At 37.8% G+C, this 72,089-nt stretch overlaps 3 protein-coding genes and 2 non-coding genes across 6 annotated transcripts; 2 read left to right on the top strand and 3 right to left on the bottom strand.

The window, feature by feature from the left end:
* Positions 1-1,857: 1,857 nt before the first annotated feature.
* Positions 1,858-5,033, top strand: LOC104103994 (12-oxophytodienoate reductase 1-like). Of its 2 annotated transcripts, none has more exons than XM_009611975.4 (5): positions 1,858-2,092; positions 2,694-2,834; positions 2,919-3,049; positions 3,167-3,343; positions 4,135-5,033. In XM_009611975.4, exons 1-5 carry the CDS (start codon positions 1,998-2,000, stop codon positions 4,725-4,727), a joined length of 1,137 nt encoding a protein of 378 aa, XP_009610270.1. In that variant the 5' UTR covers positions 1,858-1,997; the 3' UTR covers positions 4,728-5,033. The 2 variants fall into 2 exon arrangements, with proteins under 2 accessions (XP_009610270.1, XP_009610272.1); XM_009611977.4 differs by having other exon boundaries at positions 2,091-2,207.
* Positions 5,034-5,763: 730 nt separating this feature from the next.
* Positions 5,764-6,297, top strand: LOC138907332 (uncharacterized). The gene has a single exon (XM_070197928.1). It carries the CDS (start codon positions 5,764-5,766, stop codon positions 6,295-6,297), a length of 534 nt encoding a protein of 177 aa, XP_070054029.1.
* A 26,375-nt stretch (positions 6,298-32,672) lies between these two features.
* LOC104103995 (suppressor of mec-8 and unc-52 protein homolog 1-like) lies at positions 32,673-44,288 on the bottom strand. Its single transcript, XM_009611978.4, has 16 exons — positions 44,094-44,288; positions 43,794-44,004; positions 41,737-41,889; positions 41,288-41,336; positions 40,508-40,591; positions 39,642-39,745; positions 37,224-37,310; positions 37,089-37,142; positions 36,716-36,811; positions 35,697-35,824; positions 35,311-35,437; positions 35,128-35,187; positions 34,899-35,006; positions 33,747-33,847; positions 33,317-33,368; positions 32,673-33,134 (listed from the first exon to the last, which is right to left on the bottom strand). Exons 1-16 carry the CDS (start codon positions 44,123-44,125, stop codon positions 33,036-33,038), a joined length of 1,545 nt encoding a protein of 514 aa, XP_009610273.1. The 5' UTR covers positions 44,126-44,288; the 3' UTR covers positions 32,673-33,035.
* Positions 44,289-65,312: 21,024 nt separating this feature from the next.
* Positions 65,313-65,419, bottom strand: LOC117278665 (small nucleolar RNA R71). The gene has a single exon (XR_004509016.1). It is a non-coding gene; the product is annotated as a small nucleolar RNA R71 (small nucleolar RNA).
* Positions 65,420-71,035: 5,616 nt separating this feature from the next.
* LOC117278666 (small nucleolar RNA R71) lies at positions 71,036-71,142 on the bottom strand. The gene has a single exon (XR_004509017.1). It is a non-coding gene; the product is annotated as a small nucleolar RNA R71 (small nucleolar RNA).
* Between the last annotated feature and the right edge of the window lie 947 nt (positions 71,143-72,089).

Raw genomic sequence — 72,089 nt, 5'->3', positions numbered from 1 at the left:
TGTATACTGCCCAGGGGTTCTGTATCTGCGGTATTTTAACCGCTTTAGCGCAACCACTTCTGCGGTTTTGGCATCCGCTTCTCCGAAGAAGTTGGCCGCTTCTGCGGCGAGTCCAAACTGCCCCTTCCGCTTCTGCGGACAATCAACCGCATCTGCGACCTCGCAGGTGCGGCAAAAAATCTCCGCACTTGCGCAACCTGCCATGCCCTTCACTCCTAGCCGCTTCTGCGATGGTCCTTGCGCACCCGCGGTGTCGCTGCGATCAAAGCTTCGCAGGTGTGGTTACACCAGTAGCAAAATTTTTAGATTTTCTTAAGTCCAAATTTTCGATCCGTTAACCATCCGAAAGTCAACTCCCCGGTCAAACTTCCAAACTTAAATTTTCTATTTTCGCTATTTCAAGCCTAATCTAACTACGGACTTCCAAATAATTTTCCGGACACACTCCGGAGTCCAAAATCACCATACAGAGCTATTGGAATCATCAAAACTCTATTTAGGGATCGTTTACACATAACTCAACATTCGGTCAACCTTTTCAACTTAAGTTTTCATCCTTGAGACTAAGTGTCTCAGTTCATTCTGAAACCTTACCGGACTCGAACCAATTACTCCGGTAAGTCACATAACAATTGTAAAGCACTAAATGATTATTAAATAGGGAACGAGACTATAATACTCAAAACGACACCGGATCGTTACAAAGATTAAGAGCACAATTTCCAAATTATGTAATTAAGACACTCCGTCTTGATAATGCTGGTGAATTTACGTCCCAAGCCTTTAATAATTATTGTAAATTAACTGGGATAATAATTGAACATCCGATTGCATATGTCCATACTCAAAATGGTCTAGTAGAATCATTAATCAAACGTCTCCAAAGAATTGCTAGACCAATATTTATGAAAATAAAATTCTCATCTCGTATGTGGTCATGCTCTTTTGCATGCAACAACTCTTGTGTGGATCAGGCTGCAAGTTATCATAAAGTTTTCCCATTACAATTGGCTTATGATCAGAAGCCAAATATTTCTCATCTTAGAATATTTGAATATGTGGTATATATTCTAATTGCCCTACCACAATGCACAAAGATGAGTCCTCAAAAAAGATCCAACATTAATTAGGAGGAGAAAATAAGCGGTTGGAAAAAGAGATTAATTGAAATGCATAGTCTCCGAGATATCAAGTAAAGTTTTCAACATGGGAGAAATATATGATGTACTCTTTTTTTCTTAACTAAGGTTTGATCCCAATTGGGTTTTCCTAGTAAGGTTTTTAATGAGGCAACACTCAATGCGTATTACGAGATGTGTGTATTCTTTTTACTTCACTATATTTTTTTTCACTAGGCTTTTCCTAGTAAGGTTATGACGAGACACATTACCTTTTAAATAGACATTCAAGGGGAGTGTTATAAATGAGATGAATGCATTTGTCTGTCCATTTAACGTACTTTGTATTAATGTACTCAATTAAGAAGTATATTAACTTATAACTTTTGAATGTATTTGTATTTTGTACCTTTATAAATAAAAAACTTTTGACCATATGAAAAACACATCAAGAACAAAAATAACAAAATCATTCCCCTTCTATATCTTGTCTTTATTGCTTGTTCAATATTATTATATTTATCTCTTATTTTATGGAGTAACACATCACTGCTTGCGTTGGTAGATAGCATTATTGGTTCGTACACCAGTCAAAGCGACATACTCACGAATCAAGAGTCACGTGAGAAAATGAGAAGTAGGCATTCAAACATGAATGTAGGCACAAAACCAAATAACATGCATATTCCTTGTGGGAAAACGATGCTTCCTTTTTGGGGCGGCTGAGATGGAGAAACCGAAACCCCAGCTGCTATGTGGACCATTTACACTCGTTACTTTTCTGCTTTGCTATACATATCAATAGCTGATTAGAGAGACATACAAGTTCTTTTTGATAAAGCAAGAAAGTACTGTGACAAAAAGCAAGAAAAGCCCAAAATGGAAAACAATGCTGCTGAATTTCCTGATGGCAAACAACAACACATTCCTCTACTGACCCCTTATAAAATGGGAATTTTTCAGTTATCCCATAGGTATTCTTCCTCAGATCCATTTCACATTTTCTTTTTCAAAACTGCTGTGATTATGCTTTTCTTGAGCAGGGTCTATATACTACCTTCCCAAACTTCACATGTGCGATTACACTGGGTATATGTTGTTTGACATTTGATGTTTGATTCTTCCTGTTTATTCAAATTTGATCTTGGTGGTTACCTTTCTTAAAATGTTCGGTTTGCCCTTTTGTTTTTTCTTTCTTATTTTCATTCCTATGATTTCTGATTTGTGCAAAGTATAAGTAAAAACAATTTCTCAAATATACATCTTTTTTCTTTACTTTTTTTTAGTGATGAGTTTTATATTTGCTTAGCTGATATTCCCAACTAATTCAAGTTCTTGATGACCTAATGGAAAATACATGCGGTTGCAGTTTTGTCTTCCAGCCATCATCTAAATCTTCAAGGGAATTGAAATTTACTGTGTCACTATTGATAATTGAGTTAACTATGTAATCCTTATTTGCAAGGGCAATTATTTTTGAGCATTGAGTTTTGACCATCCTATTATTGCATAGCCCTATGAATTTGATGAATAAAGATGCAAACTGGTTCTTATTGCACTCTTAATGTTTTTCAGGGTTGTATTGGCGCCATTGACGAGGCAGAGATCTTATGGCAATGTTCCTCAGCCACATGCTATCCTTTATTACTCTCAACGAACCACAAAAGGTGGTCTTCTAATAGCAGAGGCCACAGGAGTTTCTGACACTGCCCAAGGGTAACTTTAGTTCCCACAATTTTCCAAGTTAATAATTGCAGTTTACTCCTCCTTCTAAATACTGCTATATGCTTATTGATAAAGGTATCCACAAACACCTGGTATATGGACAAAGGAGCAAGTTGAGGCCTGGAAACCAATTGTTAATGCAGTCCATGCCAAAGGAGGAGTCTTCTTTTGCCAAATTTGGCATGTAGGGAGAGTTTCCCACAAAGGCAATTGACTTTGCTACCATAATTTTAATCATTTTTATCAAATTATTTGAAGCTTTGAGATAACTGTCTCACTAAATGTAAACTTCTGTGCTTCTTAACTTGACTCTTTTTGTTCAGATTTTCAGCCCAATGGACAGGCTCCTATCTCCTGCACAGACAAGCCATTAACACCTCAAATTCGTGCCAATGGTGTGGATGTTGCACAATTTACACCACCACGGCGTCTGACGACAGATGAAATTCCTCAGATTGTTAATGATTTTCGGCTTGCTGCTAGAAATGCCATTGAAGCTGGTAAGACTTTCTTGTCAAGTTTCCTGCTTTAATGGAAAGCTGCTTCAGTCTGAAATTCTAGACTAGAAAATCATTGTTACATATTTTGCTATATGTGTAAGATGAATAGTATTTTGAAAGAAAAGACGACAAAAGAAACAAAGTCAGTAAGTGGTAAAATGGATACCGAGTTCCCAAGAATTAGAAGTATATGCATAAGCTGAGCTGAATGTGTCACTATTTGAATAATTCAGGACTCATATGATGCTTCTTATAATGTTTATCTCAATCATTTGGCAAACTTGATAGTATAGGATAACCTTTTAGTATGTACTATGTAAGAAGAGGTTAACTTGTTTTTCAAATAAGCATATTTGTTTTATGTTGTGTATATATTGAGTGTGCTTCCCCATCTTTCAGCTGGAGCAACTGCCGGATCTGAACAGTGGGTTAAAACTTAGGCTGTAAGCAATATAACAGAGAAATAAGGAAAATTTTGAACTGACTGCAACATAATGCGTGTGAATAGTGTGACACGTGCCGTCTAAGTGGCATTAATGAGTCACTTTTCAGTTATCTCCACTATGGTTTACTAGGAATCAAGAAAAGAAATTTAGATATAGACCTTTCAAGGAAATTTCAAATCTTGCAGAACATTTTCGGATATAGGTGCTTTGTTAGATTGATTACATGGTGAGTTGATTAGTAGTGATGTATAATCCTTGCTTTGAATATCTGTCCATGTGCTGTCACGTCAGTATTGCCGTCAAATTAACACCCTCCCTCAAGCTAACTTCACTTAATGTTTGTAGGATTTGATGGGGTTGAGATCCATGGAGCTCATGGCTATCTAATCGACCAGTTTATGAAAGACCAAGTCAATGATCGAACGGACCATTATGGAGGGTCTTTAGAGAACCGTTGTAGATTTGCACTCGAAATAGTTGAAGCAGTTGTAAACGAGATAGGAGCTGACAGAGTTGGAATAAGGCTTTCCCCATTTGCAAGCTACATGGAATCAGGAGACTCAAACCCGGGCGCTTTGGGACTTTACATGGCTGAATCCTTAAATAAGTATGGCATTGCTTACAGCCACATGGTTGAGCCGAGGATGAAAACAGTTGGAGAGAAAACTGAATGTCCTGAAAGCCTTGTGCCCATGAGGAAGGCATTTAAAGGTACTTTTATGGTAGCTGGTGGTTATGATAGAGGAGATGGAAACGAAGCTGTGGTTGAAGACCGAGCTGATGTTGTTGCGTATGGACGTCTATTCTTAGCCAATCCAGATTTACCAACGCGATTTGAACTCGATGCATCTCTCAATAAGTATAACAGAGAAACATTCTATACATCTGATCCTGTTGTTGGTTATACTGACTATCCATTTCTTGAAATCACAGCATGATGCCAAGGAAGAATTATATTGGATACCCTTTTCTTGGATGTAGGGGGAGAGGGGATTGCCATATACTTCAAATGTCTCACGAAAGAAGTAATCTATTGATAAAGATCACTAGCATTTTCTGCACTTATATTAAGTATGTCTTTTTTTTTAATTGATTTATTGTTTTACTGATAATAGTCATGCTCCTCATACTAGAAGCCCCTTTGATGCATAAATCCATTGCCTACCTTATCTGTCACTTTGAGTAACTTCTTAGTTGTAATAAAGGCTTTTTGTGAAAAATTTAAAGTTGGATCTCTTCTCGTATCTTTAAATTTTAAGAGAAAATTATTTTAAGAAATTGTCTGTATTATGCACCCCAATGGTGTAGCCTAGTCGTCTATAAAGTGGCAGGAGAATAATGAGGCCTTAGGGTTCATATTCCAATGGAGGCAAAAGAAAAATCCGGTGATTTCACTCCATCTGCCTAAACCTTGGGGAGCAAAGTTAATCTGATAATATGTTATTGGAAAGTAGTAGGTACCAGGTGAAATAGTTTCGGTGTGCTGTGTACACAATCTGGCACGGACACTATCGTCAAAAACAACCAAACAAAAAAATGTCTCTATCCATAACTCAAGTAGCAGAATGTGACCGGCTTATAGAATAGTATACAATCTTCCCGGCAAGCCTGACCTATTAATAGGAATTTCATTAAAGTTTCTCCTAAACTTGGGATTAACTCTACCTCGTAATCCTATTACTCCAATAGCATCCAAAGTTTCTCCTAAAGAAGGCTTTGCTAGCATGGGACAGGATATGCTACCCTAGAATTGCAGGAGGATTTAATATTTTGGATATTACAACTTGGAACAAAGGTGCAATAAGCAAGCTATTATGGAACCTTTGTAAGAAGGCAGATAAATTATGGGTGAGGTGGATTCACCGTTATTATGGGAAGAACAGGAACATCTTTGAAGATGTGCCTAAGCAGGCTTCTTGGATTGTTCAGAAGATACTGAAGGCCACCAAATACTTTGATGGGGCAGGTTACACGATGGCAGAGGTGCAGAATATGGAGCGTTTCTCCACTACGCATTTCTACATAAAGCTAAGAGATGAGTTCCAAAAAGTGATATGGAGGAAACTAGTGTGTAACAACATAGGTCTACCTAGATGGATCTTTACTCTAAGAATGGCTGCACATGGGAGGCTCTATACTAGAGATAGGTTGTTCCAGTTGGGGGTGACTACAAACCAAGTATGTCCTCTGTGTGATCAAGATGATGAGTACATATCACATTTGTTTTTCATATGTGGGGTGTCTGCAACAATATGGAAGAAGCTGCTCATGTGGTTAGGAATCAGAAGACCTCCAATGAACTGGGAGGATGAGCTACAATGGGCTACACTAAATGCTAGGGGTAGGAGCCCTAAAGCTGAAGTTTTCAGAATAATGCTAGCTGCTGTAGTATACCATGTGTGGAGGAAAAGGAACTATAGAGTTTTTCGGGGCACAAAGCAAAATACTGAGATTCTAATTAGGCAGATTATCCAGGAGATCCATTACAGAGGTGCCATAAAAATATAAATTGCAAAGTGGTTTGAGGGGTTCAATTGTTATCCACAGTAGTTTGGTTTTGGAGTAGTTTTTGTTTGTTTGGCTTGTTGCTTATTTTGAGCTATGACTGACTGTTGGGACATGATGTCCAACAAGCAGTTTTTTTGTGTACTGTACATATATTTCAATTGGTAATAAAGTTAATTAGTTATCAAATAAATAGCATTCTAGCATATTTTAAACCAATCAATCCCCTATTCTATCTGCAGAGGTGTACCTTCCTGATCATGTTCGTATCATATCAATCTCGAAAACAACGTAAACATATTGGTCTCTACAACATCAAACATAAAGATATTGGTCCACGCACCAGGGTGGATCTATGGCTTTACGTGAATTCAGTAGCTTTTACTCATATCCCTGATGGGAAAGAATACCATGCACATGTAAAAGAAAGAAAGAAAAGTCAAAGAAAGAAGACAAAAGAAGTATAAAACAGAGAGTTAAAGCAAATTATATGTTTGTCTGCAAAGGAAAAAAAGTAGTATGAAGTAGAATGTTAGACGGAAGAATTCATCTTCGAATTCTTTTCTTATTTCTCTATTTATATCAATAAAGTTATTCTCTATGTGGCCGTGGAGTAGACAAAAATTGCCGAACAACATAAATCTTGTCTTGTCCTATCTTATACAATTTATTGCTTTTCTGCTTTAAATATTTTTCCCTTCTATTAGCCTAACACGTTTTCCAACAACTAATATTAGACCACAACCAGTGCAATTCTGGTAGAAAAGTACGGTATTGGTGCAGTTTACTATTCATAAGAATAGTGCGACACTATTGCTCATTAATACTAACACTATTCACAATAGTGCAACACTATTATTCATCAATAATGAGTATTGTCTACCTTATACGGCTGGAACATTTTTCCTATACATTAGTACTATTCGTGATTACTATTCACAGACACTATTCATATAAAAAAAATTGTGAAGAAACGGCATCGGAAGAAGGGAATGTTAAGATTGATAAGTTCAATGACAAAGATTTTGGATTCTGAAAAATGCAGAGAGAAGATTATTTGTACCATAAGAAATTACACTTACCTATGATCGGGGGTAAAACCAAAGAATATGGCCAAAACAGATTGGGATATATTAGATTGCCAAGCTCTTGGTGTGATTCGTTTGATGCTAACACAAAATGTGGCATTCAACATCATTAACGGGAAGACTACTGCATGACTGATGAAGGCATTATCAAATATATACGAGAAGCCATCTGCTTCAAATAAAGTCTATTTGATGTGCCGATTGTTCAACTTGAAGATGACAGAAGATGGATCTGTTACGGAACATATCAATGAGTTTAATCTTATATTAACTCAGTTGAGTTTTATTAATATAACATTTGATGACGAAGTCAGGGCATTGATTTTACTATCATCTCTACCGGAGAGTTGGTCTTCAACAGTAACTGCAGTTAGCAGTTTATCGGGAAGTACCAAACTCAAATTAGATGATATCAGAGACTTGGTTCTAAGTGAAAATATTTGCCGGAGAAAATCAAGTGATTCCCTAGGATCTACTTTTAATACCGAAGGTAGGGGGAGAAGTAGCCTAAGAGGACAAAGTCATGGTCATTGCAGATCAAAGTCAAGGAGAAGAGGGCAATCCAAAAATCACAAAGACATTACTTGTTGGAATTACGATAAAAAGGGTACTACAGTAGTCAGTTTAGAGAGCCAAAGAAGAAGAACAATAATCAATACAAGGATGATAATTCAACAAATGCAATCGCTGAACAAGTCAGTGATGTACTAATTTATTGTACAGATAGTCTAGTCGAATCTTAGATTATGGACTCAGGTGCATCATTTCACTCTACCTCATGCAAAGAATTATTGCATAATTATATTGCTGGAAAATTCGAGAAGGTTTATCTAGCAGACGGCGAACCTCTGGATATTGTCGGGAAAGGTGAAGTTCACATAAAGACTTTACAAGGAACGCTATAGAAATTGTAAAATCTCCGACATGTTCCTGGCTTCAAGAAAAATCTGATACTCATGGGTCAGATTGACAATAAAGGATACATAATAGTATTCGGTAACAGATCGTGGAAAATAACCAAAGGAAATTTGGTTGTGGCATGAGGCTCTAGAAAGCAACATTGTATGCAAATGCAATACAAAGAGATACTATAGCAACAGTTGACCATGGTCGTGATACACCATTGCGGTACCGGAGGCTCGGGCATATGAGTGAAAAGGGAATAAAGTTGTTGGTATCCAAAAATAAGTTGTCAAACCTCAAGCATGTTAAATTAGGTTTGTGCGAAGATTGCATTTACGGAAAACAAAAGAGAGTTAGTTTCTCAAAGACGGGAAGGACACTAAAGAAAGAGAAGCCGGAACTAATGCATACGGATGTGTGGGCACCAACTCCTGTAACATTTTTGGGAGACTCATGCTATTATGTCACATTCATTGATGATTCCATGAGAAAGGTATAGGTTTATTTTCTGAAAAATAAATCTGATGTGTTTGTCACCTTTAAAATATAGAAAACTGAAATTGAAAATCAAACAAGCCTAAAGTTAAAATGTCTGAAGTCTGACAATGGAGGAAAGTACGATAGTCAAGTCCTGTTTTGAGAATGGGATCCGAATGATCAAGACAGCTTCTGGAATACCAAAACAAAATGTTGTTGCTGAAAGGATGAACATAACCCTAAATAAACGAGCCAGAAGTATGAGAATACATTTTGGATTGTCGAAGTATATTTGGGTCGAGGTTGTTCATATGTCAACTTATCTCATAAATAAGGCACCATTTGTACCACTGAATTTTGAAATTCCTGAGGAGGTATGGACAGGAAAGGAGGTAACTCTCTCATATTTGAAAATCTTTGGTTGTGTTGCTTATGTGCATGTAAACTCCAATGATAGAGATAAGCTTGATCCTAAAGCCAAGAAATACTTCTTTATTGGCTATGGTGATGATAATTTTGGTTGTCGATTTTGGGATGCTCAGAATAGAAAGATCATACGACACAAGAACGTCACATTCAATGAAAATACGATGTACAACATAAACAGACAGAAATTCAAAATAGTTGTGTTGGAAGAAATATCAGAAAATGAAGTGACTAGAGAGATTATAACTGATTCGGAGATTGAATATGCAAAACCAAGAGTTGAATCTGGATCAGAATCAGAATCAGAATCTGTAACAAGCCGTCCGGTCGTTTTGAGTATTGTAGATCTGTTCCCCCATTTATTGTTTATTCTATGTTCGTTTGTTGTTATATGACTTGCCGGAGTGGTTGGTTTAGTTCCGAGGATGTTTCGGAATGAATTGGGACACTTAGTCCCAAGGTTGGAAGCCTAAGTTGAAAAAGTTGACCGGATATTGACTTATGAGTAAATGACTCCGGAATGGAGTTTTTATGATTGCGATAGCTTCGTATGGTTATTTTGGAATTAGGAGTGTGTTCGGATATTGATTTGGAGGTATGTAGGTCGTTTTAACTTGAATTGGCGAAAGTTGAGAAGTTTGACCGAGATGTGTTTCAGCATTGATTTTAGAAGTTGGAAGTTCAATAGTTCATTAGGCTTGAATTGGGGTGCGATTTATGTTTTCAATGTTGTTTGATGTGATTTCAGGCCTTGACTAAGTTCGTACGATATTTTAGGATATGTTAGTATGTTTGGATGGGGTCCCGGGGTCCTCGAGTGTGATTTAGATCATGTTCGACTCATTTTTAGACTTGTTGGACTGTCGTTTTGTCTGGTTCTAATTTTCTTATATATGATCGCAAGTGAAGGTCCGCGATCGCGAAGGGTTGTTTGGGTGACAGGTGAAGTTTGTCTACACGTTCGTGAGAATTGGTCTGTGATTGCGAAGCTTGGGGAGTTAGTTCTACGCGAACACATGAGAGTTGCCGCATTCGCGAAGAAGGAAGAGGAGGCCTAGGATGTCAGACGCGTTGTTCTACGCGGTCGCATGTGTGTGTGTCCGCAATCGCGTTGAGGGCAGCCTTTTTTTTTCTTCGCGATCGCGTAGAGGAGAAACTAGGCAGACTATTTAATTTCAAAAATGAGGGTTAGAGTATTATTTCACATTTGGACTTAGGGAGCTCGGCTAGGGGCGATTGTTGAAGAGATTTTCAAGGAGTTGATTGGGGTAAGTGATTCTAACTCGGATTTTAATATTATACATGAATCCATCATTGTTTATACCATTTAATTAGTGTTTTGGGTTGGAAAAATTTGGAGAAACTTCATAAGCTATATTTTGGGGATTTGAAAACCAATTTGAGGTCGGAATTGGATGATTTTGGTATGGTTAGACTCGTTATTGAATGGGTGTTCAGATTTTGTGAATTTTGTCGGGTTCTGAGACATGGGACCATGGTTGACTTTTTGACTTTGGTTAAAGAACTTAGCTTTATCGTATGAAATCGATTCTTATAGCTTGTATTGATTGTATTAAGTTGCTTGTGGCTAGATTCGGGTCGTTCGGAGGCCGATTCGCCAGGCAAGGGCTTGTTGGAGTTGTGATTTACGTGGTTTGAGGTAAGTAACACTTCTGAACTTGATACTAAGGGTATGAATCCTTGAAATATGTGTTATGTGATTGGTGTTGAGGTGATACACATGCTAGGTGACGGGCATGTGGGCGTGTACCGTGGTAATTGTAACTCAATTGATTTTATATTTCATATATTGATCAAGATTTCAAATACCGTTACAAAAGAGGATCGGACCCTTATATATAGGTACATAATTATAACGGTTTTCCCACTTAATTTTCGCTTGTTAATGGCATTAATTGCCTTGATTTTCTGTTACCATATATAATTGTAACGACAACATTAATGACTGAAAATTCCCCGTAACCATAATCAATGTCGATTTCCCTTCCTAATTTATAAAAGATTCATGTATCTTCCCTCTTTACAGTCTTTATCCATTCCGTTCCTATTTCTTCTTTTTCAGCTGGCAGGACCAGTATCTTTTCTAGAGAAACATCGAGGGTGTTTCTATCACGCCTTCTTTAATTCGCTTGATTGGAAGTGCCACTTGTCACCTTGATAGTTGTCCACATGTCATCCCTTTTTTACACCAATACAGATAGTCCCCCCACTTTCTGAATATTTGGAAAGTGGTAAGTATTTATGGTAGGAATTCCTAGCCGCCTTTCCCGAGTAACATAATGTCTTGTTCATAACCGATGTGACATACATCATATCTATCTAATGCTTAAGACACGTGTCTCATTGTAATTCGTTCTGCGGTTTTCAATGCCTTTTTTAGGTTTTTCTGAGGCTGCATTAGTCACGAAGTGACGATTCCATGATGAAAGTTCATAATGACCAACTCTGATGACAGTTGCTTTCCCCTATAAATACCTCATCTCACTCAATTTTGAAAGTCTCCTTTCTTCTTCCTTGCATTATCTTCCTAACTTTTCTTGTATTTCTTCATCTTTTTCCCGTATTTCCTCCATTAAAAATGTCTTCACGTTCTCAAAATCCTTCTTCATCATCAGACCCACGTAAAGTAGTGATCGTTGATGAACTTCCTTTTTCTACTACCCCTACCAGGAGTAGGAGAGGTGGCAGACTCTATATTTTAGGTTCACTATCCACTCGTAGTTATACTCCTCAAAGTAGTACCGCTAAGCCATCTTCTTCTAGGGCTAGAACTCCCTTAACTCCCAGATCTTCTTCTAGAGGAAAAGATCAAAACGAACCCATGCGATAACCTACAGTTTCTGAGATTTTCCCCTAAGAGTTTTCTTTTGTATCAGATCGTGAAGCTATGAAAAAATAAGTTTCTTTCATAGCTTCTCTTAAACCTGTTGATCATTACCCTAGCTTGATTACCCCAGACCTTCTTTCCTTAGTTCGATGTGAATGCCATTGGAAACCTAATTTTCCAGTGATGACTCCTAGTTCTAACCAAAGAATCGCCTCTTACCATGCTGGTTATTCCTTTGTTTACAATCTATCCTTTTACTTTAGGGTTTAATCCTCACATTGATCCCGTGATTATTGAGTTCTGCCGCTACTTTAATGTTTGCCTTGGTCAAATAGGTCCCATCATATAGAGGGTAGTTGTTTGCCTTCGCTACTTGTTGGGTTTAGTTTTTGCCCCTTTTACCTCCCGTCACTTGCTTCACTTATATTCTCCAAAACTGTTTCGTGAAGGTGTCTTTTCCCTCGTGGCTAGAAGCAAAAGGGTTTTAGTTAGCCCCGAGGATAATCGTGACCGTGGCTGGTATGCTCGATTTGTTGCTGCCCCCACTTGCGGGTTAGTGGGTGATGAAAACATGCCCTTCCCTGAAAAGTGGAACTTTGCACGTAAGTGTTTTTTTCTTCTATTTCCTTACTTTTCTTGATGTTTTGATTTTCTTTACATGAGTGTATGTTCATTTTTCAGTAACCATGGAATTTTTTGAATAAATTCCTGACTTTCATATTTGGGTAGAAAAATGTTGACCGTTGCTCCCATGGATAAGAGATCCTGGAAATTTCTTTCACAAAAATTTGGATGGAAAGTGAAGACTCACAGTAAATTTTTATTCCTTTGGTTCCCCCTTTCTTTGTTTGTTCCTTCCTTTTAATGCATATACCTTTTCCCTTTTTTTAGGGTTTGCCATTCGTGGCATCAGCCCCGCTTCTGTTCCTTCTGCGAGGCTTTTTGTAAGCTCAACAAGAACAAATTTAAAGTGTATCTTCCTCCAAGAGGAAGAACATTGAAGCCCGCAAATCTAAAGATGAAGAGGATACTGAGGACAATTCCCTAGTGAGGAAACCATGAGTCAGAAAGCACGTGGTTTTATATGCTGAAGCCCATGTCTCTCAAGATCCCCCTTTAAGTTCAATTCCTTTTAGTCTTATTGATAAGGTAGAGAATGTCCATTTGGACATCTCTGATGAAGATGCTGGTAATTTGGTAACCCCCCTCCCTCCTCAAGTCCCATTGACAGGTTCTTTGCCCAAGGTTTTGAGGGTGAAGAAGAATTTAGTCCTGTCTCAGAAGAGCCGCCACTCGCCTCTCTTCTGATGACATCAGTTTCTCCCGCTGTTAATCCCCATATTTCTCCGCCTACAGTCATTCCAGTAGGTTCCCCCACTAGTACTTCTCATGAAGAAGTTGAGCCTTCTAGCGGTATGAAGAAAGTTCTAATTGAAGTCCCCGATAGTGGGAATCTTTTGAAGAAGTCTAGATGAGTTGCGATATGGTTAAAACCATTGCTTGGTCCCGTCGAAAGGAAAAGGCTAGAGTCACACAGTTCTTTGACCCTGATGAATGACAACATCCATTCTTCACTCAAGGTATATCTTTACTCTTTTACCTTCCTCTCCTTCTTTTGATGTTCATAACTCCCCTTCTCTTGTCTTTTTATAGATCAATTTGACAGGTATGGAGTTATGAGAAGAATTTCTTGGACAAATCAGCAGGTGATTGAGTTGCGCACCGAGGCTGATAATTGGAAAGAGCAATTCGAAGGACTTCAACTAGAGAAAGATGATCTTGTTGAGGAGAAATGAGCTTTAGAACAACAACTGAGGATGATCACCGTCGAACTAGCAATTTTAAAAGCTTCCTCCAATCAAGTTGAAAAAGACAAGGACATATTGGAATCCTACTTCGCCGAATAACACTCCAAGGCAACTGAAGAAATAAGAAGCTTGAAAGAGCTTCTTAACCAAAAAGAGATATATGCGGGTTATCTAGTACAAATGCTCACCTAGGATCAAGAAGACATTCGTGCCTCAACAGACAAGATTCAGTTCTTTGAGAGTTCTCTTACTCCTTTAAAGGCATCTTATGAAGCCCCTGAAGTAGAAAAAGAAGGGTTCAAAGCTGAAATTGAGCAATGGGAGAAGGATTATGAGGCCCTTGAAGACAAGTTAACACTTGTTGTTAGTTGGGCTTTATTTAACACTCGTTTTGAGACTCTAACTGAAGCTAGCCATGACGGTTTTGACTTTAACGCTGAGATTGCAAAATCTAAAGAGATTAAACAGACTCAGCAGCGTCAAAGATTTTCAACACCTGAGGATGTAGGTTCCAAAGGTGATGGTGATGGAGTTACTCCTGGTGAAGCTGATGCTCAACCCTCCCCCCCCCCCCCTTTGGGGTGATGATATAAATATATCTTTGTTGCATATTATGTTTTCTGCTCTTTGAGTTTTTGAGCTTATACTTACATTAAAAATGCTTTAGTAGATCGCATCTTCAATATGCACGAGTTTTTTTTTTATAACAGAGGGCCCTTTTATATTAACAACACTAAAGAAGATGATGTCTTATCTACATATTGGTGAAAAGATATGAAATATAAAGTAATTTGAAGAAGTTTTATTTTTGAACTTTCAAATAAATAAGTTTGTACAACATTTTCATAACTGCTTTCTTTGTAGCAGGTTTACAAATACGGGTGTATTTTCCTGTGATTAAACTTATGGCCTTAAACTAGAAGCTCGTAGGAGTATTTTATACTTTCTACTTCCCATCCTTTCCGCGAGCTTGAATGCCTTTGAAATTTTTTCTTCAAGGTTTTAATTCTGGCTGAATTATGCTCTTGTGGTATACAACTTCTTTCCTTGTGTATCCTTCTATATGCATAGTATCCCCAGTGTTAGAGCATTGGAGCATGAGATCTCAAACACTGGATCAGCTCCTTACTTTTGGTCCTTTTCCTGAAAAAAGAAATACATACGGGACTTGGAGGTAAACTTTTAGATGTTGAATGCATAACCCTTTTGCCATAAGAAATGTTGTAACCTAGACCGAAAATAATTAAGTATTTTGCATGTTTTTCTGGTCTAATATCATCATTTGGTACGAGCCAGTTTGTTTCCTATAATCTAACATGGTTAGTAAAATTTAAATGAACAAAATAAAATTAAACTTGCAAGATACTTGACCGTAGGTATTAACCTCTTTTAGAAGTAATACTTCTTCAAATGGATTGTATTCCAATGTGATGGAAATACCTTGCCGTCCATGGTTTCCAATTTGTATGCTCCTTTTCCAGCAATGCCTCTTAACTCTATATGGGTCTTCCCAGTTTGGACTCAACTTTCCTGCATTCAGCGCTTTTGTTGACCGAAAACCCTTTTTGAGGACAAGTCCCCAATTTTGAAGTACCTTAGGTTTGCCTTCATGTTATAATATCGTTCAATCATCTGCTTTTGAGCAGCCATCCAAATTAATGTTGCTTCTCTCCTTTCTTCCGTCAAATCCAAATTTACTCATAACTCCTCTTCATTTATTGCCTCATTAGTATGTGTATATCTCGTGCTTGGTTCGCCTATCTCCACTGGAATTAGAGCTTTTGTTCCATACACAAGCAAAAATGAGGTTTCTCTCGTGCTAGTCTTTGCCGTTGTTCGATAATCCCATAACACACCTGGTAATACTTCTGGCCATTTGCCTTTTGACTCTTCCAATTGCTTTTTTATGTTATTGATGATAACCTTATTTGTCGACTCAGCTTTCCCGTTAGCCATTAAGTCGTAAGTTGCAGAAGGTATCCCTTTAATCTGCCAGCTTTGGAAAAAGTCAGTAACTTTCACACCTATGAATTGCGGCCCATTATCATAAATGATTTCCTTTGGGACTCCAAATCGACATATTATATTTCTCCAAATGAAATCCATAACTTCCTTTTACCGCACTTGTTTAAAGGCACATGCTTCTGCCCATTTTGAGAAATAATCCATTAGAATTAAAACAAACTGTACCTTTCCCTTGGCTTGAGGCAATGGTCCTACGATATCCATCTCCCATTTCATGAAGGGCCATGGTGATATGACTGAATGCAACTATTTCGCCGGTCGATGCATATTATTAGCGTATCGTTGGCATTTATCACACCTTGTAACAAAGTTTTCTGCCTCCTCTTCCATTTTTGGCCAATAGTATCCCGCTCTTATTAGTGTCTTCACCAACGATCTCCCCCGACATGATTGCCATAATGCCCTTCGTGTACTTCTCTCTTCACATATTCCGTTTGTGATGGTCCAAGGCATCGTGCTAAAGGTCCACCAAACATTTTGCGATATAAAATCCCATGAATTAAGCAATACTGAGCAGCCTTCAACCGTAATAATCGGGATTTCTTTTTATCCTCAGGCAAAATACCATACTGCAGAAAGTTTACAAATTTGTTTCTCCAATCCCATGATTTAGAGTTGGCATCCATCGTTCACGCATTGAAAATTTGGAGGCATTATCTTTACGGCGTGTCTGGTGAGGTATTTATAGGTCATCGGAGTCCGGGAAGGCCAATGTGGTGGCCGATGCCTTAAGTAGAAAGGCGGTGAGTATGGGCAACCTTCCATATATTCCTGTTGGTGAGAGACCGCTTGCATTAGATGTTCAGGCCTTGGCCAATCAGTTTGTGAGGTTAGATGTTTCGGAGCCTAGTCGGGTTCTAGCTTGCGTGGTTTCTCGATCTTCTTTATATGATCGCATCAGAGAGCGTCATTATAACGAAGCCCATTTGCTCGTTCTTAAGGACACAGTTGAACATGGTGATGCCAAGGAAGTTTCTATTAGAGATGATGGGGTGTTGCAAATGCAAGGTCAGATTTGTGTGCCCAATGTGGATGGGCTACGTGAGTTGATTCTTGAGGAGGCCCATAGTTCGTGGTGTTCCATTCATCCGTGTGCCACGAAGATGTATCAGGACTTGAGGCAGCACTATTGGTGGAGTAGAATGAAGAAAGATATAGTGGAGTCTGTAGCTTGGTGCTTGAATTATCAGCAGGTGAAATACGAGCATCAGAGGCCGGGTGGTTTGCTTTAGAGGCTTAAGATTCCTGAGTAGAAATGGGAGCGCATCACCATGGACTTCGTAGTTAGGTTTCCATGGAATTTGAAGAAATTTGATGCTATTTGGGTTATTATGGACCGGTTAACTAAGTCCGCGCACTTCATTTCAGTTGGGACTACCTATTCTACCGAGCGGTTGGCTGAGATCTATATCTGTGAGATTTTTCGCCTTCACGGTGTGCCCGTGTCCATTATTTTAGATCGGGGCACGAAGTTCACATTGCAGTTTTGAATAGCAGTGCATCAAGAGTTAGGCACACGGGTTGAGTTGAGTACATCATTCCACCCTCAGACGGATGGACAATCTGAGCGCACCATTAAGATATTGGAGGATATGCTACACACTTATGTCATGGATTTCAAGGATTCTTGGGATCAGTTTCTACCACTTGCAGATTTTTCCTACAACAACAGCTACCAATCAAGTATTTATATGGCTCCACATGAGGCCTTGTCTGGGAGGCGGTGTCGGTCTCTGGTTGGTTGGTTTGAGCCGAGTGAAGCTAGGCTATTGGGTACTGACTTGGTTCAGGATGCTTTGGAAAAGGTTAAGTTGATTCATGATCGACTTAGCATGGCAGACACAGTCTAGACATAAGAGTTATGCCGATCAGAAGGTTCGTGATATTGCTTATATGGTGGGAGAGAAGGTATTGCTTAGGGTTTCACCCATGAAGGGTGTTATGAGTTTCGGGAAGAAGGGAAAGTTGATTGGGGAGGTGGCATACAAGTTTTCATTGCACCTAATCTATCGAGTGTCCATCCAGTATTTCATGTTTCCATGCTCCAGAAGTATTTCGGTGATTCGTCTTATGTTTTGGACTTCAGCACGGTTTAGTTAGGTGGGAACTTGACTTATGATGTAGAGCAGTGGCTATTTTGGAATGGCAGGTTCAAAAGTTAAGATCAAAGAATATAGCTTCAGTGAAAGTACAGTGGAGAGGTCAGCCAGTCGAGGAGGCTACTTGGGAGACCAAGAGGAGATATGGAGCAGCTATCCACACCTATTTGAGGCTCCAGGTATGATTCTAGACCCGTTCGAGAATGAACATTTATTTAAGAGGGGAAGAATGTGACGGCCCATCCAGTCGTTTTTAGTACCATAGCCTCGTTCCCCTATTTATTGCTTATTTTATGTTCGTTTGTTGTTATGTGACTTGCCAGGGTGGTTGGTTTGGTTCCGGGGACGTTTCAAAATGAATTGGGATACTTAGTCCCAAGGTTGGAAGCCTAAGTTGAAAGAGTTGACCAAATGTTGACTTATGAGTAAATGACTCCAAAATGGAGTTTTGATGGTTCTGATAACTCCGTATGGTGATTTTGGACTTAGGAGTGTGTCCAAATATTGATTTGGAGGTCCGTAGGTCGTTTTGGCTTGAATTGGCAAAAGTGTTGAAGGGTTAGAAAGTTAACAAGTTTGACTGGGAGTTGACTTTGTTGTTACTGGGCTCGGATTTTGGTTTCGGGAATTGGAATAGGTCTATTGTGTCATTTATGACTTGTGTAAAAAATTTGAGGTCAATCAGAGCTGATTTGGTGTGTTTCGGCATTAGTTTTAGAAGTTAGATGTTCAATAGTTCATTAGGCTTGAGTTGGTTGCGATTTGTGTTTTCGGTGTTGTTTGATGTGATTTGAGACCTCAACTAAGTTCGTACGATGTTTTAGGATATGTTGGAATGTTTGGATGGGGTCCGGGGGGCCTTGGGTGTGATTCGGATTATTTTTAGTTCATTTTTGAACTTGTTGGACTACTGTTATGTCTGGTTCTGGTTTTCTTATACGCGATCATGAGTGAAGGTCCACGATCACGAAGCTTGGGGAGTTAGTGCTACGCGAACGCGTGAGATTTGTCGTGTTCGCGAAGAAGGAAGAAGAGGCCTGGGATGTCAGACGCGTTGTTCTACGCGGTAGCATGTGTGTGTCCACGATCGCGTACCTTTGGTGGAATTAGTCACCGCGTTTCATGATGGATTCTTCGCATTCGCAAAGAGTATTTTGAGGGCATCATTTTTTTTGTTCTTTATGATGCGAGGGACTTTTCGCAATCGCGAAGAGGAACAACTAGGCAAACTATTTAATTTCAAAAATATGGGTTAGAGTATTATTTCACATTTGGACATGGGGAGCTCGGCTGGGGGCGATGTTTAAGGATATTTTTAAGGAGTTGATTGGGGTAAGTGATTTTAACTCGGATTTATTATTATATATGAATCCATCATTATTTTTACCATTTAATTAGTGTTTTGGGTTGGAAAATTTGGGGAAACTTCATAAACTATATTTTGGGGATTTGAAAGGCGATTTGAGGTCAGAATTGGATGATTTTGGTATGGTTGGACTCGTTATTAAATGGATGTTCGAATTTTATGATTTTTGTCGGGTTTCGAGACATGGGCCCGGGGATGACTTTTTTACTTTGGTTAATGAACATAACTTTATCTTATGGAATTGATTCCTATAACTTGTACTAATTGTATTAAGTTATTTGTGGCTAGATTCGAGTCGTTCAGAGGCCGATTCGCGAGGCAAGGGCTTGTTGGAGTTTTGACTTGCGCGTTTTGAGGTCAATAACACTTCTAAACTTGGTACTGAGGGTACCAATCCCTGAAATACGTATTATGTCATCGTTGTTGAGGTGGCACACATGATAGGTGATGGGCGTGTAGGTGTGCACTGCGATAATTATAACACGGTTGATTTTGTGGTACTGTGTAGTTATCTAACCTTGTTTTTATCCATGAAACTCCTACGCGTTAGAGTAATTGAGTTGTGATCCATGTTAAAAATCATGTTAGGCTATATACTTATTCTGTTGGGACTCACTGAGGTCATTTCTGATGTTGAGTTATTTGCTTAAGTTGCACTTATGTACTCAACCATATACGTTCATTTGCATATCATGTCTCAAACTCTATTATCATATACTGTTGCATCATGTTATCATTGTTCGGGCCGAGTGGTATGAGATTTGTGAGCCCGTGAGACTGGAGAGATTGATGACTGAGTTGGGACCTGAGGGCCGGATGTTAAGTGATATTTATGGGATCGGATTGCACGCCGCATTAGGTTTTATTGATTCACTATAGGATCGGGTTGCACGCTGCAACAGGTTTTATTGATTCATTATGGGATCAGGTTGCACATCGCAGCAGGTTTTATTGATTCATTATGGGATCGGGCTACATGTCGCAGCAGGTTTTATTGATTCATTATGGGATCGGGCTGCACGACGCAGTAGGCCATGTTGGTTTATATTAGCGCATGGGCAGGATCCACCCCTTATGAGTCGCCATACCAGTAGTGAGCGCAGGTACCATATAGTGCTGAGTGATTCAGTGTGATGAGTGAGAGTTGAGACAGTTAGATTGAGTACTCTGAGAGCGTGAATACCTGGGAGTATCATTGTGATGAATTGCATTTGACTTGAATATTTGATATGTAGACATAGATATGTAACATTTCTCATGCTAGCTATACTTGGCATATTTTACCAGTATTGAGCTTAATTGTTGAATTTGAAGGCATGTCTCATTCATGTACTCTGTACAAACCGATTATGGAATTCTCTAAGTTATTACTGTCATTTTCCTATTTTATTTGTACTATTATTATCTGGATTTGGATTGTACCTTTCTGAGCTCGTCACTGCTTTCAGCCCAAGGTTAGTCTTGTTAATTATTTTGTACGTTGGGTCGGTTGTACTCATACTATACTCTACACTTTGTGTACAGATCCAAGTACATCTAAAACCGGTGATTGCTAGACTTGGAGCAGTATCTGCTTAGAGACTATAGAGGTAGTTGCTATGGTATCCGTAGACCTCGACTCTCCTTCTTTTCAGTTTATTTAGCATTGTTCTATCTTTCCAAACATTTGTATTAGAAGTTTTTACTGTGTTGACACTTAGTAGCTCATGTAGTCGATGACACCTGGATTTTGGGAGATTTTATAGTTGAGTCCCAGTTGTTCTTATTGGTTATTTATGAGATTTTCACTGTTAAACTTATTACATCATGTTTTTAATTTATATGCATAGTTATTTTGTGATTGTCGGTTTTTCTAGTACTGTGATAGGCGCCATCATGACATGTTGAGATTTGGGTCATGACAGAATCAGAAACAAAACCAGAGATAAAATCAGACGGAGAACCAGATCTGGAGCCAGAACTTCAATCAAATCCGGGATCAGTTAATCCTGGACCTACATTAGGGAGATCTAAAAGAGTCACGAATGCTCCTCTCTCTCTCTCTCTCTCTCTCTCTCTCTCTCTCTCTCTCTCTCTCTCTCTCTCTCTACCATTAACTTCTGATTAATGCTGGAGAACCAGAGTATTTTATTGAAGCAATACAGGTGATAAACTCTGATAAGTGGAAGCTAGCCATGAAAGAAGAGATGAGTTCTCTTCAAAAGAATAACACAAGGATACTTATAGAGTTACCAAAAGGAAAGAAAGTCATTGCAGAACAAGTGGGTGTATAGGGTCAAAGAAGAGCATGATGGTAAGAAGAGATACAAAGTACGATTAGTAGTAAAAGGCTTTCAGTAGAAGGAAGGAATTGACTATACCGAGATCTTCTCTCTTATAGTCAAATTAACTACTATCAGGTTGGTGCTAAGTATCGTAGCTGCAGAAAATTTGTATTCGGAGCAGCTAGATGTTAAAACTGCTTTCTTGCATGGTGGCCTTGAAGAAGACATCTACATGAAGCAACCTGAAGGTTTTTAAGTTTCTGGTAAAGAAAACCTTGTGTGTAAGCTGAAGAAGAGTTTGGTTTGAAACAAACTCCTCGACAATGGCGCAAGAAATTTGATGGATTCATGCATAACAATGGGTTCACGAGATGTGAGATGGACCATTGTTTTTATATCAAAAATCTTGATGAATCCTATATTATTTTACTATTGTATATTGATGATATGCTAATTGCAGGATCTAGCATAAATGAGATCAATAGGGTTAAGCAACAACTGTCGGAGGAGTTTGAAATAAAAGACTTAGGACCAGCAAAACAAATGCTTAGGATGAGGATTAACAGAAACAGGTTGGAAGGAACCTTAAAGTTGTCTCAAGAAAAGTACATACAGAAGGTACTAAGCAGGTTCACTCTTCATGATGCAAAGACCAGAAGCACTCCACTAGGAAGCCATCTTAATATGTCAAAGGACGAATCACCAAAGACAGATGAAAAAAGGAAGTACATGTGCAAAGTTCCATATGCTTTAGCAGTTGAAAGTTTGATGTACAGTATGGTTTGTACTAGACCTGACATAGCCCATGAAGTTGGAGTTGTTAGTAGATACATGTCAGATACGGGAAAAGGAGCATTGGGAGGGTGTAAAATGGATATTGCGCTCAAAGGCACCTCGAGTATGAAACGTTATTTTAAAAAGAGCAATATTATCTTACAAAGTTTTGCTGATGCAAATTTAGGCGGCGATATGGGTAGTCAAAAAGTACCACAGGCTACGTATTCTCCTTGGGCAGTACTGCTGTTAGATGGATGTGGTCACGACCCAAAACCACGTGACCGACATCCGACACACTATCCGATCCGGATGAACAAAACCATACAAGAATGCCCATCTATATGCAAGATAGATACATGCGTAAGCCTTTTTGAAAAACAATCATTTTAAATAATAAAAACCATACATGAAACAAAATCTTTAAATCCATTGTTTTTTAATAATTGAAAGATACAAAAGAATAACAACATTTCTTTCATGCATGTTATATGAATAACTCTCGATTATAATTCCAAAATAATAAAAACTGTCTATAGAATCTCTAAGATACAAGGATGAAATAAATACTTGGGACAAACCCCAACCAAAAGTAAGTAAGATCAATATGAATGCTACTACAAAATAGAAGTGGCACCTTGGTATATGCCTCAGAAAGAGAGTCATCCTAGCATCATCCGCTCATGACATACCACGTTTCATCTTAAAAATATGTAAAGTAAGCAGGACCCTGAAGAGGGAGTCCTGAGGGCTGAGTACACCATCACAGTACTCAAGTTCTTAGGACAAGGCTACACAAAAATAATGCAACCAATATTTGATATAAAACAATAATAATTATATCAAGTCATGTTCTTTAACATTTCAAATGAAAAGACTTGAAAAATGTAAATCATGATACAAACTTTTAAAACATTTACATCGACCCATGATTCTAATAAGAATCATGCAAAACCATTTCAACTTCATTAAGTCATTGAAATCCCTTTCGACTCCTTAGGCCTAAACATAATAAAATTATCTTTTACCTTTCAACAGGAGTACAATACCATCACCAACACAAGAAGGTCAACTAGGTATGTACCTAGCGGCAAGTATCATATACCCTACTTGCGCAAGTCGTCTCATCGCAGTGTCGTACGAATCGACTTGGCGATGCTATTAATAGCACAAAATAGAAACCTCTCAAAGAGAATATTTTGCCGTAGTCTATACCATAAAGTGTCCATCTACGCCTACACCGGTACGTGCAGTTTCATGAAGACGAACACGATATATCCAAAGACAATCTTGGTGAATACAAGTAACTCCCAAAATATTTGATACCCAAAAATAAATTCATAAGAAATAACCCTAAAGAATCTATTTTATCAATCATGATATTTTTAGTCAATCCCAATCGTTTGAACAAAATAAAATGAAATTATTTTTTATTTCATATTAAGCAATTAACAAAATAAAATTCCAATCCTTAAAGATTTGACAAGTGGTACTTCTAAATATAAAGAATATTTTCTCATTTCATAAAATAAAGGTAACAATAAAAGTCAAATGTTTAATCTCTTTATCACCAACATAAGTTCTTTAATAAAACTTATAACGTTAGTTTCAAGTGTCATTTTACCAACCAATATTAAAACAAGATTTTTAAAAAATAACATGACACTTCATATGCAGTATACTATTTTAGTATACAGAGATATTCACACCCGCTTGTCACCATAAGTACGGACACACTCATCTATAATTAACTCACATCGTAACCCAAATCATGCTCATAGAGAAAGTCCCTCGAAAAAAGAAAGTTTAATCAACTTACCTCAATTCCAAGATCTAAATTGACTAAAATTCTCAAATAATGCCAAACAAGCCGATATCTACATAATGAACTCATATACATCAACGACGCATTACAACAATACCAACTAAGTCACCTAAGTGTCCAACACTTAAGGTCCCACTTCACAAGTCTAGTAAAAATTCATATTCTCATCATAGACATTTTGAGGTCAACAACAATATTCAATAGTGAATTGCTCACAAGTTTATAAAGAATAGTATTTAAATTATTTTCATCAAATCAATACTATTCATCGTCTTCTTCGCGTAGCTCAACAATGGTGAAGAATTTTATATTTTAGGTCTTGTTCAATCCATGGAATACTCTAGTATTTTTAACTAAAGAACCACCAAACAACTTAACAAAGTTCACAATTCTATTATTCACCATCTTCCTCTTTCAAGAACCCTAACTTACAATACCCATTTTCAAGACTCGTGTAATACTCCAAACAAATAGCATTTCCTAAACCACAATCTCATGTACATACTTAATCCATAATTGTATGCAAGTATAGAGTGGAAAAATTACCTCTTGAAGTCAAAATCCTAACTAGGATTCACTTGGTGTTCTTGTAGATTTGGATCAATTCCTATCAATTTCAATCCATGTTGATATTAATACTAGTATTAATCAATGTTAATCCATCATAAAAATATCATGAAACTCACCTTTGAAGTGTATTTTGGTTGGGGATGCTCCACCTTCTCTCTAGAACCCAAAACTTAGCCAAAAATATCATCTCTCTCTCTCTCTCTCTCTCTCTCTCTCTCTCTCTCTCTCTCTCTCTCTCTCTCTCTTCGAACTTACCCTGTTATATAGCACAAGGGTCTGCATGAGTGGCTGTGTAGGCCACGCATCCTAGTCACGTAGCCTGCGTGGGCCACGTAACCTGGCCACGCAGCTTGAGCCCTTTCTTCTCCTCTTCCTCCCTTCTTTTGGAATGGGCCATCTAGCATGCGTGGGTCACACAAGGCTTCAGTGATTTTTCTAATCTTCTCATTTCAATTTTTCAAAGTTATTTTCTTAGACACTTAACTTAGGGACCTACGGCCCTCATGACCTTCATAGCTGATTATTTCAATGAACTTGTTCCACTTGTGCTAGTATCGCGTTATATCTAAATTATATTCTTTAAGCTTGAAATCAACCCGAGTCATTTGCACAAACTTACGGGGATTCACAAATGTCTAGACTTCAGAAGAATGTTGCTCTATCTACCACTGAAACAGAGTACATGGCATTCTCAGAAGCTAAAAAAAGATGATCCAGCTCAAGAACTTTCTTAAAGAGTTAGGTAAAGACCAGGACAATTGTGAGCTTTTCACCGATAGCCAGAGTGCAATTCATCTTGCCAAGAATCCAGTATTTTATGCAAGATCAAAGCACATCCAGCAGAGATATCATCATATCCGAGAGTTGATAAATGATAGAACTCTTTCCCTGCAGAAGATACCGGGATCGAAGAATCCATCAGACATGTTGACCAAAGTTGTCGGTGTTGACAAACTGAGGTTGTGCACTGCCTCAGTTGGACTTCAAAACTAATAATGTGAAGGCGTCACATTATAAAATTGTTATTTTTTTGATGTACATGGGTCAGGGAGATTGATGGGAAAGAAAACCCAGCACATGTAAAAGAAAGAAAGAAAAGTCAAAGAAAGAAGTCAAAAGAAGTGTAAAACAGACAAAGAGAAAAAGCAAATTATATGTTTGTCTGCAAAGGAGAAAAAGTAATATGAAGCAGAATATTAGGCGGAAGAATTCTTCTTCGACTTCTTTTCTTATGACATAAGTGATTACTTCAGCGGGACATTCAGATGCCTATAAAAGGGGTATCTTCCTTTTTATTTGCACATCATCATCACACACATTCTTCTTTCTCTCTCAATATCAATAAATCTCTTCTCTATGTGGCCGTGGAGTAGCAAAAATTGTCGGACCATCTGGCAATACTGCTATCATCCCTCCTTACTGAACGGTAGAAACATGTTGGCCTGGATTTGAGTTACAAAGGTTAGAACCAAATATATCAATGAGAATAAGATATATGTCATATGTACTTGAAATTGCACTTTTGGTACTTTATTTATAATGGTCGTGGTTTTTTATTTTTCGTACCCTATTGAAATATACATATAATACTCTTGACTTATATGGTTGGTTGTCTTTTCTTTCGAATTAAAGTTTGTTCCTCGTTATGTGCCCATAACCTGATTTTTTCCCCATCTCCTACTGATTGTTGTATCAGTACTATATAAAATGAAAATAATTACAACCATCTGTCAATAATGCTATCATCTCGGGTCCCTGACTGAAGGGTAGAAACATGTTGGCCTGGATTTGAGTTACAAAGTTTAGAACCAAATATATGAATGAGAATAAGATGTCATATATATATATATATATATATATATACATACACACACTTGAAACTGCATTTTTGACACTTCATCTATAAAGGTCGTGCGTTGTTTTTTTCCCCGTACCCTATTGGAATGTGCATATAATAGTCTTGAAGAATATGGGCAGGTCGAAAACGGGTAATGCAAAAACGGATAAATTATCCGACCCGACCCATATTTAATAATACAGATAGAAAATGGGTTAACCGACGGATAACCATATTATCCGTGATTTTAGAATATGATCACTTTTGGGAGAATTCCTAGTGTCCTAAGCTTGAAGAATCCCCAATTTGAGTATTTATAAATGTAAAAGTTAAACCTATTAGTTATATGTTGGTTATCCATTTTCTAAGTGAATAATATTGATGCAAGTATAAGATTGTGGGAGAAATAAGCATTGCAGTTAGTATCGTGTTAGTTAGCATCACGTCAGTTACAGTTGTCAGAAGAGTTATTTATAATTGGTTCCGAGTTAGTTGAAAGTTAGTTAAAACGATTAGGGGGAAACAGCACTGTAGAAAGACTATAATCGGTATGGTTGCTTATTAGATGGTGATATAAATACACTGATACATTGTAATTGAAGTCATTCATGAAATAAGATCATTCTACTCTGCTCTCTTCTCATTTCTCTTCTAGCTAATTTTCTCGGTTTTACCCTGATCTAGCTGCCATCTTCTTCGAGCATTAGCTCCTAGATTAACGAAATTCCGCTGCGATCTTCACTGATTGCATCAATTGGTATCAGAGCTTTCGATTCTCAGATTAATCAACATGACTCGAAGCAAAAAATCAAGATAAACCAGTCGAGAAAATGAAGGACAAGCTATCTCAGATTCAAGAGCAGTTGCAGAAGGTGATAGATGGCATGGTAAGCATGAGTGAGAGGAATTCACAAGCTGATAAGGAACTGCTAGGCCTTAAGGAAGCCATTGGAATCATCACTCAAAGAGGAAAGGAACAAATTGTGGTTGAGTCTTCGATTAATAGAGGAGATCCCATGGAGGCCAGAAACAAGGAAGCATACAGTGGTTCTGCTCATCAAGGAAATGGTAACTCCTTTACTCGATTCTCAAAACTAGATTTTTCTCGATTCTCTGGTGAAGATTTGCGTATATGGCTATATAAGGTTGATCAATACTTCTCCATGGATGAGGTTCCATTTGAACAAAGGATGAAGGTAGCCTCTATTCATATGGGTGGGGATGCCATTGCATGGCATAGATCTTATGTGAAGTCTAGGCCTTCTACCCTAGACTTATCGTGGACTAAGTATGTACTAGCCTTGGGGATAATTTTGAGGATCCTATGGAGGTTTTGAAGAATTTAAGCCAAACTGCTGGGGTTAAGGAATACCAAACAGAGTTTGACAGATTGTTAACTATTGTTAATCTGACTACTGAGAATGCCATTAGTTGTTTCTTTGGGGAACTTAAATCATAGTTGAATAAAGCCGTCAAAATCCAAGCACCACGAACCTTAATGCAAGCATATAAGATTGTCAGATTACAAGAGGAAGTTTTTGATGCTCAAGCCAAAACTTGGGGATTGAAACTTGTTTCTAGATACTTTTATTCTAACTCCAATCCTATTCTACCCACTCCAATTGCATACAGATCACAAAACAACCAGAAAACCTTCGCACCAAACCTTACTCACCAAAGAAATACTGATATCAGCTCAAACAAACCAAAAGGCTGGGAAGGAGGCTGACTGCCGCTGAAATGGATGATAAAAGGGCTAAGGGTCTGTACTTTTTTTGTGATGAAAAATATGAGATAGGGCACAAATGCAAGTCGAGGAAGCAATTGTATATGGTGGAGGTGTGTGAAGAGGAAATGACCACAACAATCGAGGTGGAAGAGGAGGTATTGATCCAAGAAGTTGTAGAGCCTGGGAATGAATTTATGACTATATCCTTGCAAGCTTTTACTAGTGTGTCTGGTTACCAGACAATTAGAGTCATGGGTTATCATGAAAAAAGGCCATTACAAGTTTTTATTGATACTGGGAGTACACACAAATTTATTGATCAGGAAGTTGCCAAGAAACTAGGGTGCCAATTTAGCTCTATAGTGGAGCAATCTATCAGTGTAGCCGATGGTAGAAAAGTGCAGACTGCTGCTGTGTGCAAGAACCTACAGTGGCTACTGCAAGGAACAACTTTCTCATCAAATTTCCTACTGTTGCCATTAGAAAATGTGGATATAGTGTTAGGAGTGCAATGGCTCAGCACCTTAGGAAGAATCCTGTTTGATTTCAGGAACAAGACTATTGAGTTTGTGCACCAAGGCAAGAAGCATGTACTGAGGGGTGCTAATAACCAATGGAAGTCAACTAAAGCTACTTCTCTACCCAAACTAAATGACTCAGAGGCCCAGTTCTTCATGATGTCATTGATGGACAAAGATGCAAATGGAAAGCAGTGCCACAACTATACAAGCAACACAGGAGGCTACACTTACACCTGCTTTGTCTGCTATTATCAAGCAGTACTCACGTATTTTTGAAGTACCTACAACCTTACCCCCTCATCATCGAGGCTTTTTGATCACAGAATACCTTTAATAAAATCTGCAAGTCCGGTGAACAAAAGACCATATAGATATCCTGGGATAAAGAAGGATATCATTGAGAAGTTAGTTCAAGAAATGATGGACCAAGGGGTAATCCAGCACAGTACTAGTCCTTATGCATCACCTGTTGTATTGGTAGTAAAAAGTGATAGTTGGAGGTTGTGTATTGACTATAGGGAGTTGAACCATATGACAGTTAAGGATAAGTTCCCTATACCCATTATTGAAAATTTGCTTGATGAATTAGGTGGTGCAGTTGTGTTCTCTAAGATAGATCTTAGAGCAGGGTACCACCAACTGAGAATGGCAAAGGAAGACACCCACAAAACAGCTTTCAAAACTCATGAAGGTCACTATGAGTTCTTAAGTATGCCTTTTGGGCTAACTAATACTCCTTCATCATTCCAAAGCCTTATGAATTCTATTTTTAAACCATTATTGAGGAAGTCAGTCTTAGTATTTTTTGATGAAATTTTGATTTATAGTAAAAGCATGTTTGCTCATGTTGGGCATGTGAAGGTTGTCTTTGAATTGATGCAACACTATCAGTTGTATGCTACGATGTCTAAGTGAGCATTTGGTGTGTCGAAGGTGAAGTACTTAGGTCATTTTATCAGTGCTGGAGGGGTTTCAACTGATCCAAAGAAAATACTGGTTTTACAGAGTTGGCTTATTCCTAGCAATATTAAACAACTGAGGGGATTTCTTGGACTTGTTGGATACTACGGGAGGTTCATCAAAGGGTTTGGTGCTATATGCAGACCATTACATGATCAACTTAAGAAGGAAGGCTTCTCTTGGACTGAAGAATGCACTACAGCTTTTAACCAGCTGAAACAAACACTAGTTTTTGCATCTGTTTTAGCAATGCCAGATTATGCTAAATCTTTTGTTGGGGAAACTGATGCTAGTGGGAAGGGTATTGGAGCAGTGCTAATGCAGCAAGGGCATCCTATAGCTTACATCAGTAAGTCTCTAGCTCCAAGACACCAGGCAATGTCAATCTATAATAGAGAACTGTTGGCACTCATCTTTGCTGTTACCAAATGGTCTCACTATATGTTGGGAAGACCATTCATTGTGAAGACAGATCAGAAGGCCCTAAAACATCTTTTGAAATAGCAGGTTCATACTAATTTTCAGGTTGCTGGTATCTCAAAGCTCATGGCTTTTGATTTCTCTATTGAGTATAAAAAGAGAGTAGAAAACAAGGCTGCAGATGCCTTGTCAAGGAAACCAGATGTTGAGTTGTTAGCTCTTTCTTTGCTAACTCCAAATGATTCCTTGTTCCTTCAGATTCAAAATACCTGGTTCACTGATCCAATACTGCAGTTTGTGATCACTAAGATACAACATCAACCTTATAAATCATATACCTGGTGTAACAACCAGCTAAGGTGGAAGGGCATGCTTCTGGTTGGTGATGAAATACAATTAAGAACAGCTATCATTGAACTATGGCATGCCACTCCTCAAGGAGGTCACTCTGGTATGGATGCCACCATTAAGAGATTGCATTCCTTATTGTTTTGGAAGACTCTTAGCCAGGATACCAGGATGTACATCAGCAAATGTGATATATGTCAGAGGCACAAATATAATGCTGTTGCATCTCCTGGATTGTTGCAGCCTCTACCAATTCCTAAAGGAGTTTGGACTGATATTTGCTTGGATTTTATTGAAGGTCAACCTAAGTCCAATGGCAAGGAGGTGATCTTGGTTGTGGTAGAGAGATTAAGTATGGTCATTTCACGGCCTTGTCCCATCCATATACTGCTCAATCTGTAGCTCAATGCTTCTTAGACAACATTTTAAACTTCATGGCATGCCTCAAGTGATAGAGATCCTGTGTTTCTCAGTAGTTTTTGGCAAGAGCTTTTCACACTACAAGGTGTCCAATTGCAGAGATCAACAGCTTACCACCCTCAGACTGATGGTCAAACAGAGGTTTTGAATAGAACATTGGAGACTTACTTAAGGTGTTTCTGCTCTGATAAGCCCCATGACTGGTCTTCCTACTTGTCATTATCAGAATGGTGGTATAACACCTCTTATCACACTGCCATCAGATACACTCCTTATGAGGTTTTGTATGGGCAGAAACCTCCCATTCACCTTCCTTGCCTGGCTGGTGAAGTTGTTTATGAGATGGTTGACAGGTCCCTAGAAGCTAGAGAGACAGTGATTCAGTTGCTGGAATTCCATATCACACGAGCTCAACGAAGAATGAAGGACACTACTGATAAACACAGGACTGACAGGTCTTTTAGTGTGGGTGATTGGGTCTACCTGAAGCTCCAACCTTACAGACAAGTATCAGTTACTACTCGACCCTTCAACAAGTTGGCAGCTAAACATTTTGGGCCATATATTATTGTTGAGAAGATTGGTGCAGTTGCCTATAGGCTGTTACTTCCGGCTGATGTGCTGATTCACCCTACCTTTCATGCCTCACAACTTAAGAAGTGTCTTGAGGTTCCTACTACCATTAACCACCCTCCAGTTTTCCAGTTTTTCATCTTTCCAGCCCACATTGCCCTACTCCTGAATCTATTTTAGTTAGGCGAATGGTTAAGAAGGGTAACAAAGCTATATGTCAAGTCTTAGTTAAATGGGCAGGTATTGATGCAACACAAGCCACAGATATTACAACACTGCTTTCCAGCATTCCATCCTTGAGGACAAGGATCATCTTTAAGCGAGGGGTATTGATGCAAGTATAAGATTGTGGGAGAAATGAGCATTACAGTTAGTATCGTGTTAGTTAGCATCACGTTAGTTACAGTTGTTAGAAGAGTTAGTTATACTTGGTTCTGAGTTAGTTGAAAGTTAGTTAAAACAGTTAGGGGGAAGAAGCACTGTAGAGAGACTATAATCAATATGGTTGCTTGTTAGATGGTGATATAAATACACTGATACATTGTAATTGAAGTCATTCATGAAATAAGATCATTCTACTCTTCTCTTTCTCATTTCTCTTCTAGATAATTTTCTCAGTATTACCCTGATCTAGTTGCCATCTTCTTCGAGCATTAGCTCCTAGATTAACGAAATTCCACTGCGATCTTCACTAATTGCATCAATGAATAATATGGTTCGTATCCATATTTGACCCATTTTTAAAAAGTTCATTATCCAATCCATTTTTTGTAGATAATATGGATGGATAACTATTTATTTTATCCATTTTGCCACCACTACCTCACAGAAATCAGAAACAACTATTGCTCATTATGCAGACTTCTACCCTAAGAGAATATCCTGTTTAGGTGGATTAGTTTTGTCATTGCCCCATATGCAAATTAAAATACAACAACAATTACGCCTCAGTCCCAAACTAATCGAGGCCAGCTATATGAATCATCGCCATCCATGTTGCTTTGTTAAAAGACCCATCTGAAAATTCGATATTCACTTCTTTAAAACACAACATATTAGAACCTGATAACACCTGCTATTAAAAATAATAAACAATCAAAAGGGCAGATCGTAAGTCACTATTTTACTTCACAAGTCTAGGATTTGATACCGAGATTTAAATTTCTTCAAAACTCAATGAATACAAACTTTTAATAGCCTGAATAATCTGAGAATCTAAGATTTGATAGACTAAAATCCAACAAAGTAGGAGATAAATTACATAAGATTACAAAAAGCTGGATAAATCAGATCCCACTAACCAACCGATACGATCCTCGCGCCCCCACCCACCACCCGAAATCCACCCCAAATAGAATTGCGGCATCCACCTCCGAGGCAAGGCAACATATCCAACAAACAATTAACCTTTACTGTCGAAAATATTGCTTTTCTGCAAACTTCAGTAAGGCAAAGACTGGTTAAGGCTTCCACAGTTTCATGGTGCAGTCTTCTCCATATGTGGCAACAAGGTTTATATGGGGATGGTGTGTAATACCAATAACTTCCTTTTCATGTACCTGCCAGAATGCAGAGAGTACAAATGCTCAATCGCTTTAACCTGTCCCCAACTTAAATGAGAATGCAAGTCTTAGAACCAATGCAAAGCCATATTTTCACACAGTACGCCGATAAAAGCATTAATAAAAGCAATGAATAACACCTGGTAGATACAAACTTAACCTCAGAGTTAAGAGCTTACCTTCATCAGATGCTCCAGTTTGCCTGATTGAAAACCAAAGCAGTACAAATTTCTGTCGAAATGTACAAAACACCTCATCAACCCAAGATTGTTTCAATACAAAGTTCATAGGTATAATAGCAAGCACTTCATCAAGTTCATATAACTGATGCACACATTGACTGTTAGAAAGGAAGGAAAAAGAAATATATCGGAACTCTACAACTAGCGAGGAATTTTTATAAGTAGCTCGAAGACAGCCAAAGGAGTTTCACATTAATTCCTTAGACTGCACATATATAATCCACCAGCTAAACTTAGTTGTAAAGACAACTCCAGATTAGAGATCCTTGAAGTTTTAAATCTAATAGAAGCAGGATGAGGAAATCACCATCTAATAGCATTGATACTCAAATTGCAATAGTGAGAAGGACTTAAATTTTGGTCATACCTGTCTTCGCCTACAGAGTAAATCCATTCACCTTTTGGTGATAGACAAGCAGCGAGAAAATCTCCACCTTCTCTTTTACCAGATGAGAAACTTTTAACAACCTACATCCAAAAATTGCAGGAATTTAACTCATGCACAGTTTGAGCTCTTTAAAATTCTGCAATGCGCAATCATTTAATCTACTATAGTATAATTTTTTGATAAATACATTTACCATTATAATTACCTTATTTAACTTTTTATTAATAAAGATTAGTTCCATTTCTACAAGAACGTGCGCCTGATTGTTGGAAAACCCATTTTTCACCACTCTAGTCTGTTTTCCAACAAAATTAAGAGAGAATCTCCGGAAATTATCGATGCCAGCTCAACTACAATGCATAATTTGAATACTATTGTACTCATCCCACTTCCCTCTCCCTGTTCTCTCTTATAAAGTGCGAAAGGTGACACTGCAAACAAATTCTTTTTGCTTCTATCAACACACACAAAGAGACACATAACAGTCACATGTATATAAAACTTCAGGAGATATTTAAATCATTACAATTCTTTTATCGTCATTCAGCCTATATGCATTTGGTCTTTTTGTAATCTGAAACCAACTACTATCCACACTTAAAAAGCAAACCATGACAAAGTAGAATCCAGCAAACTTTGGAAGTTGTCACTTGTCAGATATGGTTTACAGAGAATTGCTCAAAATATAAGCAAAAGGCCCAATATATTGTACAACACTAGACCATACTCAACCGTGAGCATATGCAATTATACATTTGACCTTACCCCCAATAACACTGGTCTTGCTAGTCATTAAACCACCGGAGCATCATTAGTTTCAACGGAAATACGAATTAATGAAGTTCTCAGGAGGCATTATTAGTTCAAGGAAATATAAATGAAATTTTTATGGGGAATGGAGCAGAAGAGTGAAATGTTAGCACTAATGATTTCCCTGAAGATTGTAAAAACACTTAAACGATATGCACTAATCACGTAAAATTCCTCAAATGGTAATAACAATTAAAATATTCAGCATAATATACAACCCGCTTTTCATCTACCCTGTAACGTATAGGCAAAGTAATTACATATAATTAAACGACCAACAAAATAGAGCGGAGATTACAACACTAACACAACTATGATTACCTGTCCTTGAAGTGTCATGAGATAAATAGATGATGTCTTGTTACACACAATAATGTGGTCAGTATTCTTAGGGAAAAGATGGACAGAGTTCACAGATGCATCACCGCCCTGCAGAGGCAAAGATGGAAGCCACAAATGAGTTCAAAAACAATATTTCATGTAAGTATCCTACGAAAATTTAAAAAAAAGGCAAGAAAAAGATAGTAATGCCCCAATGAGAGTTGAATACCCTTAATGGAGGTGGTGGCCTAAATGTGTGTAGACACTCAGTTGTTTTCGAATCCCAGACCTGTTGTAGGTATCCCAGACAAATTACGGTCAAAGAACTATGTAGATATCGAAAGAATCTTAATGCAGATAACTACAACACACGTGTGTCTCAATCACGAGTTCTAGGTTGCAAGTAACTTACCTTCACTGAGCCATCACTAGATGCGGTAATGACTCGAGATCCATCACTAGTAAAGATAGCGTCATTAACGTAAGACGAGTGGCCGCGAAATTCTTTTAACAACTTTCCTGACTTCAGACCGTGAATTCTATTTGATAAAGCAAAGAGATATCAGAGAATGAAAGACATGCGTCTCCCAATCAAGACTGACAGCAATTAATTTCTATTAAAGGAGCCCTTATCCTTTTCTTTTATTTCCTTCCACCGGTTTGCAGGAAGATAAAAGAAGGGGGTGATTGCATCTCTGAGGATATCTTTTAAGAGAAAAAGATCACAGTGACGAACATCCACTCACTGACATGCCATCAAAACAACAGAAAATGGCAAAAATAATAATAAAAAATAACCTTGCTGTGCTGTCAAATGATGTGCTTAAGATCTGAGTTCCATCTCGAGAGAAGACTATACTGGTGACACCCTGAGAGTGTGCACGTTCAAGACGGCGCAAGCACTGACCCGTCCTTATGCGCCAAACCTATCATGACAGTATCAAATGTAGAAACATCAGATATCAATAAACAGAGTTAAGATAACATATAATACCAAAAGTGCAAAGGGAAGCAGCAGGTGCAATAGCAAACACCGAGTGCTCAGAATGCTCTGTGCACAGCCCCCGTCAGGAATCCTTTTGCCTCTTTTTTTTTTCTTTTTGACAGAGCAATCACCTGAGCAGGTCATGATCATTTCCCATGGCAAATGAAAAGATAATAAGCATGATCAGGGGTTGGCCTGGTGGCAATTGACTTGAGCCTTGGGGTTTGCTCCCTTTCAAGGTCTCAAGTTCGAAACCTACTGGGTGCAAACAATTTCTGAGGGCCATCGGACTGGGTAAAACCTGAATTAACCGTGGTGTACTTGCGGGAAATTCCTTGCCGAGGGCCTGTGCACCCCCGGGATTAGTCGGGGCTCAAAGAGACTTGGACACCCGGTGCAAATCAAAATAAAAAAAAAGCAATTCATACTTTCAACTCTACTCTATATAATCATGTTAGGTCAAACTGGGACAATAAATAGAACAGCTTGAGTACTTTCTATTGCTAATTCTCACACGTTCAGACCATTAGAATATGTTCTTGACATGCACTGGAGTCAACTTAATACATCAGACATGGGATGGATCTCTTCTTTGTGAGTTGAAAAGTTTGTCCCCAAGTACTGAACCTATTTGAAGTGAGGCAATATAGAAATCCAAACATACATGCATCTCTACAATGCAACTGCTCTAGAAGAAGAGACAGAAGGGACAAGGAACCAGTGATACCAAATTTAAGACTGGTAGATCATGCCAAGCTCTTCAGACTCACTTCAGAAAAACTTGCAGAGAAAATAATAAAAAAAACAGATAGGTATCAAAATAAACGCCTACCTTTATTTTTCCATCTTGAGACCCAGATGCAAGCATTTCCGAGTCTCTGCTGAAATCAACACAAAGGACAGCATCATCATGCATCATAAAGGTTTCCTACAGAAATATGCAGGTCAGCAAATATAAAGTGCCTTACAAGCATGAACAACACAAGTTCGAAAATAGCTAATACAAATTTGAGTCCATTTACTATCCAGGTCCTCTTTTCAGAGATCATTCAACCTTCTTCAGGAAAGCTTCCATCAAAGATTTTTTAAGCACCAAAAGTAATATGCAGGCGTGACAGTGACCATGACAGATTAGTTTACTTCCCAGAAAATAAGGACAAGTCAGACAATCAAGTATGTACACAAAAATATAAATAGGAACTCACATCAGCCTGGTACTGGAGATCCTTCTTCAGTTTTCCACTTATGTGGTCCCAAACCTGGTGGACGGATGATACAACTGAGTTTACTCCCATTATCAACAAAGAAAACGAAGTCAGAGGATTTGTAGACTTACATACCTCAATAAATCCATCAACTGAACATGAGACGAGGAATTGTCCGTCTGGTGAGAACCTAGCACACTCTGGGTGACTTTTCTTCCCGAACTGCAGGCAAAACAAAACTAGTAAAATAAACATTTTATTGGATTGAAATCCCTACCCTCACCTTAAAGAAAAGGAGAAAATGTTGAACGTAAATATGATATATTCAAAGAAATTAGTTAAAAACATCAGGAGTGTGCAACCACCATAACAATGCAAAAGGACAAAGCAATGATTCTGAAAGTTTATTCATCTGTACATATGAGAAACTATAACATATTCCTATTCCATGTGCATGACAATTGTTTCATGCAGTCAATAAAAAAGACTGCCCCAGGAGTTCATTGGTCTACTTTGTATTATCTTTGAGAAAGATGAAAAGAAGTTGGAACCTAAACGTGAAAAATAAGTGTGACTGCGTCAGGAAAGTTAGACTATCAGGCACAAATAAGCAGTCATAGTTTTGAAGGCAACCTCACTGACTGCCAGATAACTAAAGCATGGCAAATGAGAAGAAAATTTTCTCAAGCTATTTTATGTTATTCCTATATCATGTCTATTTATTAATATACAACAAGTATGACTTACTACAAAGAAAATTGTCATCTTCAAGAAACCTCGTGCTCGTCAGGAAATGCAAGAAGAAAGATTCTAAGGTTTCGCCTCTTGTTTTTATTTATTTTTAAAAAGGAAAGAAAACCAAAAAAATCCATGTGCCGAACTGCTACATACAGACAAGAATTTTCTGTTTTGCAAGTTACCAAATCAAGGGATACAAGGGAAACAATAAGAGCCATCCATTCAGCACAAAAATGGATAGTATCCTTTGTAAATTCTGAAATTTTGCATTTCATCTATTTCTCTCAACGGCAGAGGCGGATCCAGGATTTACATTTGATATGTTTGACCTTTAAAGTTCTTAGCACTGAACTCATTGTACTATTATCGGTTCAGATCTAAAATTTGTTGAAATTTTAGTGGGTTTTCACAGATATATCAATGGTCTGCGTCGAAAGTACTGGGCAGATGAACCCGTTGCCTTAGAGCTGCATCCACCACTGCCCAATGGCCCACTCTCAATATTGCATCCCCTTTATTCAACATCTTATAAACTGTTATTTCTTATACAACCTCCTCCATGGCTCCACCCTGCTCCTACTGGAGAAGCTAAGCCACCTTAAATATCACCTCACATCTCACATCATGTTTTCCTTGCCTCCAACTGAAGCTGCTAAGTCCAGATTGGGCTTGTGCTTCATTATCACACAGAAATGGGTTTCTCTTTGAGACACATATCAGCTTGCTGCAGTAGGATTTTGCATCTTGGACCTACATTTGTTACTTATTTTTTGTACTTTTTTTAGGTTAGATGAAAAGAGAAAACCCGAGAAGGAAAAGAAGAAAACATTGAACTGACGGCATCACCAGAAAATAAAAACAGATGCCTGGAAAATATTTTCAATTTTCATTTTAAGCTCTACCGAAAAGAATTTTCTCGATTTAAGTAAAACTTGATTAGAGTTCAGATTAAGTTTCTTTCATATACGTCATTATTCTGGCCAAACACCATGGAGTAAAACCTGCAAAGACCCTATACCGAAACGCAACCTTGAGAGAATGAAAAAAAACAGGGAAAGGGATTAGGTAAAATAGCAAGGGTATACATATCTTAATGAGAAGCCAAATGGAATAAATGCACATCCACACAGGAAAAAATAAAGGAAAATAAACAATGACAATGATCACAAGAAAAGAGACTCAAGAAAGTACAGCATGACGCTGCTTAACTATTTATTTTGTTAGATGAAGAGAGTGAAATCAAAACATGGGTGGATGGGGAGCTGGGATCAAAGAAGAGACGCTCCTTTTTTTTAATTGCTGAACAACAACAACAACAACAACAACAACAACAACAACAACAGACCCAGTGTAATTGCTGAAGATCAAATAAAGAAAACTTAAATAAATTGAATTGCCCATGTCCGCTATATTTCACATAAGCAATTGTCTGACCACATCTAATCTTCTAGGTTTTACCAGAAAACGAAATGTGAAAAAGTGAAAAGTAAAACTATAGACCAATCTCTACCGGCAAATTTGCAGAAAGGAAGATAGAAAAATACTCTTTAATACTGAAAACTACAGTAAGTAATTTCTTTTTGCCCACAATAAACAGAGAGAGCAGTGACAAAAAGCTGATCGTGCAGTGATATCTGAACATACATGCACAGAAACTGAAAGAATGGAACAAATTCCAGGGATTTCAGAAAATTTAATCGCAAAACAGCATGAGGTATTTGATGAAACCAAATAACCACCAAAACACACAATTGCATGTTTTCATCTAAAAAACAAAATGAATTTGGCAAGCTGAACTGAGATAATAAAACCAACCTTAATAGTGTGCCCAAGAGTTGTTGGATACATATCTTCTTCATCTTGTTTCATGGCAGCTGTTCCTCGGAATAAGTCAAATTGAGTACCAGGTGGAAGTAGACCTGAAATGAGATAGAAAAAAATGATATCCGCAAAAAGGAGTCATATTGGCATGCTAGTAAAGGAATTAATTCTAAACACCGTTTGGATAAAGTGATATTTGTGCCATAGATCAACCATGAAAATCCTAAAATTAAATGTCACTTAACACAAGATAAAAGAAAAGTATTATTCTATCCTTCTTTGAGAAACATATGTGCTTTCATCCAGTATTGGTGTGTCAAGATAGGATAAAGTGTGCAAATTGTTTCAAGATAGAAAACTGGCTCTGGAGCTGATGAGCTACTAAAACCATAGGCAAGAAGATGCAGTCTATCAGTTCTTGCACTTTTTGCTGCTCCTTGTGTTGTTTGTTACAATACTTCTTATTCACTGATATTAGAGACATATATCAATGTTTCAGAGCAAAAATTAGTCCAAGGATTTGAAACAAACGAAGGATCTAGAACCCATGAGCTCCTGAGAACCAAAACCTGCCTCCCCAAAAGTGAAATAAAGAGGCAGAGATTACTCATCAATGATCGATACTGGTGTGTAATGTAGGATCCAAAATTCACCATTCCCACCAACATATAACAAATAGTTGAATTTGAGGTCATTGATAAAGCCTGTAGTTTGCTCTATCTCAACAAACGCAAAGTGCTCGTAAGTCACTTATTAAAAAAATGCAAAGTGCTTGTCAGTCTGATGTTAAATTTCAATCTGAAAAATGTATCCAGTAATATAAAGGGGAGAAAACATGTATTCATAATTATAAATCTCACCTTGATGCTGCTGCCACTTCAGGGCCTGACCGATCAAAGCCATTAGTCGTGAAGGTGGAACAACAGAAACCTCTTGAGAGAGTGCTGAAATACAGCCAAGGAAAATATATTATAATCCAGAGTACAGATAATAATATGCCTCAGCATATATAAATGACATTATGAAGCTCGCCACAGATTCAGATCCAACATTATCACCTGCATTCTCATCCCATTTATCCTAACTTTCACAGCATTTGTGAATTGGTGCAGTTGTACAAATGATAAGAAACAGTAAAAAGTAAGTACTGAAAAATGAAGAGCTACGAGTATGTAACTCGGAGCAAATCTAAGTTTAAATTTATCATCAGATGAATCTTAGGATTTGGATACGGATAGGGGTACCCTGTACGGTCCTCATAGATTTGGTCTAGTAGTAAGAGCCATCGACTGATGTGTGGGTTAGGTGCACTCAAACCCCGCAGTAAACCAAAGCCTGGTATTAAATGGAGAAGGGTAGAGGGCGAGCCCATTGTCCATCAATTTCAAGCCGTGCAGTAGAGGCCCTCGGAGATATCTCGATTATCAAAAAAGAAAAAAAAGGATATAGGTGTCTTCAGCCACCGTACATTTACCAAGATATATTCTTAAAACTAACTCGTCAGTTTCATGTGGAACAGACCAAAACTATACTCCTCAGTTTCATGTGGAACAGACTAAAACTGACTGCAAATAATCCTCACTAAATATGTGTATTATCAGGTTTATGTATAAAGCTGCAGAAACTGAAACAATGGCAACCTTGTGCAATTTGTGCACGCCTCTTTTCTTTGGTTGAATCTGCATAAGCCTGCAGAAATAATATTTGAATGCAACGTCAAAAGCCACACTAGCTTGTCCACATAATATTTGAATGCAACATCAAAAGCCAAACTCAGCATATATTCAGGCCAAAGTTAACAAGACGCAACTTTGCGGAGTGGGGACCAACGAATTTAGAGAAGCCTAACACAGTTTTTTCGTAAATATACGAAATTTTTCCCATCACAGAGCAAATCCACTTGAAGGGCATTGCAAACTAAACTAGAGGACAACCTACGAGGGTATTCAAAAAAACCAAGAATGCTTTTTCTTTCTCTATATCTTCTTTTTTTCTTGGTTAAATCTCACCAGTTCTTTGACGGCTATGATTCACAGAAGAAAAAAAAGACCAAAGAAATTTAATCATTTTTTTAAAGAATGATACTAACCTCATGTGGATCAAAGTAAGTCCGGACTAGCAGATGTTCAAGCCTCAGATATCTTTCTGGTTGCTCCTGTTTAATGACACCCATCACGTTTGTTTGTCTTAAAATAGCCCGTGCAGTATCCATCTCCCGAAGTTCAATCATTTCCAAAACTATCTATCAGATAAGGAAAGCAGTTAAGAGCACAATTCGATACCAAAACGAAAGCAAAAGAGGTGACTAAGTACTTCGAGGAAAAAATAGGCAAGGAAAAGATACATTTATAATTGATGAATTTTTTTTTTCTTATAATCTTCGAAGCTCATCCTAATTCAGCACCTTACTAAAAGAAGCATGACGCTGAACTCTAAGTTCTGTCTTGTGCAAGTATGCAGCAGAGACTATGTAATGAGCCTGATGCCATGCTAGCTATAGGCATCACAATAAGAAAGAATGGAGCATGCAAAACATTAATTATATGCAGATCCTAAAGGTTTTAAAAAAAGCACAAATCCCTTCATTATATTAGAATGTTAAGTGTTGTGGAGAGAGCTATTATGTGAGAAGTGATAACTTCTAGACAAATATCAAAGGTACATCGTGCTTTACACTTATAAGTGTCTTATCTTCATCAATTATCAAGTTATCAGTACACTTTCTCTTCTACTTCTCACTTGAAATCATAGTCTGTATAATTTTTGACAGACTCTTAACTTCTGCCTACCAGGTAGCAAGCTTATGATGTCTGTCCATCTAAGTTTTTCTTTATATAGTTTTACTATTCTTGCCACTTTCCTGTGCCTGTTACAGTTGGCACTACTCCTATTACAGGAACCATCCAATGGTGCCATGCCTGTTTCAACTGACCGTTCTGAGAGCATTACACCTCTTTCTGATGGCTGTTCTGGCAACAATGTCCCTCTTTCAAGTGACAGTGTGCAACATCAAACTTCTTTTCCTGTGACTGTTTGGCAATAGCGCTCAATTCATGTAACCATTCTGTGACACCACCACTGTTTGGCAAGTATTCGGCCATTCTTCCAGCTATTCTGGTCATTGTTTTGACCAGTTTTCAGGAAGATAATTTTTTCCCCAAAAACCTTTCGTGTAACACTATTTATGTGGCTTTCCATGACCATCCACTATTTTGTTGATGGTTTACTTTTCTCTGTTTTCAAAATAAACAAACTCAAGTTGGTTTTCCTACCTTTGGGTTTGAGTGGGTGTGTTAGAATATAGGAGTTTTTATGTTCTTAGATAGATGATGTCCCACATTGAACAAATATTATGTGTATTATGTTTTTACTTTATAAATAGGTGAGCCGTGAGACGGGTATTCAATAAATTATCAAGCAACCAACATATCTTTCTCTTCCTTTTTCCTCTCAACCCATTTGACACCTCGAGATAAAATTCAATTGAACAAAGAAGAATGTCCGCACGCAAAACTCCCATTTTTTACTTTGAATACATGAAATGATAAAACGTATAAGATATCAATAGAGGACCTTCATCTTCATTGTATAAGATATCAATAGAGGACCTTCATCTCTACCTATTCGATGTTTCATCCATTTTAGGTTCTATTAATTGGTAGTTACCGGGTACCAATGCTAGTGGGAGGTAGCAAGTATCAGTGGAATAGTCAACGTGCGGAAGTTAGTACGGACACCACCATCAAAAAAAAAATTATTAATTTTATAACAACTATATTCACAATGCGTGAACCTAAATGACTATGCATAAATCACTCCTACTTGTGTGCAGAGGGGGAGCTAATAAGAGCGAAGGGGTTCAATTGAATCCCCTTCATCAAAAAATTATCCTATGCAAATATGGTAAAAACAAAACTTTTCTGTTAAATTACTATATATAAACTGTTGAATCACCTTGCATAAGGTAGTGGTAAAGGGGACCTTATCCCCCCCAAAAAAAGTTAAGGTAATGGTAAAGGGGATTCAAAAATTGATTTAGATCACAAGTTCAAATCTCAACTATAACATTCTATAGTATTTTCTGAATCCCCTTATAAAAATTCCTGGCTTCGTCACTGTTGACAAGATCGTAGAGAAGGTGAATACCTGCTCATACAAATCCTCAAGTATATGTCTAGGAAGCTTAAGTTGTGCAACTTGAGGTAACACTGCATCCCATCTTCCACTATTAATATCAGCAACAAATGTTTCAAGACTGTCCACTGTATTCAGTGAAACTTGGCACTCATTTTGTAAAACCTGAAAACTTTGATGCAATGAATTCTCCTTGCAAAATTGAAGAACTATCTTAATCACACTGCAAGCAAAGAAAAACATATAATCATTATATACACAGTGCTCATAAAAACAAAAACATATACTTATATAATTAAAATTGGAACTTACTCTCGAGCTTCGATTTCAAGGGTAGAAGACATAGCTGAGTGTAAAACCCTAATTAAACCCCGCTTAGAAATTAGAATGTAAAACTTGTAAGAAAATTACAACATCTACAGAAGAGAGAAAGGGCGAGTGCAGGAGAGCGAGGGGTTATTGTTTTGCGGCAAGTTTTGTCTAATATTATAAACTGAAGAAAAGAACAGGGGAAAATAGTTCCCCAACCCAATTATAATTTCAGTTTTGTTACGAAAATAATTATAACGTGCATGTCCATTTATTACTCCGCTATAGATAATTTTTCTGAAGAAGATTATCCATTTAGTACTCTGTTAAAAAAAAATTTTAAGGAGCTGATGCAGGCAGGTTGCAAGCAGCTCAATGAAATGATTTTCAGCAGCTTCTTATTAAACAGGCAGGTTGTAAGCAACTCATGCAGTTAGCTTACAAGCAGCTAAAGAAAAGTCTCGCAGCTGCTTCCTTTCTTGTATAAATAGAGGAGTTTTCAGTTCATTATAAACATAACTTTAAAAGTGAAATAAAATATCAATCTCCCTCTATATTTGTCTTCAATTTATTTCTTTTATAGTCTTTATTTTATAACACGTTATCAGCACGAGGCTCTGCCATTTTGAGCACTTACTTCGAATTTAATTTCTATTTCAGTGTTCGTCTCTGACGTAAGGCGACACTTTTATGTCTGTGGTTAGATCTTGTTCATAACGAGGATTATAAGGTAGATTATACCCTTGAGGTGGTGAGTTTTTCTTCTTGGCAGTAGTGATATAGATATCACTTACATCTGGTGTGGCCAAATTTGCGTAATTTAATTTGAGCCTTTTGGTTATATTTTAATATCTTTATCATCGCTTGCTTGGTTATATGTTATGTATATAATACCTATTTTGGTATTTGTTTTCATCCTAATTATCTTAATAAAGGATTACAAAGTGGATAACATTGTTAGATCCACTTAAACTCCAGCAGAGTTTGCAAGAAATATACAACCACCAGAAGTGGTTATGTTTCGTATATCTCATTGTAACTAAATTTTGTTAACCACCAGAAGTGGTATATGCCTATGACCACCAGAAGTGATAATTTAGGCTTTCTGTGGTTACAATTAAAGATAAGCTAGAGAAATATTCTCTATATTACATGCACGCCTCGATTTGCTCCTGAAGTAGTAAATATTTTAAAAGAGGTTGAAGCATCACAATTATTGTGATTAATGCGCGTTCAGATAATTATATTCGATTTCCTGAAGGATGAGAATTTTTTATAAATATTAATCCATTCCCTGAAGTGAATGTGATAATATTAATAAAGTCGTAAATATGAACGTGCTCTTGATGTAAATATATTACAATTCAGCTCCGGAAGAGGTAATATGATTGAGAGAATATATACTCAATTTTTCGTATTTTAATTTGCTCCTGAAGAAGTAACACAATTGAAATTTTCTCCCGAAGCAGGAAAATATTATGAAATTGTGTCTTTCTGTGCGTAGATAAAATAATGAGCTATTCAAAGTTATTTTTGAAGCACATTTTCATTTTCTATAGTGAATGAAGAAATACCACAACTCACCTCCGGAAGAGCTAGAATAACAAATGATATAAATATTATTTTTGTGGCATAAAGATCATTGTAGCACGTACCTGTTGTACGTAAGACATCTTGAAAAATTTTATTAAGTATCATTCTAAGGCAAAAGCATTCTTGTAGAATGCTTTCTACTATAACCACATTAATATATTATGGTTAGTTATTGAGTTCCCCGAAGGAAATAACAACTCGTGTATCTTTCCTTAAAAGATGCAATGACTATGTGGTTGCCGTATTGATACAAAATATTCAGATGTTAATGATATTTCTCCTTGAAGGAGATATTTATCACAAAGTTAGTGGTAGAATTATTAAAATTCTTAATTTTCATCATTTATAAATTTAGAATTAGTTTTATATTGTTCATTTGATTATGATTTTCTCTCATGATACTAGAAGTGTCTGGGCAATATTTGATAGTACAAAATGTATCAACAACTCCTGAAGAGCTAATTGTTGTCTAGAAGACACATGACACTAGTAGTGTCTGGTAAATATTAGATTGTGGATAATAAAGGAAGGCTCTCGAAGAGCTTATATACAAATATGCCATTCATATTATATGATTATGGTCAAAATATATATTGTAATAAACCTGAAGTTTACTAATAGAAATGGCTATCATATTGAGACTATAAATGATTGAAAGATTGAAAATCTTCATGTTTCCACAATCATATGGGGTAAATATGTATGTGAGAAGATACCTGTCTTATTCTTCAAATTTGTACTACATCATGTATCACAATATACCAGAAGTTTACTAATGCAAAAGCAGTCACAGTAAATCAGAAATTTACCGATACAAAAGTAGCCACAGTAAATCAGATGTTTACTGATACAAAAGATTATGCCATAGTAAACCAGAAGTTTACTTAGAGATCGCACATGCCATGATTAACTTGAAGTTTTCATTTGCCATTTTTAAATGAGCTATTTGAGAATTCAGATAAGCATATACTGAAGAACTAGAAGATTCTTCAAGAATTCTCTTGTGTTGCTTGTTCTCATAATAACTTGATTATACCATCTAAAGTTGGGACTAAAATTCCCGAATTCTGGAATATATAAAAGGTGAATATGGGCCCATTCACCTATCATGTGAACCACTTATAGATGCATATATAAGATGGTTACATGTATGTTTATTGTCAACTTGCAGTTTGGCATTTGAAATTGTCTTTCTCAATTAAGAGCATAATTTTCAGATTATGAAATCAAGATAGTTCATCTTGATGATGCTGGTTTATATCAAAGTTAGTTTAGCATCGAATACCTCCTATTAATGGCTAAACAATTGCTTATGATAACAAAGCCTCATGTGTTGGTCTAAGATTTTCTAAATTGCATACAACAACACTTGTATGCATCAAATCAACAAAATATGATAAGTCCTCCCCTCACAATTGATTTAGGATCAGAAACCAAATATTTTTACTATCTAATAACTTTTGATGTGTGGTATATGATTAATTTCTCTACCACAATGCACAAAGATAGATTTTCCAAAGAAGATTGAGGATATGAGTTAGTTTTTCTAACATTTGGGGGATGGAATAAAACAGTTGAAAAATATGCTATATGAATCGAATTATCATTAATATGATCCTCGCTTAGAAGATAATTCAAGTCAAATGCCAGAAGCATTTGCTAATCCAAAATTAAATATCATATTTCAGCTGCAAATGCTCCTATTAAAATTAAAATCCCTGAAGGATAGAGTTTACTGTAAGCATGAAGCATGGTAGATCAATCGGTTCCAAAGGTAACAATCCTTGAAAAGAATAGGAGCAAATGATCAAAATGATCATAATAAGGAGGAAATAAGCTCTGGAAGAGCCCACGACATAACATGAAACTCCAGAAGAAGTTCAGGTACCTGAAAATAAAGAAAGTGATGAGATCTCAACAAGTTATGTCGATTGCGAACTGATACGAAATGATCGTCGGCAATATATTTGATACAATATAGTGCACAATATTATAAAAGATTGTGAGGATCGGACCTGTAGTCCAGACACCTGAAGATGTCATGACATTTAAATGTAAGTCATAACCTATATGACTCATTTGATTAATTCTATATGAAGATCCCTGAAGAATTTAAAATGCCTAAAGCAAATTCAAAATCTCGGAAAATGTATTCAATCAAATTACAAAGATCTTTGTACGGTTTAAAGCAATCTAGGCGCATGTGGTAAATAAGGTTACATAAATGATGTTATTTGTCCATGTATTTTTATAAAAAAAAAATGGCATCAGAATTTGTTATACTTGCTGTTTATGTTGATGACATAAATCTTGTTGGAACTCCAGAAGAGCTCCCAAAGGCAATTGAATATCTTAAGAACGAATTTGAGATGAAAGATCTTGGAAAGACAAAACTTTGTCTTGGTCTGCAAATTCAACATTTAGCAGACAGGATCTTTATCCATCAATCTGCCTATATATAAAGGGTCTTAAAATGCTTTTACATAGAAAAAGCGCACCCATTGAGTACACCAATGATTGTTCGATCACTTGAAGTGAATAAGGACCCGTTCCGACCTCCAGAAGAGGATGAGGAACTCCTTGGTCCTGAAACACCCTATCTTAGTGCAATTGGTGCACTTATGTATCTTGCTAATGCTACAAGGCCTGACATAATATTTTCTGTTAATTTATTAGCAATATATAACTCTTCTCCTACACGGAGACATTGGAATGAGATTAAGCATATATTGCGATATTTAAAGGGAACTCTTGATATGGATTTATTTTATGCTAACAAAGGTAGTGCAGATCTTGTTGGTTATGTAGATGCAGGTCATTTATCTGATCCCCATAAAGCTCGATCTCAAATCGGGTACATGTTTATATGTGGAGGTACTATCATATCATGACGCTCCACAAATCAATCTATTGTTGCTACTTCTTTAAATCATGCTGAGATAATAGCTATTCATGAAGCAAGTAGGGAATGCGTATGGTTGAGATTAGTGATTCATTTCATTTGAGAAAAATATGATTTGGAATGTGAGAAAAGACCCACAATTTTACACGAAGACAATGCTGCATGCATAGCCCAATTGAAGGGAGGATTTATAAAAGGAGATAGAACGAATCACATTTCACCAAAATTATTCTACACACACGATCTTCAGAAAAATGGTGACATTGATGTGCAATAAATCCGTTTAAGTGACAATCCGACAGATTTATTCATTAAATCTTTACCAACTTTAACTTTTGAGAAGATGGTATACAAGATTGGAATGCGGAGACTTAAATATTTGAAACAAGATTTTTATCAGGGGGAGTAAAATATGCAATGTACTCTTTTTTCCTTACTAAGATTTTTTCCCACAGGGTTTTCCTTATAAGGTTTTTAATGAGGCAGCTAGCAATGCGTATTATTAAGTATGTGTACTCTTTTTCCTTCACTAGGATTTTTTCTCACAGGATTTTTTCCTAGTAAGATTTTAATGAGGCACATTATCTTTTAATGAACATCTAAGGGGGAGTGTTATGAAAATAATTATATTGTGGATGTCCATTTATTACTCCGCTATAGATAATTTTCCTGAAGAAGATTATCCATTTAGTACTCTGTTGAAATTTATCTACAAGCAGCTGATGCAGGCAGGTTGCAAGTAGCTCAATGAAATAATTTGCAGCAACTTCTTATTAAACAGGCAGGTTTACAATCAGCTCATGCAGACAACTTACAAGCAGCTAAAGAAAAGCCTTGCAGCTGCTTCCTGAAAAGCCTCGCAGCTGCTTCCTTTCTTCTATAAATAGAGGAGTTTTCAGTTCATTATGAACATAACTTTGAAAGTTGAATAAAATATCAATCTCCCTCTATACTTGTCTTCAGTTTATTTCTTTTATAGTTTTTATTTTATAACAAGTTTCGATTTTTCTATTTAATTAAACTACGTTGAACCATTTCCTTATAATTTCAGAAGAGAGAAAGGTTTGACTTTTTTTTTTATTTTAATAACCGTGGGTCAGCTTACACGTACTAGTTTCACGGATACTTGTAATCTGTTTACCCATAAAACGGTACAGTTTAATTTGTACGTGATTTATAAATAAGTGAATTGATTTGATCCAAAAATAATAGATGAATTCGACAAAAATGTAAGAATTAGCCTTGAAATTGAAATGAATCAGATATCTTAGTCTCGGACACAGAGCTTCCGGAAGCAGTAAGAATAATATAAATAAGCAAGAAAGTAAAATGTTATTGAACTTTGATAGAGTATAATGTATGCTTCTCAGAAAATTCCTCTTTACAATGATTATAGAGCTCACTATTTATAGTTACACCTAGGGAACAAGGTCCTAGGATCAAGTCCCTCTTTAATGACAATTATAAGGGTCATTGAAGAATGTGTAACGGTGGGCAGTGAATGCCATATTCTATGTAACGTATCATGTACGTAATGTTGTAGAATATTCTTTATTGAATGATACCGGATGACGATATTTATTTTGTCTTTATGAGTATCATTTTCTCTGATGACAAGTGAGATCATTGCCTTCGGGTTTGACAATCTTTTGTCTTCGGCTCCACATGTCTCTTTCTCATGCGATCATAAAATATGAACATATTTTACCCTATACAGTCAAGTAACTTTATGCATCAAAACTTGGATAGATGGAAGAAATCACCTAGTATTTTTTTGCCTCCGTTTGATTTAATGCATTAAGAGTATAATATACCGGATATAATTTGTACAATTTTGTCCTTGTTTATAAAGTAAATAAAAAGGAGAAAAATTAAACTAAAAATTATTCTGTCTTTTTAAATAATTTATGCATGTAAAGCTAATTCTTGTTTGAATAATCATAAACATTATGATACGTTGGATTAATGTATCAGTATTGCATACTTTTCAAACAAAATACCAATTGAATGCAGTATGAAAATATTTAATGTTATATTGATATTATTTTAGTGATAAATATACTTCGAAATGTATAATTTTAGACTTTGAATCTAACAAGCTCTCTCTTTCATCTGAAGTGTCTCTTTTTGGTCTTTTATATTCTATTTTTATAGAACAATTATTTGTTCAGGTTCTTAACTCTACTAGTTTCACGGACCAATCACACCAAATTTAGAATTAAGAAATAATTCGAAATTAAATCGTTATTTTCCCAACAAGATAAAAAGGAAGAAAACAAAAATGCAGGAACCATTTTGCTCGATGCAAATACAGTGTGATGTGATCGTGTTTAATGGACCATAAATATGGGTCTATTAAGTCTGTAAAAATAGTACGGACTAGCCAATTTTTGGACTGGTCATTCAAAAATAGTCAGCGTTTGTCAAGTCATTAAAAAATAGCCACTATTTTGCTGCAACAGAGACCGGTCCAGCATAATGTACTGGAGTTCGGTGCACCTGTGTATGAACTTCCAGCATATTATGCTGGAACTCCAACACGCGGAAAGTTCCAGCATAATATACTGGAGATTCGAGCACCTGTGTATGAACTTCCAGCATAATATACTCGACCGATATACTTTGCTGGAATATACTGGAGTTCCAATATACTTTGCTGGAACTCCAGTATAATATATTGGAATTCCAGTATATTATGTTGGAGTATTTTTCGGATTTTGAATAGTGTTTTCGTTCAGATTTATCTTTATATGAAAAGTGACTAAATTTCGATTACTTTTAAAACTGTGACTATTTTTGAATGACCACTTGTAAATCTGACTATTTTTGAATGTCTACCTATTAAGTCTCCACACAGAGGCCCATAAATATTCGCTCAAACAGAAGATTCGGCCCCAAAGCCTTGATCTTTGTCCTAATTTTCATATTTGGAGGCGCTATATGGAGATTTTATATCAAGAACGTCAAATGGTAAATCTTTAAGTTATTTACCATTAAATCATGCATAACGGATCCGTTTGGTGTAAAGTGTAAACACAGAACGTTTTATGAAGATGTCACAACCAAAACCACAGAGCCGTGAAATCGCCTAGCAGAATAGCTCACCAAGCGAATCACTTGATATTGAATTAGGGGCGGATCTAGAGAGTTGTAACAGGTCATGCAAATCGCTTGATACGAGTGAGTATTTCACTGGACCCCATCGTTCACATGACTTTTGAAAAATAGTTCTTTTTTATTTGTCTTTTTTTATATTAATGTACTTATCTTCTGACAACACATCATACAGATACATAACTAGAATTTGAAGTTTGTGGGTTCGAAATTGCAATCCTTTTATATTATTGGTTCTAAATTAATAATTTATATGTATTCAATGAATACATGGATTGGACAAAAACTACTGGGTTCGACCGAACCCATATTCCATACCATATCACATTGTGAACACAGTTATAAGTGTATTTGAAATATTAAATTTCAATTATTGTAGAAATTTATAAACTTTAAATCTGGATCCGCCTAGCAATGAATCTCTTAAAATAACAAAACGGTATCTCAAGATAACGTATCAAAATAAGTCATCCAAAGCCAAAGACTGCTCTCGAATATCATCTAACAATTGCTCATTATGCAGCTAAAGCAACATGACCATCGTACAGATTTAGCGGCCATGGAACAGTGGCGGATCTATGTACTAATTTTAGGTACTTTAGCACCTAATGACTTTTATATAAACTGTGTATAGTTATATAAAAAATATAAGAAAACTGATATAAAATGCTAGCAAGCACCAAGGAACCAAAAAGCTTAATGGGTGCTGTGGTGTTGAGGTTGAAGTAAAGGCGTGTCTGAAGCTAGAGGCTCGAGTTTGATTCCTACTTGACTTGTGAGTAGAAGTCATTTTTTAATTTTTTTTTTTGTTGCGTTCGAATAGTTGTACACTTATATTATGTGATTGATATCAACTTTATGTTAAAGGAAGTGAGCACTAACAATCTTAAAGTCCTGGATTCGGCACTGCCATGGAACATACTATACTGTATGAGTACTTAAACTAATACTACAATAAAAATATCTAAGAGAACAAGAAAGTAAACTATAAGAGAAAATGTGAGGATGTATCTATTGATTAGCTGAATTGATAACCGTCCATAGCTATTACCTAGTGGGACACGAATTAAAAACGATATATTACATGAAACTTTTTTTCAAACTTAATAGTTATTACTAAGATTAGATACATGTAATAATGAACTAATATATAAATATATTTCTCTTATGTACAGATATTTGCAACTATATGTTACGCGAAACTATTTTTTAACTTATTACTAAAACTGAAAAGGGTTAAAAATACCCCTATAGTATTCTAAATGGTTTGTTATCGCGCTCCGTCTATCTTGAGGTTTGAAAATACCCCTGCGACTAACGGAACCATCCGTGGTCCCAACTTTTAATGTATTGTCATGATTTGATTGGGACACGTGGCTATTTGGTCCAGGAGGCATATAACCCGCCCCAAATATCCACCCGCCCAATTTTTTTAGACCACCCATAGTAAAAACACTATTTCTACCTACCCATTCCTTTTACCCCCTTTTTCTTCATCAAAATTAGAGCGGTTCTAATTTTCTTCCTCTTCAAATTTTTCTCTCCTTTCAGGTCGTAATTGTTTTGTTCCACCCCTCTTCTAAACTTGCTTTTGCTTGTAAAAGCTATTCTTTTTTGGTAAGATACAAGCCTACCATGTCTAAGAATTCAATTGCTTCTAATTCGTCGTGTTGAAGTGGTTGGGGGTTGATTGTTAATCATTTTGTGGCTAAGACTCCTATAAATGTTAGACGTAGATTTTACAAATGCCCTCGTTTTGATGAAGAATTGTCATGTGGGCTTTGGAACTGGCGCGACCAAAATATGCCACCACATGTGACAATGGTGATAAGTAACTTGAATAACACACTGAAGTGTGTAGAAGTAGAAAGGAATTTTTTGAAGAAGATGGTGGCTGACTTGGATGATGATGTTTGTCGAGAAAAGCTGAAATTGAAGAACATTGTAGCAGAAATGGAAGGCATAAATTCAGCCAATTTAGCGGCAGTGTCTAAGATGGAGAATAAATTACGAAGGATGAAACTTTTTGTTGTTATTTCGTGGGCTATCTTTATTCAGATTTTAGTGGCTAGGAGTCAGTGCAGTTTGGTTATTATTATTGTCAAGAGCAATGTAATATCCCTTTTGGTTCTTTGATGATCTCTATGTTTGTTTCAGTTTCTTGTATTTTTTATGAATTTGAAGTTATTTTGTTCAAGTTGATATGTACTTGAAATGTGCTTACAAGAAAAATGCCCATATGTTAATAGTATCATTATCTTAACAAGAGAAATGACAATAAAGTTGGCACAAAAAAAGGTTCGACTATGGAGCTTAATTAAAGCTGCAAACATACATTGTTTCTGGAATATTTACCTAACAAACATAGCTATTAGACTAGTAAATATGTGATTGTTGTGTACAAACGCACACGCAAGTATACGTGGTCGACAAGTAATAAAGTAATGAGAAAGTATTGTTCCCACGAGGATTTATGATCAACTATTGTCTAACTTAAACTAGTACGAGTTATTTGTTCAAAAGCTTTTGAGAAAGATAATTGTGGTTTTTACTAACTAAATTACTATGAAGCTAATAAGCAAAGAAGAAGATAAGATCACAAGTAGAGCAAACAAACACGTAGAAAGAATTCAATGAGATGGTAATATTCCGGGGTTATGGGATTAATATCTCTCCTATTGCATTTTTTCGATTGATTTAACCACTTGATTTATATAATTTATTGATTAGCAGGGTTTATTTTGCTCGCGAAGTTCTTTCAACGCTTCGCTCACATATTCAAGCCAACCTAAGACTATATGTATATAGAATCAGAATTAATAAGAACGCATGTATATTTCCTGCAAGAATAACCAAGTAAGGCAACTAGAATATGTCTATCCTAATCGCGAATCTATTCTCCGATGCCCAGATCCAAAAACTTACTCTATTCAATCTTATATGCGATCTATAGTTTTCACTTTCGAGTTCAACTATAAATTTGTAGATAATACTCAATTGTTAGCTACGCAATAGAATAATTAAGTGCAAGATTGAATAAACAAATTAATATGATAAAATCAAGCAATATTATCATCGTCAAACTACAATAGTCAATAACAACCTATAACCCCAGAATAATGAGATTCTTAGCCACGCATGTTCATGACAATACTCACAATATTATTTTTATACATAAAAGCTATGAATACTAGATGGAAGATGGAAGAAGGATGAATTCCGTGCTCCGTTTGTATTTCTTTGCCTTTGCTTGCCTCCAAAATTGACCAACCCTTCACTAATCATGTTTAGGAGTATTTACAGGTTAGGGTCGGAGTCTTCAAGCCCAAATCCAAGTAGAAAATATTTAAAGCATGGACTAGAAAAGGACCAGGCCTCAAAGCTCGTGAGGCCTAGTGTGCAGAGTGCCCTGGAGTGGGCGACACCCACTTTGCCACCTGGTGTACCGCGCCCAGGACCAGGCATCGCCTGGCCTGACGCCTGGTTCTGAAACTTGTTTGATTTTTGCCTTTTCGTACTCTTTTTGTGTATCTTTGACATCCTTGTATGCAACCTTTACGGATTTCCATCCTCCAACTCTCTTACACATAAAAACGACACAATTAAGCTCAAACGTCACACATTTAATCATTAAAAACATTAAATTATAATGCACTAAAAGTGTGATGACCCGATAGGTCATTTATAGTTTATTCTTCATTCTTGTATTTCGAGACCTTGAATAGTTCTATTTAGCCTTTCTCGATTTACGTGCACAGTTCGTGTCCTTTTTCCGGAAGGTTTTTATGAGAAAATTTATGAAAATATAAAATCGCGCCTTAAAACTCATTTGAGTTGACTATGGTTAATGTTTTGTGTAAACGGACTCGAATAAGTATTTTGACGGTCCTGATAGGTCCGTATCGTGATTTGGGACTTGGGCGTATGCCCGAAATCGAATTCGAAAGTTCCTAGCTCGATTTATCATAATTTGTTAAAAACTAGAGGTTTAAAGGTTTAAAAAAATTCATAAGTTTGACCGTAGTTTGACTTTGTTGCTACCAATTTTGGATTTTAGTTCCGAAACTTTGTATAGGTTCACTTCAGTATTTATGACTTGTCTGCAAAATTTGGTGCAAAACGGAGTTGATTTAACGTGATTCGGACGTCTGGTTGAGAAATTGCATGTTCTTAAGTTTCATTGAAAATTTCATTTGTTTTGGTGTCTGATTCATAGATTTAGGTGTTATTTTTGTGTTTTGATAGCGCGAGCGAGTTCGTATGATATTTTTACACTTGTGTGCATGTTTGGTTTGGAGCCCCGAGGGCTCGAGTAAGGTTCAGATAGGTTGCAGATGTTTTTGAACTTAGGAAAAAAATGTTGGTTTAGCTTCTGCTGGTTTCTGGTGCATGCTTCTTCGCGATCGTGAAGATATTCTCGCAATCGCGAGTTGAAACTGGGGAGGAGTTGTTCTTCGCGAACGCGAGGTTCTGGTCGCTAAAGCGAAGTGGAGGGGGGCTTGCCCTTCGCGAACGCGAAGTGTTGTGGGATTCTTGGGGAGCTGGTCTTGTGTTAATTTAGCCTTAACCTGTGTTCTTTTATGGTCGAAAATTAGGGATTTGGGAAGAATTGGAATTTTTTATAAAATTGAGATTTAGACCTCAAATTGAGGTCGGATATTGAAACTAATTACATAATCGGGCTCGGGGTGAATGGGTAAATAGGTTTTAGTCCGAATCTCGGGTTTTGACCAAGTGGGCTCGGGGTTGACTTTTGTTGACTTTTTTAGAAAAAGTATAAAGATCTTAACTTTATATATTGTAATTTATTTTCCTAGCATTATTTGATGTTATTGAGTTGATTTTGGTTAGATTCAATTGGTTTGGAGGCGGATTTTAGAGGAAAGGCCCCGGTAGAGCTTTGATTTGCTTGCGAAGCAAATTTAGTGCTGGGTCTAACCTTGATTTGAGGGAATTAGGAACCCTTGAGCTATGTGCTATGTGAAATTCATGTGTAGCGGCATATATGCGAGGTGACGAGTGTATATACGCCGTCATAATACTTGTTCCCATGCTTTTTCGTATTTCATTAAATATTTTATTCCATGTCTTAACTGTTACATGCTTTAATTGCTTCCTATGCACTAATCTGCTACTTGTCGTTTATTATTCTCATATTAAAATATTAGTTTCTCTCATGCTTCCATGATTTAATTGATACTTGCCTTAATTGACTTACTTGTACCCTTTAGTTGTCATTTATTTGACTTGTCTTGCTGCTTAGTATTAATTTTAGCAATTTTTGATTTGGAACGAGTTTTCCCTTTATGGTTCTGCTTTCATATTCGTTAATCGTAGAGAGTTTTGTGATTCGAGTTGTTGAATTGATTTCATTTATTGATTTGTATTTATGGATCGGGTTTCACGCCGCAACAGGTGGAATAAGGGAGAATTGATATTGATATGGTGGGATCGGGTTGCACGCCGCAACCGGTGGAATAAGGGAGGATTGATATGGTGAAATAATGGAGGATTATGATATTGATTCTTATTATATGGTGGGATCGATTTTACATGTTATTAATGTTATATATATGGTAAAATAAGGGAGGATTGTGTTTGTACGGTGGGATCGGGTTGCGCACTGCAACAGTTTATGTGTTTTGTATTCCTTGTTGTATTGAGTTGGATTTGGTGTTTTCGTATGAGATTCTGAGGATTTGTATCTCTAGTTTTACTGATTTCGAGGATTGAGTTTATTTTCATAAGTTAACTGCCTTACTTTCTTATATTCCTTTCCTGTTATTATCATTATACTGCGTACACATTATTTTAAGTGACCCGCCTTAGCCTCGTCACTACTTCGTTGAGGTTAGGCTCGACACTTATAGAGTACATAGGGTCAGTTGTACTCATACTACACTCTGTACTTCTTGGGAAGACTTTGGAGTCGGTCCCAGCGGTGCTCAGTAGATTGCTCGGATCGGACATATGACGGAGACTTGAGGTACAACTGCTCGGCGTTCACATCACTGAAGTCCCCTTCTACTTTATCCTAGTTGTTTATTTCTTTTCAGATAGTTTTACTTTCATTCAGACCATTATCTGTATTATTTTAGTCGCTCGTGCACTTGTAACACCAGATCTGGGGTTGTATTAGATATTACGGTTGTTATGACTTATCGCACTTTATTTCAGTTCTATTTCAGTATAATTGGTATCAGTTAATTTGTTTTGTTGAAAATGGCTAAAAACTACTCTAATGTTGGCTTGCCTAGCAAGTGAAATGTTAGGTGCTATCACGGTCCCGAGGGTGGAAATTCCGGGTAGTGACAAGTTGGTATCAGAGCACTAGGTTGCCTAGGTCTCACGAGTCACGAGCAAGCTTAGTAGAGTCTGGAGGATCGGTACGGAGACGTCTGTACTTATCTTCCAGAGGCTATGGAGTTTAGGAACAATTTCACTTCTATTCTTCTCTATCTTGCGATTTTATTCTCTCATTGATGATTGACTCTTCTATTCTTGTTCTCTTGCAGATGGCGAGAACACGTACTGCATCTATAGCCGGACAGGAGCTGGAGCCCTAGTGGCAGCTACGATCAGGGGCAGAGGTCGAGGCCGAGGTCGCGCCAGAGGCCGAGGCAGAGGCAGGGCTCAGCCTAGAGCTCGAGCAGTAGCACCCGTAGTGGAGCCTCAGGTGGATTTTGAGGAGGAGGTTCTAGCTCAGACTGTACCTGTCGGACCAGCTGAGGTCCGGGAGAGGTTCATAGCCACTCCAGTGCTTTAGGATGCTCTAGTCCATTTGGTGGGCCTTATCGAGAGTGTGGCCCAAATCGGTACATTCCCGGTGGCACCAGCCATCTCTCGGTCTGGGGGAGGAGCACAGACTCCCGCTACTCACACCTCGAAGCAGGTGGCTCCCTAGTATCAGACTCCAACAGCCCCGCCAGTTGGGGTAGTTCAGCCGGTTGTTGCGGCACAGGCCGGTGATATGCCCGCTTTGTCTTCTGAGGCTATGTTGAGGTTGGATAAGTTTACCAAGCTCTTTCCTGTTCATTTTAGTGGTGCATCTTCTGAGGACCCATATGTATTTTCGGACTATTGCCACGAGGTGTTGCGCAACATGGGTATAGTTGAGACCAATGGGGTCGATTTTACAGTATTTTAGATGACTGGTTCCACCCAGATATGGTGGAGAGATTATATGTTGACTAGACCAGCTGGGTCGCCTGCACTTACCTGGGATCAGTTCTCACAGCTATTTCTAGAGAGGTTCATTCCGGTCACTCTGAGAGAGGAGTACCGCATGCAGTTTGAGTGTCTTCAGCAGGGTAGTATGAATGTCACTCAGTAAGAGACTCGATTTGTGGACCTAACTCACCATGCCACTATCTTGCTTCCTACTGAGAGGGAGAGATTGAGGAGATTTATTGATGGGCTCACTTACACCATCAGGCTTCAGATGGCCAAGGAGACATGAAGCGATATTTTCTTCTAGGAGGCCGTAGATATTGCTAGACATATCCAGTTGCTTCGTGCTCAGGAGAGGGGACAGGTGTCAGATAAGATGCCTCGTCATTCCGGTAGTTTTAGTGGTGCCTCATCTGGAGGTAGGGGTACTTTTGGTAGAGGCCATCCTACCAGACCATTTCATTTAGCGCTTCAGGCATCTCACAGTGCCTCAGGAAGCCTTGGTCCTTATGTGCCTTACTCTGGGCAGCCAGCCTATAGTGCACCATCAGCTCCTATTAGTGCGCCTCTGATCCAGAGCTATCACCGAGGTTATCCGGCCCATTTGGGTTAGCTTCAGCTTCAGCAGCCACAACAGCAGGATGGGTGTTTTGAGTGTGGTGGTATTGGTCACATCAAGAGGTTCTATCCGAGATTATTGGGTGGCATGCCACAACAGAGTTCTCGTTCCATGGTTCTAGCACCGGTTGCTCCACCGCCCGCTCAGCCAGCTAGATGCAGGGGTCAAGCTATTAGAGGTGGAGGTCAGTCCATTAGAGATGGAGGTCAGGACGTTAGAGGTGGAGGCTATCCAGCTAGAGTGTCACGACCCAAACCGAAGTGTCACAACGGGTACCCGGTGTCTTACTCAATCGAGTACCAATGTAACATATCTTTCTTATCGTACTGTCATTGGTAACTGGGCCAACATGGCCACAACACGTAATGTATAACTATAAGTGAGAAAGTACTATATCAATGAACCATCTTTCTTAAAACATGAATACATATGGGCCGTCAAGGCCTCTAACATACTGTACAAAATGAACCTCTGTCTACAAAGCCTCTAAGAATATTTGACATCAAATGGGACAGGGTACCGGCCTACCCATAAGTCCGTAGCAAAATTCTGACACGATGACTCATAGACTCGACTGTACTCTGAATGAGGTGGAGTATCATGGTCATGTGGTACCTTGTATGGCACTAGTCCATAAATACGGGGTATTATAGCTTGGACCGTATTTTATCCCCAAATTGCCAAACTTCGACGAAACTTATTTTCTTCGATTTGCTTACCCTCTCACCTTAACGAATTTACTTATCACTTGTTTGGAATAACATAATACTTATAATCCCAAAGTAATATCATTCCCAAACTTACGTCGATTAACTTACGACGAAACTTTAACGTACGAAAATGCGGGATATAACATGTCATTTTCGAGCTTTTATCAATCTACTTATGGAGTACTTTCACATACAAAAATATGGGGTGTAACATAGAGTCCGTCCTAGAGATGTAGTTCAGAGTGTTGGGGCCCAACCCCGATATTATGCTTTCCTAGCTAGGCCTGAGGCCAAGTCATCTGACGCCGTTATCACAGGTATTGTTTCAGTTTGCCATAGAGATTCTTTAGTTCTATTTGATCCGGGATCTACTTATTCCTATGTGTCATCCTATTTTGCTTCATGTCTGGTTATGCCTCGTGATTCTTTGAGTGCTCTTGTATATGTGTCCACGCCGGTAGGAGATTCTATTATTGTAGATCGTGTTTATCGCTCATGTGTGATTACTATTGGGAGTCTTAAGACTAGCGTCTATCTTCTACTTCTTGATATGGTAGATTTTGATGTTATCTTGAGTATGTATTGGCTATCACCTTATCATGCTATATTGGACTGTCACGCTAAGACGGTGACCTTAGCCATGCCGCAGTTGCCTTGATTGGAGTAAAGAGGGACTCCTAGCCACTCTACCAGTAGAGTTATTTCTTATGTGAAAGCTCGACGTATGGTCGAGAAGGTATGTCTAGTTTATTTGGCCTATGTCTATGATTCTAGTGCGGAGGTTCCTTCTATGGATTCGGTACCAGTTGTTCGTGAGTTTTCAGAGGTGTTTCCTGCAGATCTGTCGGGGATGCCACCCGACAGGGATATTGACTTATGTATTGATTTGGCTCCGGGCACTTAGCCCATTTCTATTCCACCATACAGTATGGCCCTGCCGAAGTTGAAGGAATTGAAGGAGCAGTTGCAAGATTTTCTAGATAAGGGCTTCATTAGACCTAGTGTCTCGCCCTGGGGTGCGCCTGTGTTGTTCGTGAAGAAGAAAGATGGGTCGATGAGGATGTGTATAGACTATCGGCAGTTGAACAAGGTCACTATCAAGAACAAGTATCCGTTGCCAAGGATTGATGACTTATTTGATTAGCTTTAGGGTGCCAAGGTGTTTTTGAAGATTAATTTGAGGTCTGGCTACCATCAGTTGAAGATTAGGGAATATGATGTCCCTAAGATGATTTTTCGGACTCAGTATGGTCATTATGAGTTCCTAGTGATGTTATTTGGGTTGACAAATGCCCCAGCAACATTTATGGATTTGATAAACCGGGTGTTCAAGCCCTATTTGGATTCTTTTGTGATTGTATTCATTAATGATATCTTGATCTACTCCCGTAGTCGAGTGGAGCATGAGCAACATCTTCAGATTGTACTTCAGACTTTGAGAGATAGCCAGTTATATGCCAACTTTTCAAAGTGCGAGTTTTGGTTGGACTTAGTCGCCTTTTGGGGGGATGTTGTATCGGCAGAGGGCATAAAGGTGGATCCTAAGAAGATTGAGGCAATTCAGAACTGGCTCAGACCTACTTCAGCTACAGAGATCCGGAGTTTCCTGGGTTTGGCAGATTATTATCACCGGTTCGTGGAGCGGTTTTTATCCATAGCAGCCCCATTGACTAGATTACCCAGAAGGGTGCCCCATTCACATGATCGGATGAGTGTGAGTTGAGCTTTCAGAAGCTCAAGACTGCTTTGACTACGGCGCCAATGTTGGTGTTGCCCACAGGTTCAGGATCCTACACCGTGTATTGTGATGCATCTCGTATTGGGCTCGATGCAGTATTGATGTAGGATGGCAGGGTGATTGCATACGCATCGCGGCAGTTGAAGGTTCATGCGAAGAATTACCTTGTTCATGACTTAGAGTTGGCAGCCATTATTCATACGCTGAAGATTTGGAGGCACTATCTTTACGGCGTATTGTGTGAGGTATTCACGGATCATCGGAGTCTACAGTATTTGTTCAAGCAGAAGGATCTCAATTTGAGGTAGAGGAGGTGGTTGGAGCTGTTGAAAGACTATGATATCACCATTTTGTATCATTCCGGGAAGACTAATGTGGTGGCCGATGCCTTAAGCAGAAAAGCTGTGAGTATGGGTAGCCTTGCGCATATTTCGGTTGGTGAGAGGCCGCTTGCTGTAGATGTTCAGGCTTTAGCCAATCAGTTCGTGAGGTTAGATGTTTCAGATCCCAGTCATGTTTTAGCTTGCACAGTCGCTTGGTCTTCCTTATTTGAGCGCATCAGAGAGCGTCAGTATGATGATCCCCATTTGCTTGTCCTTAAGGACACGGTGTGGCACGGTGGTGCCAAGAAGGTTACTGTTGGAGATGATGAGGTTTTGAGGATGCAGGGTAGCATTTGTGTGCCCAATGTGGACGGGCTTCGTAAGTTGATTCTTGAGGAGGCCCACAGTTCCCGGTGTTCTATTCATCCAAGTGAAGCCAAGATGTATCAATACTTGTGGCAGCATTATTGGTGGATAAGGATGAAGAAGGATATAGTTGCATAGGTAGCTCGGTGTCTAAATTGTCAGCAAGTAAAGTACGAGCATCAGAGGCCTGGTGTTTTGCCTCAGAAGCTAGAGATTCCTGAGTGGAAGTGGGAGCGTATCACTATGGATTTTGTTGTTGGACTCCCATAGACTCATAAGAAGTTCGACGCGATGTGGGTCATTATGGATAGGTTGACCAAGTCGGCACAATTCATTCCAGTGGTAGTCACCAATTCTTCAGAGCGGTTAGCTGAGATCTCATCCGCGTGATCGTTCATCTTCACGGTGTGCCCGTGTCTATCATTTCTGATCGAGGTACGCAGTTCATCTCACACTTCTGGAGGGACGTACAACGTGAGTTGATGATGGTAGGCTATAATCATGTGTTTTAGCCGCTTATTGCACTCTAATTTACTGCACTTTTATTGTGTTTGAGCTTTAATCGCTAGTGTTTTGTTCTTATTGCTTATTTCATGCCTTATAGGAGTGATTCTGAGTGATGTAGATGTCATGGAGCTAATTCGAGCTATTTGGAGCTTTGAAGTCTGAGTAAAACCCACGGGATTAAGCTAGGATTGCATTTGGGGGTCGAGGACCAAGTCTGGACATCAAAAATCGAGTTTTGAAATTCAATCTGAGAGAAGTCCACATGCCGTAACTGCCTAATTTCTGCTGCCAGTCAAATTACACACTCTCTGAAGATCCCCACTGCTGCCCCGTATGGCACGTCGCCCCATGCGGCGCGCCTGTGCATTCTTTACAGAGCCACAATCCAATTTCGGCTAGGAGAAGGTGGTTTCATTTGGGCCCGACCCTACTTGGTATAAATACATGTAAAAACATTATTTTGGGGACTTTTGACACATCTTAGACCTAAGGAAGCTAAGGAGAAGGTGGAGAAGCAAAAGCCCAAGGATTTCATCATTCAATCCTCACTCAAGACACGAGTTTGGATCGTTTTCTGTTTTCCTTTAACTTAAACATATTTGTGATGAATTGCTCCATATCTATGGAGTAGTTCTCTTTAGGATTTGATGGATTTGGTGTATTGATGATTGTTTGTGGATTATAACTCTAGTTTTATGTATTGAATCATTTTGGATGATTTAATCGTTGCATCTATATTCACTTGTTCAGTAATCGAGAGAGGAATAACTTGTGATATCTTTGCATTCTACTTTGTTGGTTGAATTCATTAATTCTTCTTAGAAATCGGAAGAAGCTAGTTGCATTGTTGATTAAACCTAATTAGGAGGATAATCGAGAGAGGTTCTCCTAAAGACCAATCCACTACGAATTCTTGCATATATTCACCGAGATTAAATTGGTTCATCGTGTGAGGTTGAGACTTAATCGAGAGAGGAGTTTCTACTAAACAGTTGAACTAATAATTGAGTGAATTCGAAAGACTCACTTGAACATTAGATGTGAATTATCTAGAGTTAGATCCCAAACAAGTATCTTGCACCTATCCTATCAAAACCCTGCTTTCTCCCATTGATAACCTTCTTTGCTCATTACTTGCGTCGATTGTCATTAGCCAATAGTTTAGACTCTTAGTTAATTTTAGTATTAATCACAAAACTCTAAATTGTTGATCATCTTGGATAGCAATCTAGCTACAAACTATGATAATTCTGTTTAACTCTAATCCCTGTGGATACGATATTATATTTTACTATATTCGACTAGCAAGCATATTTAAGTGTGTGTTTTGCGCTCGTCAAATTTTGGCGCCGCTGCCGGGGATTTGCAATTAATAGTGTTCGAAATATTTTGCAGTGCTAATTCAAGAATTTTTATTTTTATTTTATTTTTCTCTTTTTACGTTTAGTGGTCTTTAACTGTGCGCAAGCTACAGGTTAGATTGGTGCATGACTCGATCTTCTGGGAAAGAATTGCTACCTTACAAACCAGAGATAGAAAAACAACTACGACCACCGAGGAAGGAAAGAACTCTCCTCGAGAATACAGAGAAGGTTGGGCAATCCTCAACCAAAGAAACTATGGTTGGATATGATGATAATGTGGATTTGGCTGCAAGAGAGGCAGCCCAACAACGAGAAAAAGCTGCACGAGATGCTGAGGAAGCAACTCTTCGAAATGCACAACTTGTCTAAGAAGAAGAGAGGGGTCGGAGAATTGCCCAAAATCAACCCTTGGCAGCAGATCAGTTCGTAAATATTGCCCTCGGTGCTGGGAGACCGCTTGGTGATTATGCTAGACCAGTCTACAACCAAGGATTATCAAGTATTAGACCACCTCCACTTGCAGCTAACAACTTCGAGTTGAAGCAAGGGTTGCTCCAAACCCTTCAAAACTGTTGTGTCTTAAGAGGAAAGCCAAACGAAGATCCAAACAACCATCTAATGGACTTCGAGGAGATTATGAATACCTTTCAATATAATGGTGTGTCACAAGATGCAGTTTATTTAAGGACATTCCCCTTCACACTCAAAGATGATGCTAAGTAGTGGTTTCGAAACTTGCCCCAAGGATCAATTAGAACATGGGAGGAGATGACCAGAACATTTCTTGATAAATATTTCTCGTCATCTAAAACAGGCAAGTTTAGAAGAGAAATTCATAACTTCTGCCAGAAAGATACTGAAACCATGTTTGAAGCTTGGGAGAGGTTTAAGGAATTTGTTCGAAAGTGTCAACATAGTAGAATTGAACTCTGGATGCAACTCTAGGATTTTTGGGATGGATTGACACCGGCCTCACGTAGAACATTGAGTAATGCAGCTGCAGGCCCGTTGATGAAAAAGACTCCAGAGGAGATAGTCACAATTCTAGATGAGTTATCTGAAGATGCAAATCAGTGGCCCTAGAGTGCTGAAAGAAGAAGATCAACTGGTGTTCACCAAGTTGATGCTAACACATCTATGCAGGTACAACTTGATGTGATGGACAAAGAAATACGGAGGTTGACCTTAGCTTCGATACAAAGTGAACCTCATGCATCATCTGATATTTGTGGAAGAGGACACCTTACTCATGAGTGTCAAGCCTCAACTGAGGAAGTGAATGCTATGGGGAATTATAACTTCAATGCAATGGTCAGAAGCACCCCGATTTTTCATGGAGTTCACCTGGGGGGGGGGACTACAAATGCATGGCAACAAAACAACCCAGATTTCAGGGACAAGGAGCTCTATGCTTCCAAAATCAGCAGAGGCAGTAGTTTCAGCCTCAACAATCCATTCGGCCTGGTTTAGAAGATATGGTGAAAGCCTTCATTGTCAAGACAAATGAGAGGCTAGATGCTCATGGGACAGCAATTCGAAATCTAGAAAAGCAAGTGGGACAAACTGTAACTATATTGTCTGAGAGGATTCCAGAAATTCTCCCAGCTGATACTGAGAGAAATCCCAAAGAAATGGTGAACGCTCTGACCTTGAGAAGAGGGCAAGTGTTGAAGGATCCCACTCCAATCTAAAAAGAGGTGGTACCTAAAAAAGAAAGTGGGGAGCAACTGAAAAATGAAGTAGATAAGAAGAAGAAAGGCAAGAAGGGAGCTGAGAAGAAGAAGAAGGAGGAAACTTCAAGAAGGGAGGAATCCAATGAAGAGAGCAAGCACGTGCCTGCTCTACCTTTTCCCCAAAAGCTATACAGAGAAAAGTTGGACAAGCAGTTTGAGAGATTTCTGGATATGCTGAGACAGGTTAATGTAAACTTACCATTCACGGAAATGCTCTCAGAAATGCCAGCTTATGCCAAATTCTTGAAGGAGATCCTTACAAAGAGGAGGAAGATAGAAGAGACATTGGTCGAGCTCACAGAGCATTGCAGTGCAATCTTACAAAACAAACTCCCACAAAAGTGTGGAGATCCAGGGAGTTTTACTATACCTTGCTCTTTAGGCTCTATTAGGTTTGATAAATCTTTATGTGATTATGGTGCCTCAATTAATCTAATGCCCTTGTCTATTTACAGGAAGCTGGAGAATGATATTGGAGAGATAAGGTCAGCACCAATATCCTTGCAGCTGGCCGACCAAACGACTTTAATACCTGAGGGGATAGTGGAAGATGTTTTGGTTTGGGTAGATAAGTTCGTATTTCTTATAGATTTTATAGTGGTGAAGATGGTAGAGAACAAGGAGGTCCCCTCATCCTAGGAAGACCATTCTTAGCAATGGGTAGAGCTATATTAGATATACATGAAAGAAGACTTATGCTTAGAGTAGGTGAGGAGACCGTAACTTTCGAGATGAATGAAGAAACGGGGGTGAAAAAGGAGAAGCCAACTGCAAGTGTTGAGTGGAAAGTGAAGAGTTCAAAAGAGAAGGCCAGTGATAGAAAAAGATAAGTGTGGGGTGTACCCCAAAAAGGCTGAGAAGAAGCTGTCTGCATGGATGTGTGCATTAGTTCGGGCGCGTGGAATAAAGCCCGACTTCGACTCAGACTCCGACTAGAGATTCAGGAAAGTTTCCTTTATATTATGCTTTTTAATTGTGTGTCATGGGGACATGCCACAACTTAAAGTGTGTGGTGAGGGACAATTGTATGTTGTATGTATGTATATTAGTTCCTTTTTGTTAGTTTTAGTAGTTAGAGATAGAAACAAATTTGAAAGAAAAAACATAAATTTTTTAAAATTTTCAATTTTTCCCGACGATGGATATCATTCGACAGGTTTCTTGAAGGATTTAAGTCGAAAGAAAAAGACAAAAAGATTTTCTTTTGCTCGGTAGTGTATTAATTCTCCATTAGTTTTTCTTTGTGCTGCGGTTCTTTTCCAAGGATTTTGGTTGAACGAGGTGTAGTTAGTTTTTTTTATTTTGTTAGGAGTAGGAAACCTTGTGCTGTGATTTGTTTTGAAAGCAATATCTCTTGACTCCATTATACCTTGAGAATAGTGAGTGCTCTAGTGTGGCGCTTAGTCTCAGTTTTTGACTCTTGTATAAGTACCTTAAATTGTATGATCTTAACTTTGCTTAACTGCTTTGACTAGAGTGTCTTGATGAGTCCAATCTTGAGTGAGTTATGTGCCATGTGTGTGTGAGGTTTTGTGTTATTCTGTGCATTGCATTTGATGTCCAGAACTTGCCCCATGTATTTGCAAAGTGAAATAGTAGTTTTGTTCAGCCTTGGAAGAGATATAGGCGTTTCTTTGTTGAGCCTGTTATATGTGTTTACCCGCCTAATTGTTATGTATCTTAGTTAATCCCGTTGGGCCTGTAATCCTGTTTCTTTGGCAACCACATTACAAGCCTTACCCATTTGTTTGCATTGACCATCTATTTGAACCTTTTCACCTCTCGTGAACACTTGAATTGTTATGAACTTTGTAAAAGTTGAAGTGTGGGGTGGTTGTTTTGGCTTATGAGTGGAACTAATGAAAACAGGAGAAAGGTGCACTGTATTGAAAAAGTAAGAGCCACTTGAATTGAAAAAAGAAAAGAAAAAAATAGTTGTATTGTTGCAATTATTCCTTGATAGTGGTAACTCTTGATATAATTATGCTTAAAGAAGTAGGGAGTTAATGCATATTGATGTGAAGGTGGAGTATGGTTTGACATAAGTGCGCGGTTTTGAAAGGTAAATTATATGTATTAAAGTGCTTAGGGAGCTGTAGTCAATCTTATATCTAAATGTATCCTACCGTCTCGCAGCCTACATTACAACCAATTAAAGTCCTATTTGATCCTTGACTGAATGAACTCAATTAGTATAGTAGTACACTATGGGCAAACATATGGTGCATCTTTTGTGGCATATGAATTGTTGTTTCTGAGAGGGAGCGAATTCTTTCTATCTTTAGTTCCTAATTGTTCTTAAACTTTATTATGCGGGGAACGACTCTCTATTGTTGTGTGAGAGCACTTGATTCATGAAGGAAAGGTAATGTCATAGACCTATGTGTTAGAGTAAGTGAGCGAATTGTGAATGATACGTGGTGCTTTTGATTCAAATCTTGAGGCAAGGATGTTACACTATTGTGCTTAGTCTATTTTAAATATTCTTGGTGTAATGAGTTAAGAGAGTTGTTTAAAAATATCGTGTCTATATAAAGTATAGTTTGATTGCTCGAGGACGAGCAATGATTTAAGTGTGGGGTATTGATGGTAGGCTATAATCTCGTGTTTTAGTTGCTTATTACGCTCTAATTTACTGCACTTTTATTGTGTTTGAGCTTTAATCTCTAGTGTTTTGTACTTAATGCATGTTTTATGCCTTGTAGAAGTAATTCCGAGTGATGTAGATGTTATGGAGCTAATTTGAGCTATTTGGAACTTTGAAGTCTGAGTAAAAGCCTAAGGGATTAAGCCGGGATCGCGTTCGGGGGTCGAGGACCAAGTCAGGACATCAAAAATCGAGATTTGAAATTCACTTTGAGAGAAGTCCACAGCCGAGGCGCGTGGTGTGCCGCGGCTGCCCAATTTCTGTTGCTAGTCAAATTACACACTCTCTGAAGATCCCCACTTCTGCCCCGTCTGGCGCGTCGCCCCATGCGGCACGGTTGTGCTTTTTTTTATAGAGCCACAATCCAATTTTGACTAGGAAAAAGTGGTTTCGTTTGGGCCCAACCCTATTTGGTATAAATACATGTAAAAACGCTATTTTTGGGACTTTTGACACATCTTATACCTAAGGAAGCTAAGGAGAAGGCGGAGAAGAAAAAGCACAAGTATTTCATCATTCAATCCTCACTCAAGACATGAGTTTGGATCGTTTTATGTTTACCTTTAACTTAAACATATTTGTGATGAATTGCTCCATATATATGGAGTAGTTCTCTTTAGGGTTTGATGGATTTGGTGTATTGATGATTGTTTGTGGATTATAACTCAAGTTTTATGTATTGAATCATTTTGGATGATTTAATCGTTGCATCTATATTCACTTGTTCAGTAATTGAGAGAGGCATAACTTGTGATATCTTTGCATTCTACTTTGTTGGTTGAATTCATTAATTCTTATTAGTAATCGGAAGAGGCTAGTTGCATTGTTGATTAAACCTAATTAGGAGGATAATCTAGAGAGGTTCTCCTAAAGACCAATCCACTACGAATTCTTGCATATATTCACCGAGCTTAAATTGGTTCATCGTGTGAGGTTGAGTCTTAATCGAGAGAGGAGTTTCTACTAAATAGTTGAACTAATAATTGAGTGAATTCGAAAGACTCACTTGAACATTAGATGTGAATTATCTAGAGTTAGATCCCAAACAAGTATCTTGCACCTATCCTATCAAAACCCTGTTTTCTCCCATTGATAACCTTCTTTGCTCATTACTTGCGTCGATTGTCATTAGCCAATAGTTTAGACTCTTAGTTAATTTTAGTATTAATCACAAAACTCTAAATTGTTGATCATCTTGGATAGCAATCTAGCTACAAACTACGATAATTCTGTTTAACTCCAATCCCTGTGGATACGATATTATATTTTACTATATTCGACTAGCAAGCATATTTAAGTGTGTGTTTTGCGCTCGTCAAATTTTGGCGCCGCTGCCGGGGATTTGCAATTAATAGTGTTCGAAATAGTTTGCAGTGCTAATTCAGGAATTTTTATTTTTATTTTATTTTTCTCTTTTTACGTTTAGTGTTCTTTAACTGTGCGCAAGCTACAGGTTAGATTGGTGCATGACTTGATCTTCTGGGAAAGAATTGCTACCTTACAAACCAGAGATAGAAAAACAACTACGACCACCGAGGAAGGAAAGAACTCTCCTCGAGAATACAGAGAAGGTTGGGCAATCCTCAACCAAAGAAACTATGGTTGGATATGATGATAATGTGGATTTGGCTGCAAGAGAGGCAGCCCAACAACGAGAAAAAGCTGCACGAGATGCTGAGGAAGCAACTCTTCGAAATGCACAACTTGTCTAAGAAGAAGAGAGGGGTCGGAGAATTGCCCAAAATCAACCCTTGGCAGTAGATCAGTTCGTAAATATTGCCCTCGGTGCTGGGAGACCGCTTGGTGATTATGCTAGACCGGTCTACAACCAAGGATTATCAAGTATTAGACCACCTCCAGTTGCAGCTAACAACTTCGAGTTGAAGCAAGGGTTGCTCCAAACCCTTCAAAACTGTTGTGTCTTAAGAGGAAAGCCAAACGAAGATCCAAACAACCATCTAATGGACTTCGAGGAGATTATGAATACCTTTCAATATAATGGTGTGTCACAAGATGCAGTTTATTTAAGGACATTCCCCTTCACACTCAAAGATGATGCTAAGTAGTGGTTTCGAAACTTGCCCCAAGGATCAATTAGAACATGGGAGGAGATGACCAGAACATTTCTTGATAAATATTTCTCGTCATCTAAAACAGGCAAGTTTAGAAGAGAAATTCATAACTTCTGCCAGAAAGATACTGAAACCATGTTTGAAGCTTGGGAGAGGTTTAAGGAATTTGTTCGAAAGTGTCAACATAGTAGAATTGAACTCTGGATGCAACTCTAGGATTTTTGGGATGGATTGACACCGGCCTCACGTAGAACATTGAGTAATGCAGCTGCAGGCCCGTTGATGAAAAAGACTCCAGAGGAGATAGTCACAATTCTAGATGAGTTATCTGAAGATGCAAATCAGTGGCCCTAGAGTGCTGAAAGAAGAAGATCAACTAGTGTTCACCAATTTTGATGGATTTGGTGTATTGATGATTGTTTGTGGATTATAACTCTAGTTTTATGTATTGAATCGTTTTGGATGATTTAATCGTTGCATCTATATTCACTTGTTCATGTAATCGAGAGATGCATAACTTGTGATATCTTTGCATTCTACTTTGTTGGTTGAATTCATTAATTCTTCTTAGTAATCGGAAGAGGCTAGTTGAATTTTTGATTAAAGCTAGTTAGAAGGATAATCGAGAGAGGTTATCCTAAAGACCAATCCATTACGAATTCTTGCATATATTCACCGAGCTTAAATTGGTTCATCATGGAGGTTGAGGCTTAATCGAGAGAGGAGTTTCTATTAAATAGTTGAACTAATAATTGAGTGAATTCGAAAGACTCACTTGAATATTAGATGTGAATTATCTAGATTTAGATTCCAAATAAGTATCTTGCACCTATCCTATCAAAACCCTATTTTCTCCCATTGATAACCTTCTTTGCTCATTACTAGTGTCGATTGTCATTAGCCAATAGTTTAGACTCTTAGTTAATTTTAGTATTAATCACAAAACTCTAAATTATTGATCATCTTGGATAGCAATCTAGCTACAAACTACGATAATACTATTTAACTCCAATCCCTGTGGATACAGTATTATATTTTACTATATTCGACTAGGGAGCATATTTAAGTGTGTGTTTTGCGCTCGTCAAATTTTGCATGTAGGTTGAGTTGAGTACAACATTTCATCCCAGACGGACGGATA

The sequence above is a fragment of the Nicotiana tomentosiformis genome, chromosome 3, assembly GCF_000390325.3.
Source record: "Nicotiana tomentosiformis chromosome 3, ASM39032v3, whole genome shotgun sequence".
Classification (NCBI taxonomy): Eukaryota; Viridiplantae; Streptophyta; class Magnoliopsida; order Solanales; family Solanaceae; genus Nicotiana; species Nicotiana tomentosiformis.
The sequence above is the reverse complement of the archived record's forward strand: the minus strand, read 5'-3'. Positions and strand labels throughout refer to the sequence as shown.

Coding starts and splice junctions, on each gene's coding strand:
- LOC104103994 (XM_009611975.4), top strand. CDS start 1,998: ATGGAAAACAATGCTGCTGAATTTCCTGATGGCAAACAACAACACATT. Junction 2,093..2,693: donor ATTTTTCAGTTATCCCATAG/GTATTCTTCCTC, acceptor AATGTTTTTCAG/GGTTGTATTGGCGCCATTGA. Junction 3,344..4,134: donor TAGAAATGCCATTGAAGCTG/GTAAGACTTTCT, acceptor TAATGTTTGTAG/GATTTGATGGGGTTGAGATC.
- LOC138907332 (XM_070197928.1), top strand. CDS start 5,764: ATGGCAGAGGTGCAGAATATGGAGCGTTTCTCCACTACGCATTTCTAC.
- LOC104103995 (XM_009611978.4), bottom strand. CDS start 44,125: ATGTCTTCTACCCTTGAAATCGAAGCTCGAGA. Junction 41,337..41,736: donor CTTACTTTGATCCACATGAG/GTTAGTATCATT, acceptor TTATTTCTGCAG/GCTTATGCAGATTCAACCAA. Junction 36,812..37,088: donor ATCTCCAGTACCAGGCTGAT/GTGAGTTCCTAT, acceptor ATATTTCTGTAG/GAAACCTTTATGATGCATGA.